Source organism: Schistocerca piceifrons, chromosome 5 (genome assembly GCF_021461385.2).
Source record: "Schistocerca piceifrons isolate TAMUIC-IGC-003096 chromosome 5, iqSchPice1.1, whole genome shotgun sequence".
Lineage (NCBI taxonomy): Eukaryota > Metazoa > Arthropoda > Insecta > Orthoptera > Acrididae > Schistocerca > Schistocerca piceifrons.
Window position 1 is genome coordinate 505,260,439 of NC_060142.1, and position 72,089 is coordinate 505,332,527.

The window sequence follows — 72,089 nt, forward strand, 5'->3', positions numbered from 1 at the left end:
ACTGTTCCCCACCCCAGCTTCATCCTCATCTCATTACCCAGGTTGATATTCCTGTAATCCGCAGTTGCTTACAGTATGGTCTCAGTGGCCAGAGACAGTGGCCTTTTGTGTGTGTGTGTGTGTGTGTGTGTGTGTGTGTGTGTGCCTTAGAAGAAAGCCTTTTGGCTGAAAGCTCACATGTTTACCAGTCTCTCTGTTGTGCCTATCTGACTCCATCATCCCTATAAGGTGGGCAGCAGTTTATCCTTTTCCTAATATTATCACATAATATGATTTAGTGTCATGCCAACATTTTATTAATAAGTATATAATCAATAGAGCTTAAAGTTAAAGACAAAGGGATTACTGAAAAAAGTAAAAATATCACACACATTTATTTCAAGATACAATTCAGACAATAACTGACACACAACTTAATGGTTTTTGCTTTCCTTTGCACTCTGGAGTGCTTGAGTGATATACAATTTTGCAAGAGCCTGTGAGCAAAACTGAGATATGTGTTGACTATAAGTATTTATTTGGCCAGATACTATCATAGGATTGAGACGCTGCGGCACAGGAATTGGCCTGAACAGCTTATTGATGTCTTCTTCAGGAAGAGGTGGCTCATTTTTACCTTGTCTGTTGGCATTTTCTTGTGCCTAAAGAGAAATGAAAGTAATAAACATTACTTCATATTCAGTGAGACCAGTAGACTGTAGTTAAACTTATTAATAAAAATATTCTATAAAACAGATGTAATGATAATAATAATAATAATAATAATAATTCATCCAGTGGAGAATGATATTTTATGATATATAACAAACAAACAAAAATAGGAAACACTTTTCAGCTCCTTCCAATGATAAATCTCAACATATTCAAAAAATTTATACACAGGCCAACAGAACAAAAGGGCATGGATATGTTCCTTTAGAGTGTCCTTAACACGGTTTGTAAGCAAGTCCATGAATTATTAACAGTGGCTGCATGGAACCACAACAAACAGTTACTGACCAACTGTACCCCCTGTAATGTACAATATGTAACACAAGCAAATAAAAGTGAACATTATAGAAGACTCGGTACTCCATTCTTTGGAGATGGCTTGAATATTTTGCTGAATTATGAGGAGTTGTCTGGAGGAGGAACATTACCTCAAGCATTAAAACCTCCCAGGCATAGTAGTTGCCATTCTGGCAAATATTTGTGTACATTCTATAATCTAATTAAGGGGTGCCAAAAAACCGTGATTATTTTTTTAAAATTATGTATTTCCAAATTATTTACAAAACAACTTTATCCCCTTCAAAATACTCTCCATTACAACTAATACATTTGTTCCTCTAGTACTTCCACTGTTCAAAACATTTTTGTAGTCATCTTCAGAAATGGCTGACAGCTCCTTCCTTGTTTTTTCTTGCCTCCTTCAATTTTGTCAATTCAGTGTCCTTTCATGCCCCTTTTCATATGTGCAGATAAGAAAAAGTCACACGGAGCCAGGTCAGATTAGTAAGGTGTGTGTGGGGCAGAAGAATCATGCCACTTTTAGACAAAATTGTGTAACAGTGATGGCTGTGTGTGGGCAGGTGTGGTGTCGTGGTGAAAGAACCAGTCTCCTGCCTGCCAGAAATCAAGCTCCAAGATAACCCACTAATCTCTGACAGTTGATCAACTGCGTGTCAACAGTCTGTGAGCACAACCTCTCAATTTTTTTCAATATTTTCATTGATTTGGGCAGTTGATGGATGTCCAGAACAAGGTTCGTCACCAATCGAAATGTCGCTGTTTTTAAATCGAGCAAATTACTCATACACTTGAGTTTTTGCCATAGTGTCATCTTGGTAAGCTGTTTTTAACAATAAAACAGTTTCAGCAGCATTTTTACTGAGTAGAAAACACAATTTTGAGGCTACACATTGTTCACTTAAGCTTGCCATCATAAAAACTGAAACAAGAACGACACAACACTAGCAAAAACAATCACTGCAGATGAACAGAACAAGCCATGTTGACAACATTGGTGAACTGGCTATGAGTTGCACTACACACGCCTAGCAGCAGAAATGCCTACTACATAAGCTCCACCCACGGTAATGTTATTCCAGTTTTTTTTGGGTACCCCCTTGTAAAATGACTGCCTCCACTCATCCTCAAATCAGGTGGGTCCCTCTCATCCTGGGGTCATTCTCTTTAATGTTCCACAATCTATCCTTACCTCCTCCCCATGAAGAGAACTATTAATACTGAAGGCTAGGATAATGTCATGTATCAGCAATACTAACATTGTGTTTCCTGAATCAAGCACAGATGTCTTTTACGTCAGCATACTTCATACGAATAATGTGTAAACTTTACTTACCCTCTTTTGTAGATATCTGTTTTTATCCTGAATCTGCCTATTAACCTGTTGTTGGTAGCGATTGAACTTAATGGCCTCTTGATTCAATTCATCAACTCTGTCCATGAGGCAACGCAACTGGTTTTCCAAAACAGACCTAAATGAACACAAAACCACACTTTCAGCAAACAATTACTATGTAATTTATATGACATAATATCAAATGGCACAGTATTGTTCTGGTGCAGTAGCAGAGTTTTATTGAGCTTAACATATCATACATTAGTCTTTAGTTTTGCACTGAATCTAAAGGAAACACATGTGTCACTGAAATGATGCAGTTTAAGCTCTGCACAGCAGTTTGGTTAGTGGATGTGGAGCAGATCAGTCAATCATCCATCTTCTCCTTGTCCATCCAACATATTGGGCATCAAATGGAAACAACAACTTAGCAGAACACCCACAAGAACACCATTAATCAATCATGCCAAGATAACCAGAAAGATCAGATCTTTTACCACTTACAGTCTTTTCAAGGAATTTCTTGGCTATTGTGATTTCTTCCATCTGTTTCAGATCTAACCCTGCGGAGATTTTCCAGTACAATTTGTTCCTTTCATTCCTTATCTTATCCTTTATTGTTCATGTCTCAGCACAGATTTTGATTATTCTCTCTGTAAGAGCACAAATCTTAAAATGGGAATAGAGTAGGCCCTGGAAATAGTCTTACCTTACGTAGTATTTAGTTATCCTAAAGGAGGCATCTTAATTGTAAAACTGGACACCTTTGTGTGTATGGCTTGTAACGTCACCGATTTAAGTTTTTACAAACTATCACACTGTCCAGATATGGGAAATGTTGCACTTCTCCTAGGGTCTTCCATTCGGCTGTAACTCAAGGCTGTCCTCCTCTGCCTACCTTCGTAGCTACAGTCTTTGGTTCACTGATAGACCAAACTACTCAAAAGTGAATGTACCGTATACTCAGTTTTCTTGGACTTCATTTGTCTCTCTCCAGATAACACCACCATCAGCAAAAACCATTGCTTTCAATTCAGTTCCATACTATTTCTTTATCCATTTCATGATGTTACTCATCACAATGATGAAGAGCTGTGGAGACAAGGCAGTATCCTGTTGGACTCCACATTTGGTCTCAAATCACTCCTTCACTATTTCCTACTCTAACACTGTTGATCCATCTTTTGTAGTGCATCTTCAGTTTCTTGGTCTATTTCTGTTATCTAGGAATATCCAGATCTTGGTACACCATCACAGGCTTTTCCATGTTTAGGATAACTAGTGTGATGCTTTTATTATTTTCCAGATTTTTTAAAAGTGTTCTAGTTGCATCAATCTGATCAACTGTACCCCCATTTTTCCTAAACCTATGTACTGTTTGTTCTTCGAGGAAACATTCAATTACACTTGGATGTCTGTTTTCTATGATGATCTCCAAAATATTTAAACCATATGAAAGCAACGCTATCTCTGTAATTTTGAAGTAGTTTACTATTACCTTTCTTGAATGATTGTATAATTACACCTCTGCTCCAATAGTCAGTGATCTTGTTTTCCCTCCAAATTGCATTCAACAACCTGTACAGCCAATGGATACCATATGTTCCTGCCACCTTGATCAGGTACACACGTAATTCATCAGCTTCGCTAAATTTTCCTTTGCTCATTTTTCTCAGAGCTTCCTCTAGTTCCAAACGTACTTGGTGGTTTTCTCCACCCCTTCTGTTCTCTTAATACCCAACCTGAATTTCAATATCATTCAGGATGTTGTCCACGCCTCCATTCGAGAGTTGGTTGAAGTAATCCCCCATTACTGCTGAATATGTCATGTTTCTGACTACACTCCCATCTCTATCTTCAATTACTTTCATGATGTCCTTGTCTCACCACCCATAATTCTTTATTACTTTGTAGAGAAATTTCTTATTACCACTGCAGTCTTCTGTGAGTTACTGGTAAATCCCTCCTATCAATTGTTTTTCTTATCAGCTAAAACTCAAACAGTTTTCATTACATGCATTCTTGGGTTACTATTTTGATAAGTTCTTGATTCTTAAGAGTATCCTCTACCCAATGGTTTCTCTAGTCTACTTCTTGCTCCACCATGGGGTTTCTTGCTCTCTCACTTCTGTGTAGCCTTCCCACATATCTCTGTTGTTTCTCTAACTTTTTCTATTCTTCTTCACTACTTCTTGTTGCAGAAGTAGGTAATTAATCTCTAATCAGTTGTGCAGTTACATTTGCAGATGATATGTTTAGTTTGCAGATAATTGAAAATGCAAATAATTGGGAAATCAAGAGAATTTTTAGAAGGGGTTGCTTGTAAATTTTCATGGACATTAACAAACAGTTTATAGCAAAGTCATGGCCATTCAATTTAAAAAGCACATTGTAAGTGTGTTAACCTGTAAGAAAACGGCTACAACTCTAGAAGAGATGACAGTGTTAAATTCCTGGGATTACAACTTTATCAGAAGTTCAGTTGTGAGGTACACACAACAGGACTGCTGAAGGATCTATACAGGTTATTTGCAATACTTAAATTATAAGATGAAGGTTATATTAAAATAAAAGAGCTGCATTGCTCGGGAACCTCTTCAAGAAAGGTAGAAGTATTCATGGTTACAAAAGAATGCAACACACATTATTCAAGGTGTTAATCCAATAAGAGACTCTTCTGTAGCTAATTGGTTAGTGTTGCTGTCTTCAGTGCAGAACACCCCAGATTTTATTCCCAGTACCTCCTCAGATTTTTTTCTGAGGTAGGGAGGTCTGAAACGAGATCCTCTTAGGCTTTTAAGGCTAAATGAGGAGCTGCTGGAATAAAGAAGAAGAAGAAGAAGAAGAAGCACCACCACCACCATTCATTTACTGACAAAGGCTGAAGTGACTGCCAACATGCTAATTAGATGTACCACAATCATAGAGTGCTCCCTTACTGCCTCAGAGACAACATTCAGCCAGTTAGAACAGGCTTAAGGCCTAAAATTTGAGTAGTGTTTGTGTTTAATTTAAGAATGTCTGCAGAAATCAGATCAAAGAGCTGAGTGTACCATTTCTAAATGTGTTTATTCCTTACAGAAATTTACACTACTGGACAGTAGGCCTTCTCACACACGCACGCACGCGCGCGCACACACACACACACACACACACACACACACACACACACACAGATACGAGTTATGTTTGCGTGTGTGTGTGTGTGTGTGTGTGTGTGTGTGTGTGTGTGTGTGTGTTGTTTTTGTGACAGTTTTTTTTTTTTATGTCTGCGACTCAACATCTTCACTATATGGTGAATAGCAATTTAGCCTATTCATAATATTGTCATTATTCCATCCTGGACTTTCATTTCTTTGATTTTACACAAATTTACTGTATGTAATGTACCCAATCACCCTGCCAATGAAATCAGTACTAAGAACACGAATGCTATACGAGAATGTGTCTGGGTAGCTTTGCCAGTAAGAGTTGTTGTTGTTGTTGTTGTTGTGGTCTTCAGTCCTGAGACTGGTTTGATGCCGCTCTCCATGCTACCCTATCCTGTGCAAGCTTCTTCATCTCCCACTACTTAATGCAACCTACATCCTTCTGAATCTGCTTAGTGTATTCATCTCTTGTCTCCCTCTAGGATTTTTACCCGCCACGCAGCCCTTCAATGCTAAATTTGTGATCCCTTGGTGCCTCAGAACATGTCCTACTAACCGGTCCCTTCTTTTTGTCAAGTTGTGCCACAAACTCCTCTTTTCCCCAATTCTATTCAATACTTCATCATTAGTTATGTGATCTAACCATCTAATCTTCAGCATTCTTCTGTAGCACCACATTTCGAAAGCTTCTATTCTCTTCTTACTCTGCCAGTAAGAGTAGCATCCTGCAAAAGGCAAGGTTCGAGGTGGAGGTCCTGGACCAGTACACAGATTTAATCTACAAGGTAGTTTCAAGAATGATATACATAAATATACAAGGTAACTTCATTCCAAAAAGATGTGTTTTAAGAAGAAAAAAAACATTTTGGTAACTTTCCAGTGACAAAATGCAAAACTGGAAAGCCATAAGGATTTATTTTTGGGTAGCTACTTCTTTTGTATATTTCACTCCAGCTCACAAAGGTGGTATCATTACCAGTTTTGATTCAAGTCAACTTATTACCAGTACTTGTTAACAATTCAAAACTGGTTATGACACCATTTGTGTTGCCCGAGACTGAAATAAGTACATTGAAAATAAAAAGTCTTGGCATTCTATTTATGAATTTCTAGCTGGACACTTTACACAGGACAGTGGTCAGCAATATGTTAAACTGCCAAAATATGTAAAATGGTGGACCCACTGGCAGAACTGCGTCTGATACATGTCACTAAGACAGTCAAATAACATAAAATATGAACAAAAGCAGTACTGAAATTGCAGACATTTGTAACATAAAATAGCTCCCAACAAAAAATAATGTTGGACATACTACAGAATGGGCATGGCAGGTCTAACTACACACGTGCAGTGTGTGCAGGCCGTTGGTGGGCCAAGGCTCAGTGTGTCTCTGCTTTGCATGGTCCTTCTTGCAATTAGCAGAACAGCACAACGTTTCATTTATTACTGCCTCGTGGCCTTTTTTGGTTAGAACAACTCTCTTCAGTTCAGCAGACTTGTCACGTCAGTGTTGTTTACTGTTCACTATCTGATCGTGGTATGGAGGACACTCACAGATTCAGCGGTTGTTTGATGAATAAGAAGAAGAAGAAGAAGAAGAAGAAGAAGAAGAAGAAGAAAAAAGGGGGGGGGGGCATTCTAGCCATCTATCATCACAGGTCCTTAAGAATTAATGAGGATGACAGAAGAGGGGGATAATTCTAAATATACAGTACATCGTAGGATAAGCAATGGGTACTGCCAATTTGCTATGAAACGACATTACAATACCACACAGAAAAAAATAGTTGGCAATGTAAACGCCAGAAGTTACAACATTCAGCAGATGGGATTCATCGTTATCTACATCAATTAGCACTCTGCGCTAAATTTGCAGGTCTGGAGCACGTGAAGAAACTGGTGGTACGAATAGTACAATTTCTGATTTCAGTGGAAATGAATGAAGAGTAGGGAGACTCCATACATTACTGAAAAATACACTGGTTAAGTCAAGAGACAGGCCTGGAATGATTTTTCAATTTCAAACTCGCTATCGTTGAATTTATGGAGGAAAAAGGACGAATGAAAATTAGATCATCCGGAATGGATTGCAGACCTCACATTTTAAGGGGATTTGTCTGCACATTGCCCACACTACAACACTGCAAGGAGAGAAACAACTTACTTCTGATTTTTTGGGGTGCATTTACAGAGAAAATTGCGTTGAAGGGACACATTCCGACAAACACAATACAGTTTCCTAAGCCCATTGGCATTAAAGAAAACAAGAGGTCTGAAGAATTCATTGTGGTCTTTAAAGAATTACAATGACAGTTTCCTACACGTTTTGAGGACACTGGCAATCTTACAGCTGTTTTTGAGATCGTTTGCCATTTCAGTTAAAAGCGCTCCTGTGCATGTGCAGCTGTAATTGACTGATCTGCAGGATAATTCCTGTTTTATAGACATTAACATTAACACTGTCCAGGACATCTATATTGCTCTCCTCATGTAGAGTTTCTACACTCCACAATGAGGTTGCAAAAATGTTATGATATTTCTATCAACATACATGTGTGAAAGATGTTTTCTCAACTATCAAACTAAGTCATGATTATGTGGCAACCAGAATGTGAAAGTCTGTAGAATGGTCTGCCTCTGTCTATACGCCGACTGTGCCAGACAAAAATTATACAACTTCAGTGCATCAAAAATGAATAAATAATACTGAAGAAGTTTTATTTTGATCTATATTGTTGAGAAATGTGAAATATAAAACCAAGTCTTATGCAGTGCTTCTGCATTAATATTTAAATGTGGCATGTTTGCAGACCCCCCCCCCCCCCCCCCCCAATGCTCAGACAGTGTGGCATAGTGGTGGGGGAAACATGCCAGCAAGGCTAAGCTCTACAGCAATCATGCCAGGGTTCGGCCCACTGGCTTAATTCATTCTTACCCAACCCTGATACAGAACCAAAGGTACAATGCAAAGTAATGTGCACTGCACAAGAATTCTTACCACTCACAAAATATATCCAATGTTTAGTTGTCAGGCAAACTTTTCATTAGATCATATTTGTTGACTTTGCTTGTTCACATTCAAATCACTACCTTCACCTTCTAGCCTCATCAAAAACTGTGGCTACACACAAATGACTGACATCAGAACCTTTGTACCAAAGTAGTTAAACACCATCTATGATAGAGCCCCTCTCTCTCTCTCTCTCTCTCTCTCTCTCTCTCTCTCTCCATATTTAAACATTTGTTGGTGGCACAAATGCATATTGCAAATAAACAATGTGTGCTAGTTGTTGGAGATACTACCACTGCCTCTAGACCAGGGTTTCCCAAACTGAGTTATACTGAACACTGCTGTTCCACGAAAGTGAATAAATACTCTGCAAAAAATTATTAATAACTTGACGTTTTGACAACATTATTGTTTTAACCTTTTATGATTTCTGTGTTGTTAGTTATGATTTAAAACTGAAGAAATCACTAATTAAACATTATTTTATCACTTTTTAAAGAACTTTCAAGAATTCTCAAAGTGCTCTGTGACAAGAATGGTTTGTGAACACTTGCTCTAGACCAATGGTTTAAAACCTTTATACAATCATGAGTAAAATCAGACAAAACACACACACACACACACACACACACACACACACACACACACACACACACCTGTGGCCATATCAAGACTAATTATTGATTATCAATTATTGAAAGCAGTTGCCTGGTTGAAGTGGATAGATAGATGGAGAGAGAGAGAGAGAGAGAGAGAGAGAGAGAGAGAGAGAGTAGAAAAGGACACAAAGAGGGAACAGTAGGAAAGAGACAGGTCTTTCGAAATTTTGATAACACCTGCTTTCCACTGTAGATGTGGGGTCCACGGGCAGCACCGCTGTACGGAAGAGACTTTTTGACATGGAATGGATGACAGCTGTCAAAGTGCAGGTATAATTGGTGTTTGGTGCACTCCATATGAACAGACCTATTTCTGGAGCCATCTAGGAAGTGAAGTAAGATATCTAAGAACGTGGCTCAACGAGCTGAGAATGACCAGGTGAAGTCGACTCTGGAGTAGGTGTTGGGGTTGTGGAGGAAAGAGCAAAGGTTGTCCTTGTTCTGAGCCCAGATCTTGAAAATGTTGTGAATGATCTGAACCAGATATTGAGTTTTGTGTGTTGACTGGATAGGAAATATTTCTCCAGATGGTCCATAAATAAGTTGGCATAGATGGTGCCATGCAAATACCCAAGGCAGTACCATGGATTTGTATATAAATTGGATCTTTGAAAGGGAAATAACTGTGGGTTAGGATTTGGTTGGCTAGGAGGATTAGGAAGGAGGTAGTGGGTTACCATCAGGAGCACATTTGGAAAGGTAGTGAGTGTTCTATGGGTGCAAGGTAAGGGGCATATGGAGGATGATGTTGCACAATGATGCCGAATCCAGAGTGACCAACAAGGAGTCTGTGGTAACATGACAGGAACTGTGGAGAGGCACTGAATGACATGAGCAGTGTCAAATGTAGGATGGAAAGTTATGGACAATAGTTTGGATGTGTCACTCAACAAAGGCTGATGTTTGTTCCGTGGGAGCCTTGTGCCCAGCAAAAATGAGACAATGAGTAGGGAGTTTAGGGAGTAGATGAAAGTTAGGTGTGTGGGGAGTTGCTGGGGTGAGTGGAGAGATCGATTCAGGTGTCATTATTTTGGGATGGACGTAGGTCCTTGAGGAGCTGCTTGATGTCAAGTTCATAAGGTTTGCTTGTGGAGGTCTCAGAAAGTTGGTGGAGACCCACAGCCACATAGTCACTATGATTCATTACCACTGCAATGGAGGATTGCCTGTGGGACGGACAGTAAGGTCTTCATCGGTTTTCAGGTAAAAGATTGATCGTATCATCCTTCCCACAGACAAAGGTTTCACCACAGTGTACAAGAATCTTAGTGGCTTTATGGCTGAGGGTCTCTGCCAACTTGCCAACACCTCTGCATACAAACCCTACAACCATGATCCCATCCCAGAAGTCCAATAGGACCTCCAGCAGCTGCTCAACACCTTAGATCCATCCCAACACCTGAATCCATGTCCCTCCTCACAACATGCAACTCTGTACACTCCTAATTTTCAGCTACTCCCCAAACTCTAGAAACTCAAAACCCCAAATCTCCCTACTGGTCATCCCTGTGTTGCTGGGTACAACGCTCTCACAGAACGATCATCTGCCTTTGTCGATCGACACCTATAAACTGTTGTCCACAATCTCCCATCCTTCATTCAAGACACTGTTCAGTTCCTACACAGCTTCTTCACAGATCCTATCCCGTTACTACCAGACTCCTTGTCGATCACTGTGGATGCGGCATTATTTTAAAACTACATTCTCCATGCCCATTGCTAGACCTATGTGAAATTAGCATATTAATTTTGAAAAATTCAGTATTTTGAAATTTGAATATAGCATTTATTTAGTTTTCAAACAATGGAAAATCCAGTTTTACAATTTATTTAGAATTTATATTTTTTGGTGGGTGTGTGAATTTAAATGACCCTAAACAATATATACATGCAAAATTCTTATCTTAAAGTTCGATTTTTTTTCCTTTTCCCTATTCAGTTTTACACTACTGGTCATTTAAATTGCTACACCACGAAGATGATGTGCTACAGAAGCAAAATTTAACCTACAGGAAGAAGATTCTGTGAGATGCAAATGATTAGCTTTTCAGAGCATTCACACAAGATTGGTGCTGGTGGCGACACTTACAACGTGCTGACATGAGGAAAGTTTCCAACCGATTTCTTATACACAAACAGCAGTTGAGCAGCGTTGCCTGGTGAAACATTGTTGTGATGCCTCATGTAAGGAGGAGAAATGCATACCATCATGTTTCCGACTTTGATAAATGTCAGATTGTAGCCTATCGCGATTGCAGTTTATCGTATCGCAACATTGCTGCTCGCGTTGGTCGAGATCCAATGACTGTTAGCAGAATATGGAATTGGCGGATTCAGGAGGGTAATACGGAACGCCGTGCTGGATCCCAATGGCCTCATAGCACTACAGTCGAGATGACGGACACCTTATCCGCATGGCTGTAACGGATCATGCACCCACGTCTCGATCCCTGAGACAACAGATGGGTATGTTTGCAAGACAATAACCATCTGCACGAACAGTTCGACGACGTTTGGAGCAGCATGCATTATCAGCTCGGAGACCATGGCTGCGGTTACCCTTGACGCTGCATCACAGACAGGAGCGTCTGCGATGGTGTACTCAATGACGAACCTGGGTGCACAAATGGCAAAACGTCATTTTTTCGGATGAATCCAGGATCCGTTTACAGCATCATGATGGTCGCATCCACGTTTGGCGACATCACGGTGAACGCACATTGGAAGCATGTATTCGTCATCGCCATACTGGTGTATCACCTGGCGTGATGGTATGGGGTGCCATTGGTTACAAGCCTCGGTCACCTCTTGTTCTCATTGACGGCACTTTGAACAGTGGACTCTACATTTCAGATGTGTTACGACCCGTGGCTCTACCCTTCATTCGATCCCTGCGAAACCCTACATTTCAGCAGGATAATGCATGACCGCATGTTGCAGGTCCTGTACGGGCCTTTCTGGATACAGAAAATGTTCGACTGCTGCCCTGGCCAGAACATTCTCCAGATCTCTCACCAACTGAAAACGTCTCATCAATGGTGGCCGAGCAACTGGCTTGTGACAATATGCCAGTCACTACTCTTGATGAACTGTGATATCGTGTTGAAGCTGCATGGGCAGCTGTACCTGTACACGCCATCCAAGCTCTGACTCAATGCCCAGGTGTATCAAGGCCGTTATTACGGTCAGAGTGGTTGTTCTAGGTACTGATTTCTCAGGATCTGTGCACCCAAATTGCGTGAAACTGTAATCACATGTCAGTTCTAGTATAATATATTTGTCCAATGAATACCTGTGTATCATCTGCATTTCTTCTTGGTGTAGCAATTTTAATGGCCAGTAGTGTATTTTTTTAAACAATAACACAGGAAATTGATTACTTCTGAGAGACCACCATTGTTTTAGTTCTCATTCAAATTTACACGCATTATAGGCACATATACAAATGTTTATCTACTAAATACAATCACTGAAGTTGTTTCAATAGTGTCTGGCTTCACTGACCTCCTCCTGCCACAACTAAATTGTACACTGAGAAGTATCTCTCCATATCCATGCTGTTCACAGGTGCCTACATTGCAGATAAAGCAGCTCTTCCCAATTCATTGTTTTTAAGGTTTCCACAGAGTAGAAGTTGCACTATATCAGGTTTCTCATCACATCTCAAACAGTTAAATATGTGTCAATGGAATGACTAATAAGCTTAAAAAACTGTCAAATGGAATGTTTTCAAAATGTGGAACCTTTTTTGTTATATTAAAAGCAGATTCATTCAAATATAGCTTTGCACCACAAACTGCAGCACTAAGAGCTCGCCAATGTTTTTGTAAAAGTATAGTTCGATCTGAAAGCAACTTCTCATAGCAGCAGATGCTTTCTGTGCCTCATGGTAAAGTGTGTGAAAACAACAGTGCCTGTTGAAATGCAACCTTCACAATTTCCTTTCAATAATTTTTTTGCTCTCAAGTTCCTCGCACAACAAATATGCAAGAGGGCAAGTTGTGTCTTCCAGTGTTGTCACTAAACTGACAACACTAGCACATGTATCACTCACAAATTTGCAGTGCAAGATAACAATCTGATGCAGCTTAATTTTTCGAATGACCAAGAATGAGCTCAACGGCAGCATTTCTGTCTACTAAAGATCTGAAAAATTTGATAATTGCTGGTAAGTATGTCCAAGTACTGCACTGCACGGAGCCAAGAATTCAATCTCATGGGAAAAAGTTTTTTTCGTAAATTAAGAAATTTCTCTTGAAGGAACTGAAGGTGCGCACTTTGTTTTTGCAGGAGTGCAGAAATGGCATTTTTACCTTACTGAAAATGAAAATTAGCTCCTTTAGTTCTTTCATCAAGCTGTCAACAACAAAGTTAATTTTGTGTATCCAGCATTTGAAATTTATTACATGGTCTCTGATCAATGTTTCGAGTGCTTCAAAACAAGATCCCATGTATGCAGCAGAGTCTGATACTAAACCAACAGCATTTTCCAATTCAATGCTGTAGTCTTTTAGGGCATCCACTTTGGCCTGACCACGAGTACCTCTGTTGCAACATTTAAAAAGTTGCAGGAAGTCAGATACAGTTTCTGTTCTGATGTTGCAGTCATTGTCCAATATAAAACTGCAGATACACACCTTCCATTTTTGTCACAAGTTTCATCGACAATAATCGCACCAGGAACATCCTTCTAAGCATCTTTGATTTCTTCTTTTATTTCATTATTGCATTGTCTGACATTCTGGACGAAGTCCACTGGATATACAACCAACACCGAGTACATATCTATTTAAAAATGACCTAACTTCACAAATATCTAGTTTAGTAAATAGGATGTTTGCCATTAAACATATTTTAACTATATCGTGGTGCATGGATTCAGTATCAGTTTTCATTTTTTTGGCATTTTCAAACATCTCGCCAAATAGCAGCCTGCCATTTAGATGAAATTCCACTGCAGCCTCTTTTGTCAGGTGACTGGCACTTTTAATGTGTTTTCTAAATTGTTCTCCTCCCAGTCCAGTTTCACATTACAAAAGCAACAAACAAAATTTTTTGTTGTGAACATAAAAGCCTTTTTGTTTCGGACAGGCAGCGCATTTCTGCTGCAAACTGAATTGATGCCTACCCATTTCTAGCACTACAATCACTTCACAACATTCGTGATTAACAAAGCACTACACCATAAAGGTTAATTAAGATTATGCAATTCCAGTGATACCATACCTAAACTTGAGTATAAAGTCAAGATTGTAATTTCCATTGTTGTTAATGAAAAGATAGATACATAATATTTATTTAATCAATGGAAAATCCATTAAAATCTAGGAACATCTTCATGAACAATATGGATACAGAACCTTCTGAACAGTAGCTGAAACCAGAAATAGAGCCAACAGGTACCCAACTGGAGGGGAAACTTGGAGGAACCTCAACAGATTACAAACACATGTTGCACCAATGAAAATAAAGCTTTCAGGTGGTAGTTAAAAGATGATGGTGACATTTTCTGTAACTGTGTAGAGGTGCAGGATATCACATACACATTAGATTGTCCCATCAGTACTTAGAAGTACATCATCCAAGATCTGTGGCTGGGAAACAATGTAGCTATTGACGTTTCCCAATACTGGGCCTAAAACTTTAGAAGATACAAAAAGGATCAGAGACCACGGCAAAATATTTGCTCTGACATGAAAACTTGAAGTAAAGAAATGTTCCATTAAGATATTTGTCTGTAGCGTAGAGGCTGGCCACAAATAGCTCCTTCATGTTACTCTTCAACTACACTTCATTATACAAGATTTGTAAGTAGGTCATCTGCAACTGAGAGGCACGATAATTAAGAGAAGTCCACTTCAGCTGTGCTAATATTCAAACCACAACTGATTTCGAGATTTTAAAATCTCATCTTCAGGTGTATCAAATTATAGTATTTGGTAACTCCGAACATCCAGTCAGGCCAGTCAGTGCAAGAGTTTCACACACACACACACACACACACACACACACACACACACACACACACGGACATTACGTTTTTAGGCCAGTTTCATCTTTGGGGGTCATTTATCTTTTTTTCTAGTACTGTTAATATGCAATGATTAGCACTCTTGCACTGACCAGCCTGATCACATGTTAGGTATTACCAAATACTATAATTTGACACATCTGAAGACGGGATTTTAAAATCTCAGAACTGGTCGTGATTTCAATAAATATTAGTAGAACTGAAGCAGATTTCTAAATTAATTATTGTGCTTCATTAGTAGCTAAATGCTTTACACTTATGGGCAAAGTATAAAAATACATATCCTTGAATAATGGTAGTTCCTACACCAGAAACGATTTTCTAAATTGGAAAGTTGTTTGAAAGAAGTGACAGATCAAAATGGCTCTTTGTAAAACATTTATAAAGGCAATGTAATGCTCTGTGGAAAGAGCACGAGTTGTAAAACATATACTCTATATTATGTTGTTTTGTATTTTTTCACAACCACAAGGGGCTCCTCACATTAGATCTACAAAATAAATACTGCATATAATTTGAAGTCTGAGGTGTAAGAAAAGGCAAGTAAAAGAAAAAACATTCAGAGATTTAGGTTTCCAGAACACTACCAACACATTTACCATTTACTAATAAAATGAAGTACAGTTAGTTACCTTAATCTCCAGCCTATTTTTGGTTTCTATTTTCTATTTATTTCTGGTTTCTTCTCCACATATAAGAGACAATAAAAACATTACAAAGGTTTGTAAACAGACCTTTTGTTTTCATGTTTGTATGAATGGAACTGGAAGAAGCTCTAACAGTCGTTACAACAGGAGGTACCCTCGGCCAGGTGTTTCACAGTGGTTTGCAGAGTATAGATGTACTGCATTTTGACAATACACAAAAAGATGATGTACTATGACCAAAAACTGGTGATTTATTAAAATGCGTCCACTCCCTATCAAGACCTTCATTTTATAAATGCATCACTATTTTCTTAATCACTATATCAGGAGTTACGGGGACCCACACACAGAATTTTATTTGTACTGTGACAAAATTTTCAAGCACACTGCTGTCTTTGTTGATTGAATGATGTAAGGATATCTATTTCTTTTAAAATCACTTATGACTTTGTATACATTATGATTTTAGCAAATACTTGCAAAGTGTGTGTTTTTTATGTTTCAGGTTATGACTGAATGAGTTGGTGCGTTGGTTAGCACACTGGACTTGTATTCAGGAGAACAATGGTTCAAATCCATGTCCAGCATGGTCCCTTTGACAGTCCATGGCTGATTTCCTTCGCCATCCTTCCCTAACATGAGATTGTGTTGCACCCCTAATGACCTCGTTGTTGATAGGATGTTAAACACTAAGTTCCTCGTCGTCCTCAGGCTGCAAGTGGGGACCGTAATACAGCCAGTATACCTCACTATAAACAAACAACTGCTGTACCAGTTGGAGCAACAACGTTAGTTGATGGCCAGAGACCAGTAGACAATACTGCTGTTTTGTTTGGAGTCCTGCATCAATTATTATTTTTTTAACTGTGCAAAGAAACGAAATGAAAACCTTTTGAAATGTTCAGTTTTCATGTTGTACCTATTAGAGAAAATTCCCTGTTTGGGAAGATGGTATAACTGTGATTAAGACCAACTCTTAAATGCAATCTTTAATTATTGTGATGACTGGAAAAAGTGGAAATGAATATTTTGTTGGCATAGTGGTACAATTAAACTACACTGTCTGACAAGTTTATTTGATAAACAATTACCATATCTCAAAGAAGCTTTAAGGAATATTTAATGAAAAATATTTCATATAATTATGGAAAGTGAAACAGCTATATTATCTAGATAAAACTGAGGATAAAATACCAGTACATTCACAATTAAAAAGGGGACAGATGACTGCTTGACATGAAATAATGGGTGATCAAGCCACTTCGTGACACATTAAAATCTCACTACCAATATTTTGGGAAGAATTCTAGATGTCACACACGATCTTAAAACATGAACCACACTTGCCTCATCATCCCATAGGAGACCCATATCAGCTCTCCGGTGATCATATAAAACACAATTAATTAAAATGTCATCAACAGCTGTGTCCCACATCTGTACACACCAGTGGCTCCTCACAATGTAAAAGAAAGTGATATGTCAATGGGTAATGTCCAGCCTAAGTCTTGTAAGGGCTACTTCTACAGCTCAACATGGTGGGAAGGAGGTAAGCCACTGTCACACTGAAGGTTTTACAGAACACAGCTTATTATTCCTCACTTTGAGCCACTGAGCTTCCCATCAATACACAGTCTTCTTGGTCACAAATGAGGTAAGATCCTGCAGGTGACTAAACAGCACGCAGGAGGTGGGAGGGAGCAAGCTTCCTCAGCAGCCCTATCAGACTATCAGAGAGTTTGTTTCCCCAAAATCCCTATGTGCCCTGGAACCCAGCAAAAATTATTTCCTTGTCCTACCTATGCAAGAGAAGGGGAGTTTCCTGCACTCGTTGCACCATCCGATATGCTGGGTACATCTGACAAATAGCGAGAAGGGCACTGTGGGAATATGAGCACATATGGAATTTTTTGTCATGACATTGTCTCATCTGTTCTAGGGCCCTAACAAGAGCAAACAATTCCCTAAGTTATAAACAGTTGGTACATTATGCTATGGCAAATTGTGCGACTTCAAATGACGATTTAACAGGAACATCAGCACCAATTACATATGAAACAAATTTACTTCTCAATCAAAAAAACAGCCAAAATTCTAACCACCCTTGTCGTGGAATAAAAGAATTGAAATTTACATACTACTGTTACAGGCAGCATTCGCAATCTACTAAACTATTCCAGAATGAGATTTTCACTCTGCAGCGGAGTGTGCGCTGATATGAAACTTCCTGGGAGATTAAAACTGTGTGCCCGACCGAGACTTGAACTCAGGACCTTTGCCTTTCGCGGGCAAGTGCTCTACCATCTGAGCTACCGAAGCACGACTCACGCCCGGTACTCACAGCTTTACTTCTGCCAGTATCTCGTCTCCTACCTTCCAAACTTTACAGAAGCTCTCCAGCGAACCTTGCAGAAGTAGCACTCCTGAAAGAAAGGATATAGCGGAGACATGGCTTAGCCAACAGCCTGGGGGATGTTTCCAGAATGAGATTTTCACTCTGCAGGAGAGCTTCTGTAAAGTTTGGAAGGTAAGAGACGAGATACTGGGAGAAGTAAAGCTGTGAGTACCGAGCGTGAGTCGTGCTTCGGTAGCTCAGATGGTAGAGCACTTGCCCGCGAAAGGCAAAGGTCCCGAGTTCGAGTCTCGGTCGGGCACACAGTTTTAATCTGCCAGGAAGTTACTAAACTATTGTTTAAAACCAATATAGTGTTACTTACGCTGTTCCCAAATCAAGAAATTTGGTTCCTTCTTCCTCCGGTACCATTTCTGCCAACTCTGACAACATAATATTTGTCAAGTGAGAGTTTTTAATTACAATTCGTACTTCTGTAAATAAACTTTCATAACCTATTTTCAGGTTCCGTAAAACTTCTGGGGTGAATTCATTTTCTTTATACATTTGAATAGCTTGAGGAGTTAATCTATATGCTTTCAGAGCTAAGAATCCACGTGCTGTTTTCTGGGTATCTATAGAGACAAAAACAAAACAAAAAATAAAATTTGTACAAAATGAAAACATTAATATAACAGTAAAAGAATCATGGAAGTAGCCACACTAGCACAACTAAATAATGCATAACACACAGAAATACTGAACAGCAGAGGTGTGGTTGGTTACTTTGTGTGGTTGTTTTGGGGTTTATGTTCTTCAATTAGGAAAGATGTGGTAACTTGAAAACTAGTGAAGTCTCTGCACTGTTATGTACTTCTAAGCACCATGTACTATACAATAAGGGAGCCCCTTTCCTTTTTTTGTACATTGTTTCCGCCTATGAATATACATCACAGAATCACAATTTAGGTAACATTAAGTGAACATTTCTTTTACTATAATGACATCAAAATCATGGACTTTTTCATACCACAGTATGGCTGCATCTCTTGCTAATAAATTAACATTTCTCTCCTTAGTTACATATTCACTTGTGCAGTATGGGTTGCTTACCAGATAGGATTGACAGATGACAAAGAAACCACAGAAGGGCATCTTATTTTGTAAAATCATAAATAGGGGAGTATGTCATCAAAATGAGCCACGTGTTAGGGTGGCAATCCTTAAAGGCGTTTTTCAACGCAGAGAGACCGCTTCAGGAAATTTAAATCACAAACTTTCTCATCTGAGTGTGAAAGTATTTATTGCAGCCAACCAACATAGGGTAAAATGATCATTGTAATAAAATAAGATAAATCAGAGCTTCTACAAAAAGATTTAAGTGTTAATATTTCCCGCCCGCTATTTGCGAATGGAACAGTAGAGAAATAGCCTGAAAGTGGTTTGATGAACTCTCTGCCAAGCACTTTAGTGTGAATTGCAGAGTAGTCATGTAGCTGTAGATATTCTTAACGCCCCTCTTCTTGCTCATATGCTTGGGACATATTTAGTTTCCGTAACATCGAGAATACCTCCATGTAAAAGGAAATCCAGGTTTAAAACCATTAGCAGCCCAAATTAACACACTAGATCTCATTTAGTAAAATGTACCCTGTCCCTCACCAAATTTCTTCACTCCTGATCCAGCAGTTTTATTACCTGTATGACCCATATAAAATTCTTTAAACTGACTAGTTATAAATATCCCTCCCCCCTTTCCCTTCTTTCTTGCTATAACAACTTACATGTGAAAACAACACACCTCTGGATTATATAAAAGCTTACTTATTGATCATCATAGTGACAATGAGAAAAATAATAATAGCCAATTACTTGATCGTATCACTCCTGATTGGTGAAAATTTACGTACTTTTAAACCTAAGCTCCTGCTGCTGCAAAGAGAGGAGAGAATAATAATAATAATAATAATAATAATAATAATAATAACAACAACAACACTGACCATAAATGACAACAACTGACTCTTCAATAGATGTCTGGTAGTGGTACTGGGATTCCAGAAGGGGAAGACTTAAAAAGTTCCCCACATCAGCACTCTGGTACCAACCAACATGGAAATGATCAACATTTACTCTCCGCAGTTGACGCATCATGGCCAGCTGGTATTCCTCTGTAAAATAAAAGGTTACAAAACTGAAATGCATTGGTCAATGCTACTTGTGCTGAGAGACAGTATTCTGGCCACTACGAAGTACTTAACATCCGATTTTATGAAAATTATTTGGTGAAAAAATTTGACTTTTGCACATCTTACAGTCTGATATGTTTGCTTGATAAAGGACTGAATTTCTTTGTTATTCATCTTAGTAACTGTGCTGCATCAAATTAAGTAAAACATTGCACAAAATTTTAAACACTTTGCAGAGGTAAAAGCGCACTGAATAAACTTTGTGAATGGTTGACTTTGCTCACACACTGCTATGTATGAATGAAATGTCCATTCGATATCAACATTTTATTCAAAACTGAGAGCAGGACAACCTCTCATTTCATTGGTTTTTATATCTGGCAGAGGGTCACTTCGGCACACCCCTTTCCATCCCTAGGCATCAGGAATCGTGTGGTAATAACAAACATCATTTTTCATAAATGGTTTAACTTTTTTTTTTTTTTTTTTTTTTTTTTTGCAAATGGCAGTGCCCAAAGAGGGAAGTATGCGGTATAATAAACACTTAAAACTCTTATCTGTAGAGATATGGAAGAAACTCATCCACAGCTGTGAGAGGGTCAGCAGAACAGGATGCATAAACACATCAACAGTGCTTATGGAAAACCCAGAGCCCACATTTAAACACATCCTCAGCACCAGGAGGGATGCAGTGGACCATGACGAATTAACTCATCCACAGCAGTCAAAGGGTTAACATTAGCATGCCACTGTGTGCGAAACTCCATTCTGTACGTCAGCAAAAATACTACTTAATTATTATCATCTCACTGACATGCAAACTCTCTTGTATGCCCATATGCTATTCATAAACAAACTCACCAGATCTGATTATTATCCAATATGTAAATAATTCAGGAGCAAAGGACACCACTCACCAAATAGTAGAAGCACCAAGTTGTCTACTTTAGTTCCAAATTATTTACGTTCTACCAAGCCTTTCCTTGCCATATTATCCAGTATTGCTCAATGTTCCACGTGGGTACTAACATTTCCAGTCATAATCACCGGCATGCACAAAGTTCGATAGTAAGGAAACCACCCGATTATTACCAAGATAACAGTAGACATCTCTGTCAGTGACTGCAAGGAGGTGACAGCAGCCAAGCGCCAGTGCAGCACTACTGCACTACTGCACAGGCACATTCAGCACCTGGCTCTGCATGAACTCACTTTGTCACTGAACTGTGCTATCTGTGCTATGGCTTTCTTGCCGCATGGCACCCAGAACATTGTACTTGCATTATTTTCTCTTGTACCTGTAATTCAAAAATATTTGTCCTAGCAGTGACTGTGCATTTTATGTTGAGAGTTGCAACATAATTAATGATGGTCATGGGCATTATTTGGTGTTTGTTTCACAACCATGGACCTTGTTACACCGTACTACCTCACCACGTGTGTCGATGAAAGTTGCACTCTGGCAGTTTCTCCAACACCACTTATAGGGACAGAAACATCACGAGACCTGTTGTCTGCACTACTTTCCTACCCATCAACTACAAATCTCCAGCCATTTCCACCATACGAGTTGACAGAGGAGTGGAGGACTTATGAGAAATGGCACCAACAGCTTTCCACCACTTTCCAAGTAACAGATCAAGGCATAATCAAAGCCCTTTTCCGTCATGGATCTCACCAAGTACATACCAGCTTTAATGCAAACTGGCGCTGCTCAATGTGTTTTGCTCTGTACCTACTTTCACAGTCAGTCACTGCCATGTCATTGCATCTCATGGAGTTTTATCAGCATCATAAACAGCCAAATCCATCCTATCATAGGTGGGTAGGTGAACCACAGGGACTCAGTAGAAAATGCCATTGTTACTTCTGTACATAAGGAATCTTATGCCTAAGTGATTATTTGGGACACCATTATTTGGGAGGGGGGACACTCCGATAAGGAAGCGCAGCACGAAGCTTTACAGTCTGCTGCGCCTTTCCAAAACAGCTCAACCCTTTGAAGTCTTCCGGACTGCAGTACAGTGATTAGAGATTGGAGGTGAGGGAGTAGCTATCATTTAAGACCCAGAAAATAAATCGAACCAAGCCGAAGTAGCAAATGTGGAATCACAGAGAGCAAACACCACCACCTTTTGATCTGGTCTTGGAAACAAGGAAAGCAATCTTGCCCCCCCCCCCCCCCCCAAACAGGCGCATGTTTCCTGCCATGTCTGGAATGTTTTTGAACATGCAAGAGACAACTGCCCCGATATGCCAGGCATGGCATAAGGAAGGGCATTTGTCAAGCTCAGGATAAATGACACCATGGCAGGACTGGCTGGACAATTAATGTGATTTCTTTGAAATCCTCCAACCTGGGAGTGCCCCCTTACAAACTGTTCTAAAGTTCAGCAACAGGTTTAACTTCAAACATACTTCTGTTTCAAGAATTGGATGAGCTCAGAAGGAAATTTTCTCTGGAGGGCTTGGCAAAATGAGGGATTTTGTGGCTCACATCACTTTAAAGGTTCAGCACACCTACTCGTCTTCTGTGTGTGGCCTGTACCCGTTGCATCGCAGGATGCCATCAAAAACGAACTAGACAGGTTAATGACCATGAACATCATTGAGCCCATGTCTGTGAGTGGGTGGGTGACACTGTTAGTTATTGTAAAAAAACTGATCAGGAAAACTGCACTTGAGTAGAGATATTAACGCTAGCATTAATTTTCTGTCAGATTGACATATATGCCATACCAAAACCTAATGTACTTTTATCGGCACTTGTTGGTAGAGCGCATTTTTCAAAAACCGATCTCGTCAAAGCTTATTTGCAGCTGCCTTTGGACGAAGAATCACGAAGTACTTGCAGTCAACACGGCGCATGGGTTCTATAGGTCCAAACTTTTAGTTTTCTAGATGACCAGTGTCCCAGCCATTCTTCAAAGATTCCATGAACAACTGCTGCAGGGTGTCCGTAGATGCATTAAATTACCTCAATAACACCATGATAAAAGTGTCCTTAAAGGTGGAACACTCAGGACAGCTGCAGCAGTTGTTAAACACCCCCCAGTCTTCAGGCTTCAAAGTCAACTCAGAGATGTCAGTTTGCTTTCAACCGTCTGAGGAATACCTATAGAATATCTCCTGTGACAGTATTCTACCCACACAGAAGCTGGTTGAAGCTGTTCTCAAGCTTCCTTGCCCTGGAAATACAAACAAGCTCCAGTCTTTCTTGGAGAACATCACTTATTATGAGAAATTCGTACTTGGTTTGGTGCCAATTGGGCACCTACTAAATGATTATGGAAAAAGGGCATCCCTTTTGTCTGGTCAGAAGTGTGTCAGCAGGCTTTCTGGACTCTGAAGAAGCCCTAGTATCCACCCTGACTTTCTACATTTAAACCAGTAAAAAAAAGTTGGCGGTGGAGAGACTGCCTCTGAATGGGGCCTGGTGACTGTTCTGGTTCAGAGACGCAGATGGATGGCAACATCCAATCACTTTTGCATCAAAGATGCCAAATGTCACACAAAAGAGATTTTCATAAACTTTCGATTATGTTTGTGCTGAAAGGAGTTTTTGAATTTCCTCTACAGATCATAAGCCATTACTCTCCCTCTTCAGTCCATCAGCAAAGCTCGTTGAGAGGTCTGCCTATTGCCTTCAGTGCTGGGCACTTTTTCTCAGCAGGTATTATTACGAAATTCACTTCCACAATACCACAGAACACACCAACACAAATGCCCTTTCATGCCTCCCAATGGGATCTGACCAGGAGTTTGACCAAGACGAAATTTTGTGCCTCCACTAGGACAATGAGGCTCAGCAGGCAGGATATGCGTTTCCTATCATGGCAACCTGTGAGACAGCAGTTATGGCTAAAGACAACACTTTACAACAAGTGTGGTGGTACATCCAACAGTGCTGGTCGTCCATATTTTTGGTAGGGATTCCCACCTGTTGTGCCACCATTTTTACTTTTGCCACTGACCATCCTGGTGGACAGAATTATCCTCCTCACTAATGACCAGTAGTCTCTCCGGGTGATCACACCAGAACTTGTGCCTAACAATCCCACAGCTTCTACACGAGGAACATTGGGGCGACTCATACCAAACTGCTTGCCCAGTGCCATGTTTACTGGCCAATCTTGTTCGCAGTAGTTTTCAGTGTGAGCAACAGCAGGCAGCACCTGGACAGATGTTCTCTGTCTGGCTGACGCCCTCCTGCCCATGGGAGCAGGTACATGCAGATTTTGCAAGGCCCTTCTCAGATACAACCTGACAGACTGTAATTGATGTGTACTCCAACCTTCCCTTCTCCACCCTGTGTACCACCCGCAATCCCACTCTCATCTTCCTCTGTTTGTAGGCCTGAGATGGACTGGATGTTTGCAGACAATCTGGCTGCCTCTGCCTCTACTGTTCCTTCTGTGCCAAGAACTGTCATGGACATGATGTAGCCTCCACTTCTTACAGTTTGAGCACAGTGACACTGACCATGCTGTGGGGTGGGAACGTTCCAGCCAGACATTTCTATCTGGCATGATTGTGAGCTGGTCAAGCTGGAGAGGCCATCTAATGTCCTCAATGACATCAGCCTGGTTCAGGAGACTGGTGGGATGAGCAGCCAAGCACAAGTCACTGCACTGAGATGCAAACTGTCACTCCCAGATGGTAAAAGGAAGTGGTAACCACCAGATCACCTAGGCTTCGGACGCCAGCTTATGTATCCATCATCAGTCACTAGGAAGTGACAGGATGGCCGAGTGACAGCACACACCCACGGCACAGGTGCTTTCAGCAGCACCTGCCTCGCATACCTATGTAGGTGAACATAAATCAGGGCGTGCTATAATTCAGCTCTAGCTCCAAGTGCAAGTCACTTTGTCTCTGAACTGTTATGGTTTTCTTGCCACATCACATCTTGAAGATTGTACTCTATTCTCTCTTGTACTTGTGATCCAAAAATATATTTGTCACAGCACCGATCGTGTGTTTTTATCTTGTGAGTTACAACATATAGCGAGTAGTAGTTCAGTGCTCACACAAGGTGAATATTTCAAGTTCATGCATCCTTCCATAATATTTCATTTTGATACCTCACTAGGTTTGAATCATATTAATTACATTTAAGGGCGTGCATATTTTGTGCCATAAGGAATTATTTGCCATATAGTTACATTATTTTTAATTCAACTGGATACTGTGTCACTGATACATGGTACAGGACACATCACACCACTGACAGAAATGGTTCCAACAGAATAAAATGTGGTAAAATACTGCACCTGTTGATACCACCCATTTGCTGTGGCCATGGTATAATAATGGACACAAAACATTCACAAAAATCCAGCATGCATAAAATACATACAACCAAATGAATCAGTTTGTCACCAGATATTGTGTACACTGGCTTCACCAACTCACAACAAGACTTACCTTACTACTAAACCTAGGCACCAGGTAACACTACAACTAGGTATTTCATCACAACTAATACTTTGTATTTATATTTGTTGGCTTGACCAACCCACAACCAAACTGTCACCTTTGAACATAGATATCATGCTATACCACAGGTAAGTCAGCTAATTTTAGTTTATTTAGCTATATTATAGTCTACACAGTCAAAAGCTACTGTCTCATCACAGATAAGAGAGAATATATGTTTTAAACAATCAGTTCCATGACCATGTTCTCACAATTGACAATTTTGACAGACAAAATGTGATCCAAGGATTCTGCTTATAAGAACTGGCATCTTAATCATTAGGCTACCTGAACATCCCACCAGGTGTTTGACACTTTTGCCACTTATGATTTAATGCACATGTAGTGCATTAATTTCACCCTCATCAATCCATTCATTAACTCCCATTTCAAATAAGTTCTTTTCTTCTGCAAGTTACAAGATGCCTCCATTAAATCAGCTGGCATACAAAATAAAAAATGAATTTAAAATATTCAACCAATGTTCCTTTTCTTCAGGTGTTCTTATACAGGGCGTATACACGGACAAGGAAAAAAAATTCCCAGATTTTCTAGTTAAAAATACAAGTTTTCCACATTAAGACAGCATACTTTCCCTCAGAACTGTGAAACTTGTCAATCCTTCGAATGATGAAGGTTTTATACATCAGCTTAGAACTTGCCAGCACTTGAAAAAAAGTGTTTTGGAAAGATCTCTGATGTGTAGCAAGATGCACACTGCATATTTTCGTATTTAGAATGTATAAATTCAAATCTGAATTTCACTGTTCCACCAAATACAGCTTGTTAGTATCCGAAGTATTTAAATCGAGATTTCAGTGCACTTTTGAAAGCCCATCGTAGCTCATATCACTTGATCTCAACAACCGACGACAGCAGATATCCAGAGCATAGGGCACATGATGCAATCAGCCAGTAATACCATCACTGTTACATAGTGCGAACACACAAATAGGAAATGTTAATGGTTTAAATTAATATACATTCTGAAGCTACAAGAAGAGCTAAGCTCTCACATATGATATTAAGTCTTTTTTGCATGTGCTACACTTTAAGATACATCACACAAACGTACCAGTAAAATTTCAAATAATAACACAACTGTCTAATTTTCTGGGCTCAAAATTCTTCTAATTGGCTGATCCTCAAAGTGTTAAGTTTTAAATGAGCATCAAACACACTGTGATTTAAGGAATTAATTGCACATTCTCACACGTTACTTAATTCATCTTGCATAAAAGGAAATTTACTTTGAAAGTAATGCCTTTCAAACCACCATTCGCGATATTTTCCCGCAGCTGTTGCAAATAGGTTCACTTCAGCAGCTGCCCGAGAGCTCCAGGAAACACACAGTATTGTGCGTGCACAGCTACAATGACATAGGAAGCCAGTATGCTGGTATGTGTACATAGCATTAAGATATCTTCCATTAAGTCGTAAAAGAAACAGGACATCAGAGGATACTACAAGAGCATCAAAATTTCATAGCCCATACTAAAATGCATAATTTGGCTTAAAAGTGCATATTCATAAGTCCAGATTCACACTGAAGCTGGCCTCAATCTGATATTAAGCTTTTCACTGTGGTTTTCAGGATGCAAATTTTCTTGGAGTACCAGGACTGTACTATTTCATGTTGGTTCTTTATTACAGCATAACACCATACGTGCCAGAAGATGAAAACATGCACTTGAAATTCAGTGAACAGCTGAAAATAGCTGATAATGTGGAATGAAACACTTCATTTCAAATAAATTGACTGCCTCTGCAGAAAAGATTAATAAAAGCCAAATTTATTTAGCAAATCAATAAGAATAACTTCATTGTTCTGGAAGGCAATCAATGCTCAACTGCCAAAAATCATAGGAATAAAATATAGTTAAAAAAAACTGAAACTAACATCATATTTTAATCTTCCTTAACTATGTGAATGTATTTTAATTAACTCGACAGCTCCTGACCACAGAAATCCATTTTGTTTTCTTTTGATGTGAGTTCTGTAAATGAAGAGGAAATAATAAAATCATTAAAAGTAAGCAAGGGTCACATGACATGACAACACCCCCCCCCCCCTCCCCCAACAACAATTCAGACTGCTCTGCACTCGTGCACATCTGGCAGCTTGGGCATGCCAGAAAAAAGTTTGCCAGGTAGGATCTGGTTGCTTGTTGCTACTGCCCATACAGCTACAATTCAAGCGACCAGAAGTGGGAGAAGGTACCCTCATACGCGACTTGACTGCACATGTGCATGAGCCTGCTACAACTGCTCAAACAAACCTAATGTAAACAGTTGAGACGTCACATTCATCAGAGGCAGTTTATTGTCATGAAGTATTGCATAGTCTTAGTCCTAAAGCCTTTGACACATTTTGCTGTTGGCAGATGCTTGTGTGTGCACTGTGGTTTGTTGTAAATGCTGCATTTCCTTTGCAACTAAAGTTTTATTTTGATGTTTTTCACTCTTTATTTTTACTGCCGCAATATTATTTTGCTGTAGCAGGATACAGTAGAATTCTTTGTTAGGGAATCAGTTCTTATCAATCAAAATTAAAAAAATTTAACTGGAAACTAAAACAATGAAAAATTACTGGAATCCTAAAAATGTCCCATGTTTTCCCCAGATTTCAACGTTGTTCTGTTATACTTCACGTGACTATTTCAGTAGTCTAAATAACTTAAGAGCTATAGTAGCTGCATTGAGTCACTGAAAGGCACACAAACATGCCTTAAAATGTTGCTAACTTTCAGATACAACACACCTGGTCAGCTGCATTATGCCAGCTGATTATACGGTGCCAGCACTTCAGCTTGACTGACGTGAGAAGTTGTGTTGTGGAATGAATAAGGGCTTTCTATGAGACAGGGAGCAGGAGGAAGAGTTGGAGAAAGAAGGTTGACGGCCAGGAGAGACATGAAGCATGGGATAAGAATGTGGCACCTTTCTATCAAACCCCATTGACTGTTCAAGGTTCACTAATGATACTTTCATGATCTGGAGCCAGGGCCAGGACACCCTACCCTTGTTTCTCCACATCATCATCATCTCTCTCCCACCCGTTTCACTGGGACTCAGCCTATCAGGCCACCTTCCAAGACACTGACTGGTACACTGAGGGCTTCATCTATATCTCTGTTCACATCAGACCTATTAACCATCAACAATATCTGCTTTACAACAGCTATCATGCCTTCCTTTTAACCAAGCAATGGAAAATCCAAGATGGAATGTAACAATTTTTTATGGGAAGGAAAATTTCTCCTCACCATATAACAGAAATGCTCTCTCTCTCTCTCTCTCTCTCTCTCTCTCTCTCTCTCTCACACACACACACACACACACACACACACACACACACACACACACACACACCAGCCACATGTAGACAGTGCAACTGCAGTGCCAAGATATTCCTCACCTAACGTGCTGAAGGTCTCACTATACTATTACCCCACTACCTATTCCACAGATAGATTTCCTGTAACATATCCTCACAACCCACTAGCCATCCTACTACCTATTAAGTAGCAGCTGCAAAGAACGCAGAAAACATTGCTGAGCACACAACGTGCTCAATTTAAATGGCTACTTTGTAAGCTATGCCTTCTGGGTCCTTCCCAAAACTAGCTTCTCTAAAATATGGAGATAGAAGTTGTCGTCCTAACACATCATTTCATTCTGTAATCCTTCTGTCCTCCATATGCTCACCCGCAGCCATTGCTATCTCTGTCCCATGATCTTAGTTTCACTTATCCTGCACCTAACCACTTCCCCTTCCTTTATGCCCCTCCAAGTTCACTACTGCTTGTCATCCTGCACTAAGTTTGCCAGTGCAGGTAGCTTTGCTGCATTCCTATCATGTGAAACCACTGCCTCTTCTACCTACATTCTTGTCTAACGTACATGCTGCCTCCCTCCACCAGCCCTCAGCTACACTTTCCAAACCCTCCCTCCCACCCCCTGCATTTTAAACTCTTAAGAAAGCTAGGAAAGTTACTGTTTAGGTAGGCTTTGTCAAATCAACAACTAAACTATACTACTTGGTAAGCTGTCATCTATTTATTTATTTACACCTGGACGTTCCATTATCAATTTTAGTCATTTCTATATAAAAGAGATGACCACTGACATCACCAGCTGTCTAGCAACACTAAACAGAAATCATACTCTATCAGTTTTTTATTGTTTCATTACTCAACCTTTCCTTCATAAAACTTTTGTGTAGCCATTTCATTCCTATCTCCACTTACTCTCAAGAAACTTAATTTAAGATTCATCTTGCCAACTCAGCTGTTATTCACAAATAGTTTTAACTGCTCTGCCATCACACTGCCCAAATTAAAAAATAAAGGGAAAAAAGATGTGAGGTGTTTCACATGTTTTTTCATCAACACAATAATTACTCTGGCATGTGAAACTTCCGAAACGCAAATTTCTTACCTTCATCTATGCTTTCATCATTATGTTTTGGAAATGGAAAGCAGTTTGTGATTTCCAAACGATTGTCCACGACAAGACCAAGCAATGCACCCTGCGCCACTTCCAAGTTCCTGGTGGCCTCCTCATGGCTATGTTTAATCATCTTCATAACAGCCTGAAAAATTGTGTGTACAATTAGTGCCCAGATCATAACACACAAAGAAACTCACTGTAAAACAACAATGTATGAAATTTTGATTAAAATAATTGTACATTCAAAACTTTAATCTGCACAACAAAGCCTTAATTTTATATTCTTTTACACAACAAGAATTAGGCAGAACACATTTTTAAGACAAACATGAGACTGGCACCATGAAAACAGTTCTATAAACTTCAAGAAGGGTCCAACATCAGAAAATGCTAAACGGAAAAAGAAAACCCAAACATGAAACTTAAAATTGCCCTTCATATCTGGATGCACATTACAATAGAAAAATAATAAAAATAAATAAAATTCAACTGTCCTGTTACTGTTTCGTACGACAGAAGCGAACTAAGTTGACATCCCATACAAACACGAAACATGGTAAATTAGTTGGCAATTTTTATTTCCAAATTCAACGTAAAAATACCAGTAAACATATTCATTGCATTAACCCCACATGCCACAAACTATAAAATTAGAACTTGTTACAGTTCAAAATATTTCATTTAGCACTTTTGCTCAGTGGAAATTTGGAAGGTCTGCTGACTTACGCAGGACCCGCTGTAAGGGACGAGTCATAGGTCATTAGAATATAGGACACTGTCAAGGTACTGATTGATTCTGAAGATGAATAACGTTCAGTATGATATAAGGTGAGGGATCAGCACAAGGGGTTATCCAACATCACAACAGCCCACATTAATAATCATGAAATTGACAACTGTATCTCTAATCACTCAATGCCCACAGTGCATTATATTTTCAATTAATGACATGTTTTGAAGTACATGGACTGGTACCGTCATATCAGCCATTATTACTGACATGATATTAAGGAGTAATACACCACCAGTTCACTCCAAATTAGAATTTATCAAGAACCAACGTCACCACAAAATCTCATGGAGACTACAGACCAATTTTTCATAATGATGGTTTCAAGGTGGGGCATAAACATAACAATGGGTCAATCGGAATATTCAGCAGGTGTCACCTTTGTCCTGCAACGCTGCTGTGTGGTATAGCTTGATGTGTTGTTAATCTTTGAATATACGTGTGTGTGTGTAGAAGTTTTCAAACGACACCTTTATTCTACTGAAAACCATTTTCTTGTTATTATTATTTTGCTAATGTTTTATATGTCTTTGTTAATTGGAGAAATAAAAACTGTTATAGCACGACATGCTGAAGACCTAACTTTCCTTTCCGATTCCACCCATCGGCTTTGGCCCGTGACGTAAGGCTGTTGTGGTGTGTAACGTCACGACGGCACGGAATTTAGTTTGTGAGAGTGGCGTGTTTGTAGGTGTAGTTTTGATGTGATCGATGGTGCTCTCTGGTGGTGTGTTTATGTGTTGTGTGGTAGGTGATGTTTTTTGTTCAGTTTGAGTGTGTGGCGTGTTTATAGGTGGTGTATTGTTGGGGGGGTTGGGTTGTTTGGGAAAGGAGACCAGACAGCGAGGTCATCGGTCTCATCGGATTAGGGAAGGAAGTCGGCCGTGACCTTTCAAAGGAACCATCCCGGCATTTGCCTGGAGCGATTTAGGGAAATCACGGAAAACCTAAATCAGGATGGCCAGACGCGGGATTGAACCGTCCTCCTCCCAAATGCAAGTCCAATGTCTAACCACTGCGCCACCTCGCTCGGTGGGCGTATTGTTGGGGTCAGTGGTTCTCTCTGGTGGTGTGTTTATGTGTAGCGTGTTATGTGGCGTATGGGGTTCATTTGCATGGTAGCATTGCACGAGTGTGGTGTCGGTAGTGACTGTGCTTTCAGTGGAATCTTTTTCAGCGAGTTAACGATTTTGGTTATGTTATGTCGACGTTGTTGTAGTTTCTTTCTGTTCATTGTGTGTGAATTTTGGTAAACCGCTTTGCTTATGTCTTTGGTAGGTATGGATATGACTGACAACGTCAACAGTTTTTGGTTGTTGGTGATGATGGGGAACAGTGCATTGTCTCTAACAAAATTTCTTCAACTATTTGGATTTTTGGATGAAGTCGTGAAGTGTTCAGTGCTTCGTGAAGAAATGAAGCTTACTAAAGTTACAGTGTCTCAGACCAGGGACGGCTATATGTGGAGATGTCATAAGGATAACAGTTCAAGGGAAGTGTTCGAATCCAATTTTGTTGTGTTTTTTGAGGTAGTAATGACTGTGGACGTGGTTGTAGTTTTGGGTTTTATGATTTGGCATTGGTAGTTTCTGTTGACCTATAGAACTCAAGGGAAGTGTTCGATTCCAGTGGATATTATTTTTAGTAGATTTTGGGAAGATTGTGGTTGTTTTATTTTATCATTTGGTTTAGTGGCATGTGTGTATTTTTAGTTTGTTCCCACCCAAAAACCCTCAATTTCTCCCGCTTGTCCCATTAGTTTCATTATATTTTTGGAGGAATATGTGTGTGATGGTTTTTCGATCTATTTTTCTGTTTGTTGTCATGTTTGCGTAATGACATCATAGCCGCGACATGGGAGTAGTTGTGAACGGTCGTTTCCACCACATTGGTGATGTCTTTGGTCAAAGCAGACAGGTGGAATTGGACGTATCCGATAACCCAAGTATTGTGTACTTATGAACTCTGTTAAATGTCAAAAATGTCTAAGTACAGGTGGAAATGGCTGCTTGCTGCAGCAAGGAGAGATTTGTGTGGCACTACCAATAGAAGAATCTGTGACAACTGATTAAACAGGACATGGGTGTCAATAAGTACTCAATTATGAAACGGTGAGTGAAATTTTGGTGAGTGAGTGGTTACACATGTGTCTGTTTGCAGGAAAATAAATGGGAAAGGTATTTTACTTGGGCATATTGAATTTGTCTTTGATTTATAGATTGAATGGTACAGGTTTTTGTTAGTCTAAGGTTTTTGTATGAATGGTGTTTTTTAATAAGTATGTTCATAAATTTCATTTTAGCTATACAGGTAAATTTAACTTAGCAATACCAGATCATAATACCATATTATTTGATTTCTTTGCACATGTTTCATTCATGGTTGGCAGGTACTGTGAAGTTCATTTTATCTTCATTGGTAAATTGCAAAGAATGATACCAGTTGTAATTCATAAATGGACTTATGTTTCAGATAGCCTATCGTTGTTTCGTGGGTATTGATAAATTCATTTTGGTGACATGGGTTGAGTGCACTTATCAAAATTGGCATTTTTGTGTCACCATGCCACCCCCTGCTCTTTTCTACAGATACTGCTGTTGATTGGTATCATGGAGTGGAGTTAAACAGTGCCTTTAATTAAAGGATTTGTTAGTATGGACTTTATGTGAATGGAGTTTTGTTTAATTTCTGTATTTGTTTCATGTTTGAGGGAAAGGAAAGTGAAGGCAGGAAACATTGTCCAGTTAGTCCCCAACAAATCTCATTTTCCTACTAGTACCTGATAGTTGCATACTGGTTAATGTGAAATAGCCTATATATTTTATGACTAAATTGCTGTGATTATATGTTTATTATGGTTGCATGACTGAAGTAATGCTTGTGATACTCATAGCTGCTCAGGAGTGCAATTTTTATGTCGACACAAGTCAAAGCCACCGCCCAGTATCGAACATTTCTTTATTTCCTTTGAAATGGGTCATACAGCACAATACGTAATTTTGGTTGGTTTGGGGAAGGAGACCAGACAGCGTGGTCATCGGTCTCATCGGATTAGGGAAGGATGGGGAAGGAAGTCGGCCGTGCCCTTTCGGAGGAACCATCCCGGCATTTGCCTGGACTGATTTAGGGAAATCACGCAATACGTAATTTTCGTCCAGACGTAATACAACAGGCTGAAGTAACAACACTTTAACATTAGCATATCCCTAGATTCTTGCCGAATATGCCTACATACAAATCACACACCCAATACTATGTTCGAATAACTAAATATTTACAGAATAACACAACATTTACGTTAAATGACTAATGTCAAAGTTAGAGGGTTAGTTCTCCTTTCGCGGACCAACTTCTTTTAAAAGCCTTAGGTTTCCGTCAGGGCGCTCGGCCTGGTTAACGAATATTCCTACCGACAAAATGATTCGGAGGAAACAATACACATCAGCAGCATGCACCGATAATCACATGGACGACGTTATACAATGTCTTCTTCTGTAAGAGACTTTTATCTAACTCAGGTGTTCTGAATTTACTGTATTTTCCGAGAGGTGCGTAAAATACGGCAAAATGCGTTAAATATGGCGCTAACAAAGGCAGCAAGCTACATCACGGAACAGTATGTGGCTGAAATTTTAACACCGTATCCAAACTCCTTGGCTTCCACCAGAAACTATGCGTCGGGCTTTGCTACAAAATCAGTCTGTCACCACCGCAAGGTTTCTCGGGGAGAGGGGGTCTCCTATCACCCTCTGGCCCCATTACCTGCCCATGGACCTTATAAAATATAAAGACGAAAATTTTCTGTAGTTTTTACATTAACACACCATTCTCAAGTAACAGCTGTACTTCATATTATGTAATTAAATGAAATATTTTTTACCAAGCCATCCATCTGCACGTATGCAATCGTCGCATCTGGTTCCTGTATTCTTCTCGCCATTTTTCCTTAAGCTTAAACCAAATTATTTATACTACACAAACACACACTTGCACATAACCTTATTAAACGACACAAACTAGGCCTTACACCAAACCAAAGAATTCCACTCCTCCAAAGATGTTTTGTAGAAACGTAGAAGCTGTCACACTTTGGCTCTAGCCCTCACATGTGTATCTCTGGAATCTATACTGGGGCTCACTCGTTTCGATGTATTGGTCATCAACTTTGAACGGTGTTGGTGTATGCAAGTTCATAAAGAGAACCGAAATAAAAAGATGTAGAAATGTCGTCACCTTTCGTCAGAACTCTGACCAAGCGACCAACAGAAAATGAGAAGTGGAAGACCAATCGAAGAGCACTGTATTTCACTCTCGGAGAGGATTCTTAACTAAGATATGTTTACATAGACAATATAAATGTCATATTGCCGACAATATATCCCGACAATGTTGCCCAGCAACTCTGTGCCCACAGAAATTAGAGCCAAATGTACGGCATGTGCTGTGTTAAAACGCCTGGGTTACGTTCGCCCTTACTAGTGCTGAGCATCCTATCCGATAACTTAATAATAATACATGGTGGTTACTGTAAATATACGTGTATGATGCATCAAGAAAAAAATATGTTGTATATGATCCAAGAGAGTCGATGAAAAAAAAGGTGGCGAGCGCCCGCGACATCAGCGATGCAACAACTCGCCATCGCTGGGTCCATAGATGCTGCCTGAGCGACGCACAGCAGCCGGCCGCTGTCATAGAGAACCGAGAGCAGCAATGAATAATTAATTAAATCTCAAAAGTTGGCGTGGCGCTGAGTGTTTGTTCCTTTTAAATGGTTCCTGTGGAATGACATAAAGAGTTAGTTAGTTCCTATGTAGCCCTCTCACCGAGTAAGTGGATACATTGGTGTGTGTCTAGGAGTGATAGTAGAGCGACCCACTGCGTTATGTAGTGAGGCACCACAGCTGGTGGATAAGGCTTGGGAGAGGGAAAGGAGTTTTGATAGGTAGTACCAGTATTTTAATTTGGGTACAGTTTGCTGAGGCAGCAGGGCTATTTAGTCTGTTAGGCCTCTGCTCATATATGTAGCTGTGACGGTTGTTTCCTCCCAACGCTGAGTAACGGAATATACAGAGATATTCTGGGATTTTCTGAATAATCACTGGTGATACACTGGTTTTAGCGAATTTTGGTGCACGAGCTATCAATTGATCGCCGTCTTGTGGACGGCTTCTGTCGTAAAGTTTGCTGTGGTAAATCCAGCAAGAGCCTGGCTAGAGAGAGAAGTAGATTGGTAGGTGCTGAGTTTTTGCGTATCGGTGGAACTCATATCCTGTCCATGTTGTACAATAAGTGGTCTCGGCTCGCCCAGAGATAATTGGGTTGTTAGCCGTTTTGTTGAAGTGGTTTGGTAGTGGTTGGTGTGTGCGTTGAAAGCCTCAAACACATGTTCCTGGTTGTTGTTTAAATACCACTATCTTACAGCTGACCGAGAATTGGCTCGAATAAATACGAGCTGTTTCACTATATTGTGATAGAGTGCACCAGTAATTGAGTGGATAAGCGACGAGAAAATAAAGGAACCATTTTTGAAGCAGCACGTAGACAAACAAAAACTTGGTTAGCGAAAGTGATGAGTGGCTGAATTCAAGTAGGGGACTTGGCGAGTCGTGTATTGTCAACCCCTGAAGAGGTTCAGCATTGCTTTAAATTCTCACTTAAGGTGGCGATGGCACTTACGGTTTTTGTTTAATTTTTTTATTACTGAATTTCCGTGTTGTGGGGGTGTAGTATTTGATGGCCCTCGCACACTTACATGAATAAAAGTCTGTTGAAACACCTAGAGACAATAATTCAAGTTTTCTTGGGTTAACAAAAACCTTACGTGTACTCAATTAGTATCTGAAGTGTGCAATACATTTTATGAGAAAAGAATAGTGTGAAATACAGAGATCTTAAAACCACTATGCGTGACAAAAGTATACGCTGGTATTTGTAAGGTTACCTGATCAAAAGTTCATTGATTGAGTGGATCCACACTATTGATGTGTCACAAAATGGATAAACACCAGCTAGTGGAAGTCAGTGCGGCTTATTTTATAATAATAATAATAATACTAATAATAGTAGTTTTATTGTCGTTCAGCTGATTTCAGCATTATTTTCATGTTACAAAAGGAATCAAGATAGGAAGAACATTCGAAATTGGGATTTGTGATTGTGTTGTTCTACAATTAGGTGCAATTACTCACAAAATTTAACTAGTGAACTGATGATGGACAGTTAAATACGTGTTCCATAATTATATGAGACTGTCAGAACACTATTTTGTATCTCTTAAAAGCAGTTTATCTCCGAATAGCTAAACCTGATACAAATGAAAAGAGATCATGGTTTAAATAATGAAAAATTGTACCAGCTACTTATTTTTTCTTGCTAATCACAGTACTTTTCGGGAATTTATTCCCATTTACAAGTGAATTTGTTTACATAAAAATTTTTGTGATGTTTGCGTGTATGATTTTCTGCCTCTCTTGCACTGTGGGTACCTTTTTGAGGTTACAAATTGTAACATCAAATAGACAGCTACAAAACTATAAAAAGGCAGAAAATCATACATACAAACATCACAAACAATATTTATGAAAACAAATGCACTACAAAACGAGAAATTTTCGAAACACATCATACTAGGCATGAAAAAAATAAGTAAATGTTGCAGCTGTGAATTATGTAAGTCATGAATGACACAGTTGCAAGCTTTCCAAAAACATTGATTACGATTAACGAAATTATTAGAGTGTGTACCAGTTACAACCAGAACGATGATAACCCTTTGGAGTTTACCTACTGGTGATTTGCACAGAAGATTAATTTAACTCTTTAAAGCTCACCATTCATCAATAACCTCAAGGTACCAGAAAAATGCAGTGCTTTGGTAGAAGGACCGCAATATTTCATTAAGAGAGATTTGAAATAGGAGTATAATTTTTATTTTTATTCGTCAGCACACACCGCTCTGCACACTACCAATTCCTACTTCAGACATGTCTCGAGATCGTATGAAACTGCTGGTTCAAAATGCAAACCAAGTGTATGAGCCACCTGCGACTCAAACCTTCCTACCCAACCTTCTCGCCTCACATGTAGCATATATTCTAAGATTCGGAATTTTGTTATATGTTTAATCAAGTGTGATTTCCAGCTCATTGCCAACAGCTCGCTGAATGATTTTACAGATTGGCATCTTTTTATACACTGATTTTGATGTCCAGTAGCTCTGGTCATGGAGGAGTTGCACTTGTAAAATTTATAATTCTCTCTTTTGTCAAGTTCTGCATTGCTGTACACAACAAACAACTTCAAAACATGTGGTTACTTACGTTAAAATCTATTATCCAATATGTAAAAACGTATACTGTTTTCTCTCAAATGTTTGATTGTAGTTTTGTCAGTGAGAGAAGTAAGATGACAGTGAGGGGGAACCTTTTACAGCAAGAACAGATTCCTGCAATACGAAATATTCTCTGCCCTTTGTGGATAACACTGGCGAACCCTCGGCAATACGTTGGGAACTATCTGCAAAATTAGCAATATTGTCAAGCCATACAATAAAATTGCCATCTATGCAGCCACATTGCAATAGTGTTGACCACAATGCTATTGTGGCCATGTAATGTCATATAATATAGTTCACCTAAGGTAAAGTACAGTTAAAATTTCTGTATCTTAAACTAGCAGCAATTACGTTTTTATTCCCCACTTGTCACAAATACTAACTGTTTAATCAGAATATGTCGCGATCTCAGAAAGTGTGGCCTACACTCGCACCAACCAAGAAATGAGATATGTGTAGGCATTTTGATCTATCTACAGACAAACTTTTCCTGTCGGGATGTCGGGTTGCTAGATCCACCTGAAAGCTGAGCATGGGATTTAATGCTATTCTAATATATATGACGGGGCACTAGGTGGAAGAAATTTTAAGGTCTGAGTTTTTGCAGAATTTAAATATTGCGAATGTTTTTGGGACACATCGTGCGAGGAGCATAGCCACAGTAAAGATGCATGAAGTGAAGAACTTTCTTCATTTTTTCTAATGAATCAATAGTGGTTTCATGTGGAACATAGAATAAAAGTTTGTCGATCTTCTGTAATTCTGTTTTTAGGTTTCGTTTCCGATACTTACCGAAAATGAAATCTAAAGGTCGAATTACTGACATTCAATGGTCATAAACACTTAAAATATATTTCCTTCATTGTTTTCAGTTTTAAGAAATCCAGTATATATCCAAAACCTCTCCCATGAGGGAAGTGTGGGATATTTTACAATTTTAACAGTAGCTAAAAGCATCATTTCTTATGTGTCTGTTGTATTAGGTGATTTGCACGATCACTGTGTGCAATCTTTCTTCTTCATATTTGAAATGAGTTTCTTAAACTTATAGGACATCTTTTATGTTTCTTACACATAAATAGATTAATAACGTTTACATGAACATCTTTTCTTTTATTTATTTTACTTTACCATGATGTACTTCCTCAGCCAACTATAAATCACGTTACAGGTTTCAGGAATCGTTTCAGTTAATAATTGTGGGATACAAGAGCTCTGAATCTGAGATCTTCTTAACTTCTGCCACTGGATAGAAATCCACCCTCCCCTTGCAGGTTACAGCCTATCTCTTGATTGTGTTCCTTGTCTTTAAGAATGGCTTGATGATGTTCAGCAGCTCTGAAATGCACAATTCATTCATTCTCAGATAGTTACGAAAATCATTGGCTCCCAAATGCTTAAGTAACGGAACTTATATTAGCCAATTCTTTCTCCAAGCTTTCTCCTGGCTTATTTACGTTGTTACCTCCAAAACAGCCAAGGCAACAGACCCATTTTTATTTTGGTGTAAAGCCAAATGTGATCTCATGGAACGCAGACTCAATGAACTTCAGATAAACAAATTACAACAACAGAACAGCCGTGTAATTATTGAGTACAATTGGTCCAGATGTGTGTAGGCTGCCACGAAATTAGTCGGTCGGCCGATATATTGGTGCATGTGTAGCAGTCTTAGGAGCACAGCTTAAAAAATGAATTTGGTGTGAACTTCAAGCAGGCAAAACAAAGCGAGAATTCACCTCCCAGTACTGATTTTTCATTGGTCAGTTGGTTAGAGATCAGACGCACAGAGCACCAAAACATCAGGAGCATTTATCACTAAAGCCCTTTCAAGGCAATGGTGCATTGAAAATTTATCACAAACGTCATTCTTTGTAGATTCGTTACATATAAATGTGAGGTAACGACACGTCAACAGTAAAGAGCATTCAGCAGATTCTAAGATAAACAATTCTAAGGCCACCATTTGCATGTGAACGCTGTGGTCTCGTGGTCAGACATAAGTGTTATGGTGTCAGAGAAAGTGCCATTTTTGTGAGGCCCAGTCTAGCAGTACTACCAATTTCTCTAACAGAGGAGAACGATATTGAAATCTTAACAATAGAGCTAAGCGGTTGTAGAGTAACAACTGTCCACAAGCCTCCTTATGAAACGTTTAACCTCAGTCCCCCAGTGAATTTTTTAAATCACCGCACTCGCATCGTTGTGGGCGACTTTAACAGCCACATTAGCCTTTGGGGACACAAGGATGGTGATGTAAATGAAGAGGTGGTACTGGACTGGGCTGATTCCAGAAGATTAACTCTGTTACATGACTGCAAGTTACCAACTTCATTTAACACTGACCGCTGGAAAAGGGGATATAAAACTGACCTGCTTTTGGCCAGGACACAGTGTCTCATCAGTGTGTGAAGACTGTATCATCACCTGCGCTTGGCAGCCAACATAGGCTTATCTAGTTTCAAGTATTTGCAGCCATCAAACCACAGGTGATCACATTCCATAGGCGGTTTAGCTTGAAGAAGGCCAACTGGAGGGACTTTGTGGGAACTCTGAATGAGGCAATACTAAGCATCAAACTCATACAAGACCTCATAATGGTTTTGTAGACACTGTGAAGAGGTCCTCTCGCGCTTTGAGCCCCAGAAGCTGCTGTAAGATGTCCACTCCGATTATGAACAAAGAATTGACGTCAAAACTACTAGAATACCTTAGACTATTTGATGACGTTCGATAAAATATGGATACAGCAAAATCAGGGCAGACACTACCCCAGGAATTTTTGAAAGCCAAACAAAATTGATGGATTGAAATAAAAGAGATTACCAACATGCCTAGGAGTAGGAGAGAAGTTTATCAACTGCTCAAACAGCTCAGTAAATACCCTGTTGTACCAAAAGTAAGATCAAACATTGCCCCAAATGAAGTCGCCCACCAGGTGCTGCTGAATGGCAAAACTGAAGGAAGAAAGGAAAAAATAGGGTTGACCGCGCAACATCCAGGAAGAAATGTGCTGTCCACTAAATTTGCTTTGGAATACATGAAAGCTGGTGTTAAAAAGTGTAAATTTGGCAAGGCGCCAGGATTTTATGATTTATTCATAGAGCATTAAAGCATTTTGGGCCTGTGACTATGGGTTGACTACTGCAATTCTAGAATGACTAACACAGTAGCATATTCCCATTATCTGGAAAAGGACAAGGAACATCGCCATACTTAAATCCAACAAACCAGCTTTGGATGCGAGAACTTTCGCCTTATATTTACTTTGTGTCATCTTTATAGAACCCCGGAAATAATGTTGCTTAATTGTCTGAGCGCTGTTACTAAGCCACTGATCCCGCAACAAGCTGGATATAGAGCAAATAAAAGTTGAACAGCAAAAATCCTCAATCTGGCACAGAATAACGAGGATGGATTTGAGAGGGGCTTGATTATGTGAGCAGTATTCATGGGTCTCTCTGCATCTTATGATACTGAGCAGCATAATATCATGTTTCACAAACTATATCAATTAATGAGAGAGAGGTTATGATTTTACCAGCTTCATGGGAACTCTCCTTCAGCATTGTAGATTCTATGTCAACTGGACAGCAAGAAAAGCAGATGGAGAATGCAAGAAAGCTGTCTGCCCCAAGGTAATGTCTTAACACCAACCTTGTTTAACATCTGTCATAATGATTTGTGACAACCTCTTAACACAAAAGCTTCATCTATGCTAACCATCAGGTCTTAATATCTCAAGTCAAATATTTTGGAACAGCTGAGTGGCATCTAAAAATGTTTTTCCACTCTTGCTGCATACTACAAAATAATTAACTGAAACTGAATCTGTCTAAATGTCAAATATGCACTTTTCATCTATGAAACAAAGATGCTAACAGCAAATTGAAAGTCATATGGGGTGGCATGAAGATGGATCTCTGACATTTAGGAAGCACTGTCTAAAAAAAACAAAAATTATCTGTCTGCAATAACTTCATCAGAAAGTTCACAAGTACGAGATGGGGTGCTCAAGTGACAGTATCCAGAAAAAGGACAGTTGCGTTATGTTATTCTACCGCTGATTATGCCTGCCCTGTCTGCTACAGTTCTGTTCATGCCAGGCATGTGGATGTTGCCCTCAACGAGACTTGTAGAATAAAATCGGGGTCCTTGACAACACCACCTACCTACAAACTATGGTGGAGAAAGCTCCAACAGATATAAGACAGTAACTTGCTGCGAACACAGAGAGATGTAAAGTGGGATTAAACGCTGCTCACCCATTGCATGGACATCAACGTTCCCTAACTAGGCCGAAATCTAGGAAGAGCTTTCTAAAAACTTTTGTCAATGATAGTGCATCACCATCAATGGCATGACAAAATCTGCGGACAACCAGAAATGCAGATATCGCATTATTGCCACCACCTAAGGAGTCGGGTGTGTAGAACAAATGATAACATGGCAAAATTGAACCATCTAGGTGATTCATCAACTTTTTTGGAAATGTGGAAGCAGGAAACCACCAAGCACCTGTGCCATTGTCGTCAGTGTCCAGCTTCCTGTATGTTGGAGGATCTATTGCAGGCCAGGGAGAATGTCATCAAGATTCTTAATTTTGAATCTGACTATATTTAGTGTTTTTAATATGTTTATATATATATTATATATATAATATATATATTATAAACCGGAACAGAAGAGAATCGAAGCATTTGAGATGTGGTGCTATAGACGAATGTTGAAAATTAGGTGGACTGATAAGGTAAGGAATGAGGAGGTTCTACGCAGAATCGGAGAGGAAAGGAATATGTGGAAAACACTGATAAGGAGAAGGGACAGGATGATAGGACATATGCTAAGACATGAGGGAATGACTTCCATGGTACTAGAGGGGAGCTGTAGAGGGCAAAAACTATAGAGGAAGACAGAGATTGGAATACGTCAATCAAATAATTGAGGACTAGGTTGCAAGTGCTACTCTGAGATGAAGAGGTTAGCACAGGAAAGGAATTCGTGGCGGGCCGCATCAAACCAGTCAGCAGACTGATGATCAAAAAAAAAATATATATATATATATATGTCTCTATCTCACATTTGTAGCATTAATGTTGTGTAGTTGGTCTGTTTCTCTTTTCTTGTCTATTATGTACGCAATGCTTTTAACACAAATAAAAAAAAAGGTGTCGAAGAAAATGAGTTCATTTCCTGCTACATGCAAGTATCTCCTTCCCACTTTCGCTTTTGTAATAGATTCTGGTTCTTTCTTATTCATGTAACTGTAGTATGCTCTGCACTATTCAATTTTATTTATGTGCAGGATGTTCATTTAAACTGCAGTCTTTGAAACATTTCGATAACTGCACATTGAGTCAAAAAAGCTATGATTCCAATTTGTTTGATGTGAAGTGGGACGTTCAGTGATGCCACACTCGACCTCCCTTCCCACCCGGTGTGTGGGTGGTGGAGGGGCAACTTTGAAATCTTCAATGGGAATCCACCATTTTTTATTGCAGATTACGATTCTATGGCAAAATCAACATACGTTTTGTCTGAAGCGTTTTCTCCGCTTTGTCACAGGAGTGTAACGCTACCGCCCTTCTTGGACGTACGTTAGCTCTATAAAGCCTGTACTGTAATAAGTTCACGGGCTTCACCTTATAAACAAGGATTTTAGTACAAAAGTTGACCGCACGTACCTAATAGAAGCAAGATCGGACTTATTCTCAGTCAATAACTACAGCGATGCATCAAACAAATGTAAAGTATAATTATTCTTTCGCATGGACAAGAAGTACACACAGTAGATGTCACCTATAATTAACAATTCGGTCGCCAGCCTACTTAGGCAATGAGTGAGTTTTTCCTTGTACAAGTGGGTGCATGTACAAGCATAGTAACACGTAGTAATGATGCGTTATATGGCAAAGTTTGGAACCGTAAAAATCCACTGAACTAAAGTTTTCTCCCTTTTTGTACTACTTTGGACGAGCTAAATTTACACAACACCACACAGTAATGATTACTACGAACTGCATTTTGTATGTTGAGCAGACTGAAATCGGGCACAATCTTGAAAGTACACACACAATATCACTATTAATGATGGAAAAACACTAATACACTTAGGATTAATATAGAATTTAGCTTTACTGGTCAAATCTGATCAGTACACTTCAAGGTTTGAAAGAATGGACAAGAGAAAGGGGGGGGGGTCCTGAAACTGTGATGGTCGTTATACTGAAACTATTAAGTACTGAAGGCAAATTAACACTCAAAATTATCAATCTATGGATAACTACTCTTTTTTCTTACTTCTGAATAATTTAACTGTCATTATTTCTATCTCAAATTAATTAAATAACATCGCTAACTCAATTCAAAAAACTCTCTTCCAATTTAGTCATACTTTTGTTCTTTCTCAACATTTGCAATAACACATAGGATTTTAGACTTCTTTATAGCATAGATTAATCTGCTGATAATTTTCGTTGACACTAACATTAAACTTTCAGTTCAGGATACTCGGGTTGCACAATACGAGGTAAGGATCCTGTCTAGGTCAGTGATCAGGATAAGTCACGGCTAAGGCAATTCTGGTAAAAGTCACGTTATTATTGAACAGTCAGAAACATTTTCGACACTGGTCCACACAGATACACTTCTAAAGATGAAATAAATGTTTGACCTGTGCAAGTCGGTGCGGCGGATGGCAGGCAGCGAGATAGCGGGCAGCACGGCACACATACAAGCACGGCCAAGGCTCACACTACGTCGGCACTTTCCATCTCCTTAGCGTCGTAATCTTTCCAATTTTGTGCCTCAGAATATAGCCATGCCAAGTAGTCGTCGGAATCGGTTCATCCGAGGCTCAATGGAATCCACTTTTCCTGGGTAGCCTCCTCGGTACAGTACGTGTACTTCCGGCTGTTGCTCGCCTCCCACTGTTATACTGTGCCCGTTGTGCCAAACCGCGCCAGTGTGCGTTTTCCCGCCTCGCCTGCCTCCACCTTTTCCCGCTCCCCTACAGGTAGGGTATTCACCACAGGTTTTCTACTACACATATCCTAATGCATTACCTACGTATGGACCAAGTGTATAAATTACAATTTTCACATCTTACAATAGTTTTAACATTAAATACACTTTCCTTTGATTACCACATTATTTGAAATCTAACATAAATAATAATATTAATTTCAAAAGTTGCTCACAGTCTCTTTAACCTAACAATACGAACCAAAAAAAAGTCAAAACATTGTTTACATTAATTTATCTAAATTCATAAAGAAAAAATTATTATATGTACAATTGTCGTTACACATGCCCCTGTTTCCAGAAAATTTTCTTAAGTCCAAATTTTATGGGAGCACTAAATCTTACAATTATACAGTGGTTCTGAATCTGTACTTAAATGTCCAAAAAGATTTACACTACATATTTCCTTTTACTCACTGTATATAGGTTTACACTTTTTTAATGCATCAAGAATAATTACTTGTCATTTACTCAAGTGCCTTGTGCACAGTCCAACTTCCCATCATAACATTACTAAAATAGCAATTTAATCATTTTTTCTAAATTTCTCAAAGAAATAATTTAAAATTCTGGAATACAAACATATAACTACAAAAACCATTGCATATTTTGTATACGCTATAAGATAATTTGTCGCTGCTTGCTTTGAATAGCAGTCCATTTCCTTACTTACTAAACAAAACACACACACATATTTTCTGAAAATTAACTACACATATTTGCTGCCTATTATGCGGATTTGGGCAGTCCTTTTTACTTCATATTGTCACATCTCCTGGATCACATTTACAATTTTCCATCGACTATTTATCTGCCCTCATTGGTATTTGGCAGTCCTTCGTATTATGGTTCATACACTGCCCATTTTCATTTTTGACAGTCCCATCTTTTATCTGGCTGATAGCATTTATCCTCTCTTTTCAGTCCTTTTCTCCATACATTTTTACAGTTACAGTACAATTGGTAATCTGAAACTCACATAACTACATTAGCACACTTTCACGGGCATACAGACATTTACAAAGATTAGTTGCATTTAGAATAACTTGGGTTCAGCATAAGATACAGCACATTTACTCGTTCCTAGGAACATACAGTTTCAGGTCCACAATATTTCTTACACCTAAAGGTCTTTTGGATTTTGGGTAGACCAGGTAGTAAGCATTGTCATGTGGAATATTCTGTATTATATATGGTCCATTATAAATATATTTAAATTTTGAAATTTCATGCTTTAGTTCACTAGACTTTTCGTGGGTTTTTAAAAGAACATAATCTCCAATTTTAAATTTTGAAACTTTTAAATTTTTATTGTGTCTTTTAAATCTACACTCCTGGAAATGGAAAAAAGAACACATTGACACCGGTGTGTCAGACCCACCATACTTGCTCCGGACACTGCGAGAGGGCTGTAAAAGCAATGATCACACGCACGGCACAGTGGACACACCAGGAACCGCGGTGTTGGCCGTCGAATGGCGCTAGCTGCGCAGCATTTGTGCACCGCCGCCGTCAGTGTCAGCCAGTTTGCCGTGGCATACGGAGCTCCATCGCAGTCTTTAACACCGGTAGCATGCCGCGACAGCGTGGACGTGAACCGTATGTGCAGTTGACGGACTTTGAGCGAGGGCGTATAGTGGGCATGCGGGAGGCCGGGTGGACGTACCGCCGTATTGCTCAACACGTGGGGCGTGAGGTCTCCACAGTACATCGATGTTGTCGCCAGTGGTCGGCGGAAGGTGCACGTGCCCGTCGACCTGGGACCGGACCGCAGCGACGCACGGATGCACGCCAAGACCGTAGGATCCTACGCAGTGCCGTACGGGACCGCACCACCACTTCCCAGCAAATTAGGGACACTGTTGCTCCTGGGGTATCGGCGAGGACTATTCGCAACCGTCTCCATGAAGCTGGGCTACGGTCCCGCACACCGTTAGGCCGTCTTCCGCTCACGCCCCAACATCGTGCAGCCCGCCTCCAGTGGTGTCGCGACAGGCGTGAATGGAGGGACGAATGGAGACGTGTCGTCTTCAGCGATGAGAGTCGGTTCTGCCTTGGTGCCAATGATGGTCGTATGCGTGTTTGGCGCCGTGCAGGTGAGCGCCACAATCAGGACTGCATACGACCGAGGCACACAGGGCCAACACCCAGCATCATGGTGTGGGGAGCGATCTCCTACACTGGCCGTACACCACTGGTGATCGTCGAGGGGACACTGAATAGTGCACGGTACATCTTAACCGTCATCGAACCCATCGTTCTACCATTCCTAGACCGGCAAGGGAACTTGCTGTTCCAACAGGACAATGCACGTCCGCATGTATCCCGTGCCACCCAACGTGCTCTAGAAGGTGTAAGTCAACTACCCTGGCCAGCAAGATCTCCGGATCTGTCCCCCATTGAGCATGTTTGGGACTGGATGAAGCGTCGTCTCACGCGGTCTGCATGTCCAGCACGAACGCTGGTCCAACTGAGGCGCCAGGTGGAAATGGGATGGCAAGCCGTTCCACAGGACTACATCCAGCATCTCTACGATCGTCTCCATGGGAGAATAGCAGCCTGCATTGCTGCGAAAGGTAGATATACACTGTACTAGTGCCGACATTGTGCATGCTCTGTTGCCTGTGTCTATGTGCCTGTGGTTCTGTCAGTGTGATCATGTGATGTATCTGACCCCAGAAATGTGTCAATAAAGTTTCCCCTTCCTGGGACAATGAATTCACGGTGTTCTTATTTCAATTTCCAGGAGTGTAGATTCAGCTTTTTGCTTTGCCCTTTTTATCACCAATTCTTTCTTTTGATCCAATCCCAAACTTGTACAAGGTGGAAACTTTAGTTTTTCTTCAATTAAACTTTTACTACTTCTGCCTAACAAAATTTCTTCCGGTGGAAATCCAGTAGTTTCATGATGTAATGTGTTCATGACATTCTCAAAATCCGATATAAATCTGCCCCAGACTCTAAACCATGCCCCTTCCTGTCTTTTTCTGCAACGCACCTTGGTCGACTGTGACATCGCCCCAAGATACGTTCCTGACCTGTGAACCATTTATATCTGGCGGCTTTTTCAGTTTCTGGAGTCCAAAGTCTTTGCTTACTTGAACTCTTTGCAAAATAAACACTGAGTCGTCCGGTGGCTCTTTCTTCCTTTGTTCAGTCTCAACATCTGGATTTTGTTGTGATACGTCGTCATCGTTAGGTACAATATCGCAATTAACTGCATCCCCTTTATTTTCACTGATTTTCTCATACCCTCTTTCAGTAAAAGTATATTCATTTTCCTTTACACCTGAAAATTCATCTTCATTAGAATCACCACTACTCTCTTCCTCAACATCAGATTCACTTAAGCACGCTACTTTTGCACAATTGGGGGCGTTAGTACATTCATTTTCGTCTGCATTTGCGTATCTTTCATCATCTGAACTATCGTCGGAATCCGACCATTCCGGATCGCTTTCAGGTTCTAACATAAAAGGTTTTCTGAGACAGGCACTAAGTTCTTCCTCTGTATTGTCGTCAGGCTTGGATTTCAATTCAATCTCCCCTTTTGGCAAAACGGCCTCATCATCAGCTTTATTTACATCTACTGTGACTTCATATTTAGTGTAATCCTCGTGGACTTTAATTACTTTCATGTAATCATCTACCTCTTCTCCACGGTGCCTCTCGGTAGCAGCTTGTACTATTGGCGGACTGTTAGCAGAAGTTATTTCTTCTTCAATGCTGAGGATTTCATCCTCCAAATCCTTCCTATCATTAACCTTCCTCCTATCGGCAGCACGCGTACTTTGCGCGGCGCTATTTATTCTCCCCTCTTCAAATTTGGGCCACGTCACTTTATGGAGGTCCCTACTATCTCTCTTTCCACCAACTAATCTATTCGCCTCATACTCCCTTTTAAAATCCTCCCACTCACATTGCTCTAGGCCCTTGTACAGATCGTCGATCTGCACACGCCAATCAGTTACTTCTGCTAATTCATCCTCGCCTTTCATCTCATTGCAAACACTGCTAACCGCACCTCTCTGTGTATGCACAGTTTCATTTGTTGTTTCCTTTGCCACGGAATTATCACTCGTAAAATTTTCCTCAGCTCTTACAGCTACGTTCGTACCTACTGCTGCCGTATTGCTAGCGGCTTCTTTCCGAACAGATGTTCTGCTAGGCTGGGCCGTTGCCCTCTGATGCTCCACTCGCCTGTTAACATGTAGCGCTCTGTGCGGCAGAGATGACTCATTCTGGCTCGCACCTGACGCTTGTTTCGCCACAACACTTTGCGGCGTTCCATGTCCGTCCCTAGCCTGTCTCATTACATTACGGTCGGTCCGATATCTTTTCTTAAATCGGGGCCGGTATATGTTGTCCGCTTCCGTTTGGCCCGCAACGTTCGCGGAAATTAGTTTCCCGCATCGTTATTATTTTGCGCGGTATACCCTCTACCGCGACCTGGATTATTTCCTCTGCCTCTTCCTCTGCCTCTTCCTCTCTGTATTATATTGACGCGAAATCCATCGCCGTCATTTCTTTCGTCATTGTTTCGGTTATTACGGTTACCAAAATTTTGATAATTGTCACGACTTTCGCGCCAATGATCCTCGTCTTCGACTCTTTCAAGAAATGCTTGGAAGCTGCGATGATTGCTTCCTACATACCTCTTTGAATCCTCCGGAAGCTTTTTATATAGCTCCCAGATAATTTCTGAATCTGATCTTCGACCTCTTAAATGCGTCAATTTCCGGTACCAATGCTCGCAGAAATCTTTCAAAGAATTCCTGCCCCTGTTATCATGCTGTTTGGCCATGATGAACTCCCGCCATAAATGGTCCTGCTTTTGTTCAGACCAATATTCTTCCGTAAATCTTTGCCTAAATTCTTCGAACGTCATTCGTTCGGTATTTAAATTTATTCCCCAGCGCTTAGCATCACCTGCTAAGGCGCTAATTACAACGTTTATCTTTTCATGATCAGACAAGTGCTCAGGAAATACTCTCTCGCAATTTTTAATAAAATCTAACGGATGCCACCCGTTATGTTTCTTGGCTGGATCAAAGCGTTCCTCGCCTTCTAACAGCTTCGTAATTGGTGTGCCATTACAGACAACACCAGGCCTATCTTTAATTTTGCTCTCCAGATCGAAAATTCTGCCTTGAATTTTCGTAGTATTTTGTTCACAATTTTGAACACATCCGGATACTTTTTTACTTAAATCCCTTTCAGTGTCTAAAACTACCTTTTTCAATTGTGATATCCTGTGTTGACATTCGTTTACGATCTCAGTTTTGAGACCGAAAACGTTTTCGTCTACCTTAGTTTCAACCAGAGGTTCTACTTTCTCTTGGATGTTGAGAATTTCAACATCGAACCTACTATTAATGTTTCCAATTTCCTCCTGCATAGCATCCATATTTTTGTTAATGGTAACAATTTCAAGTTTCAGTGTATTTACCACAGAACTTAAATTACCCACTTTTTGTTCTACCTGTTCTATTTGTTTACTAATTTTAATTCCCTGTCCTTCAACCTGTGCTTTAATTTGATCCATCTGTGTTTTGAGTTGCTCGTCAACGTGTGTTTTAAGCTGTTCATTCTGTGTTTTGAGCTGACTTCCCTGTATTTTGAGTTGCTCGTCAACGTGCGTTTTAAGCTGCTCATTCTGTGTTTTGATTTGTTTGGTTAATTGTTCAAATAAATCGTTTATGCTTAAAATTTTCACACTGTTTTGTTCTACGGAATCGGTGTGTTCCGATCCTATTTCAAAAGTTTCTTTCGGTTCTTTCTTTATCTGTGGAGAATCAAACATGTCAGTGGATTCATTCACATACCCACTACCATCTACAAAGTCGCCCTCTGCTTCCTGTTTTGTCCCTTGCTGTGTTCGAGGCGATCTCAACCTTTCAATCTGTTCATTGACGTGTTCGTGGTATTGTAAGTACGCCAATTGTCTTCCGCTAACGACATCTGTTATTTGGCCGCGTAAACTCCGGCTATTGCCAGCCGCATTCTCCATTTCACTTGGCGCATCTACCCTGCCTACGTTCCTGTCGATATTGAATGCCAACTATACCACACTATTATACTTGACTCACACTGCAGTTTATTTTACTGACTTCTATTGCAATTCGTGCCACTGAACATCCACTGTTCGGTATTTACATTAATTTGTAACTGACAACAGCTGGATGTCCTGTCACCGGGAAGCCACTTGTAACGCTACCGCCCTTCTCGGACGTACGTACTGTACGTACTGTAATAAGTTCACGGGCTTCACCTTATAAACAAGGATTTTTGTACAAAAGTTGACCGCGCGTACCTAATAGAACCAAGATCGGACTTATTCTCAGTCAATAACTACAGTGATGCATCAAACAAATGTAAAGTATAATTATTCTTTCGCATGGACAAGAAGTACACACAGTAGATGTCACCTATAATTAACAATTCGGTCGCCAGCCTAATTAGGCAATGAGTGAGTTTTTCCTTGTACAAGTGGGTGCATGTACAAGCATAGTAACACATAGTAATGATGCGTTATATGGCAAAGTTTGGAACCGTAAAAATCCACTGAACTAAAGTTTTCTCCCTTTTTGTACTACTTTGGACGAGCTAAATTTACACAACACCACACAGTAATGATTACTACGAACTGCATTTTGTATGTTGAGCAGACTGAAATCGGGCACAATCTTGAAAGTACACACACAATATCACTATTAATGATGGAAAAACACTAATACACTTAGGATTAATATAGAATTTAGCTTTACTGGTCAAATCTGATCAGTACACTTCAAGGTTTGAAAGAATGGACAAGAGAAAGGGGGGGGGTCCTGAAACTGTGATGGTCGTTATACTGAAACTATTAAGTACTGAAGGCAAATTAACACTCAAAATTATCAATCTATGGATAACTACTCTTTTATCTTACTTCTGAAAAATTTAACTGTCATTATTTCTATCTCAAATTAATTAAATAACATCGCTAACTCAATTCAAAAAACTCTCTTCCAATTTAGTCATACTTTTGTTCTTTCTCAACATTTGCAATAACACATAGGATTTTAGACTTCTTTATAGCATAGATTAATCTGCTGATAATTTTCGTTGACACTAACATTAAACTTTCAGTTCAGGATACTCGGGTTGCACAATACGAGGTAAGGATCCTGTCTAGGTCAGTGATCAGGATAAGTCACGGCTAAGGCAATTCTGGTAAAAGTCACGTTATTATTGAACAGTCAGAAACATTTTCGACACTGGTCCACACAGATACACTTCTAAAGATGAAATAAATGTTTGACCTGTGCAAGTCGGTGCGGCGGATGGCAGGCAGCGAGATAGCGGGCAGCACGGCACACATACAAGCACGGCCAAGGCTCACACTACGTCGGCACTTTCCATCTTCTTAGCGTCGTAATCTTTCCAATTTTGTGCCTCAGAATATAGCCATGCCAAGTAGTCGTCGGAATCGGTTCATCCGAGGCTCAATGGAATTCACTTTTCCTGGGTAGCCTCCTCGGTACAGTACGTGTACTTCCGGCTGTTGCTCGCCTCCCACTGTTATACTGTGCCCGTTGTGCCGAACCGCGCCAGTGTGTGTTTTCCCGCCTCGCCTGCCTCCACCTTTTCCCGCTCCCCTACAGGTAGGGTATTCACCACAGGTTTTCTACTACACATATCCTAATGCATTACCTACGTATGGACCAAGTGTATAAATTACAATTTTCACATCTTACAATAGTTTTAACATTAAATACACTTTCCTTTGATTACCACATTATTTGAAATCTAACATAAATAATAATATTAATTTCAAAAGTTGCTCACAGTCTCTTTAACCTAACAATACGAACCAAAAAAAAAAGTTCAAAACATTGTTTACATTAATTTATCTAAATTCATAAAGAAAAAAATTATTATATGTACAATTGTCGTTACAGGAGGTGCTGTAATTGGAGAAATAGAAATGGGTACACAATTGTAATTTACGACTTGCCACTCAACGGCCCTTGAATATCCAATGCCACATGGAAGCCCACCTCCATGCTGTGAGGGTTGGACAGGCCAGTATTCCATAACTTCTAATTGGAAACCCCATTCACAATATTGAAACCCTCCCATAAATCGAACAGGGGAGTATTTGGCTCACCACTGTGCCTGTGGCCTGAGGCAAGTGCTACTCTACTTTTCCAATTAGAATGTGTTCAAACTTAGTACTGCCAACTTTAATTTACTTAATGATCTACTTTTCAAATAACCATAGACAGGACATACTTGTGGGAATGTGAGCACAGGTATTTCTCTTGTGGTTGACCATGGCTTTATAGCCTGTTGGCACTAGCTGGAACACCTTATCATTTAAATATCCCCAAAGAAAGAACTCCAGTGATATCAAATCAGGTGACCTAGTTGGCCAGTTAATAGGACGACCTCTACCATTCCAAAGTCTTCAAGGGTCTCATACCTGCTGTGCTTCAGCTGCATAATGTACTAGGCAAATGTTATGTTGAAACCACATACGTTGTTAAACGTCCAGAACAACATTCTGCAGTAGTACCAGTAGTTCTTGTTCAAAAAACGTTCGATATTTTCAACCATTCAACGAACTGTCGATTAAATATGGACCACTGAGTTTGTTCCCCATGATGCCACACCATCCATTATCTGACCAAGGATGTTGATGGTCAGCTTTCCACAATCAGTTGTAATTGTCTACCCTCTAGTAATGCATGCTATGCCAGTTAACGCTACTATGGTTTGTGAATGTAGACTCATCAGAAAATAGTATCTTTCCACATGTGGGTTGTTTGCATTTGTTGATGTCTCCATTTGCAAAACGCTGTCTAGTTATAGAAATGACGTTCTTGATGCAGTGCCATATGGTATGGATGATACTTACTACGATGCAGTATTTTGACAATACTACCTATGGACACGTCAGAATCATGGTGTAATTTCCGGGTACTTATCTGTGGGTTTTGGTGCACTGCTTCTAGTACGACTATTTCACAAGCTTCACCTGTGACACGTTGGTTACATTTCCTTTTGCCAGTCTGTATTCTGCCGTCAGACCTAGTAAAAGAACGAACGAGAGCGAGCTTTCTCCGGAAAACATTCGGTGTACAAGTCAACAGCAGCATCAACATTTCTCCTACATTGTTCATAAATGGGATCCATTTCAAATGATTCTTCTGTGGTTGCAATATTCATCATTCACTTGCACGTCTGCTCTCCAAATGATAGCTGGGCGTCCAGACAATAAACATTGCGCAAGTATTGCTATCTTTGGAGCCTCTGTCTCTTCTATGCCTGCATGATATGTGAGCTCCAGTTGCAGTGTACTGGTTGTTATGATACGTTTTAGGTCCCTACACCACATGGTGGTGCATCGAGTAGCATCTGTTCGATATATAAGAGGAATTCAGCGTTGTGTATGGGGTTTCCAATTAGAAATTGTGTAATACTGACCTGTCCTACTATCAGAGAATGGAGGTGGAGTCCAACATGTCATTGGATATTGAAGGGCAATTGAATTGCGTTTCGTAAATTACGATTGTTTAACCGTTTCTATTTCTCCGATTACAGCACCATCTGTGACGAAAGGAAGAAAATGCTTCAGACAAAATGAATGTAGATTTTGCCATAGAATCGTAATCTACAATAAAAAATGGAGGGTTCCGATTGAAAATATCAAAGTAACCCCCCGGCGCCGATGCACAGGGTGGGGTGGCACGTCTAGTGTGGTACCATTGGATGCCCGTCCAAGACGAACAAATTGGAATTATAACTTTTTTTGATCCAATGTGTAGTTTTCGAGATATTTCAATATCATCAGCTAAACTGAACACACTGGGTAAGAGCATGCTCTTTAAGCAAAGTATTTCTTCGATTTTATGATTTCTGTCTGATTAAAAAACGAAATATGAATCTCCTGCAAGTGAAACGACAAGCAATGATATTTGTATTCTAGCTTGTTATGAATACCTTGATGTATATTCCTAATATGTCGCAATTTCCAAGAGCGCGAACAGGCAGGAATCTAAAAGGACTTCTTAACCTGCTGTGAGTGAAACAATCAGCAATGACATTTACACTATGTGATCAATAGTATTCGAACACCTGGCTGAAAATGACTTACAAGCTTGTGGCGCACTCCATCGGTAATGCTGGAATTCAATATGGTGTTGGCTCACCCATAGCCTTGATGACAGCTTCCACGCTCGCAGGCATATTTTCAATCAGGTGCTGGAAGGTTTCTTGGGGAATGGCAGCTAATTCTTCATGGAGTGCTGCACTGAGGAGAGGTATTGAGGTTGTTCGGTGAGACCTGGCATGAAGTCGACGATCCAAAACATCTCAAAGGTGTTCTGTGGGATTCAGGTCAGGACTCTGTGCAGGCTCGTCCATTACAGGGATGTTATTGTCGTGTAATCAATCCACCACCGGCAGTGAATTATGAACAGATGCTCGATCGTGTTGAAAGATGCAATCGCCATCCCTGAACTGCTCTTCAACAGTGCGAAGCAAGAAGGTGCTTAAAACACCAATGAAGGCCTGAACTGTGATAGTGCCATGCAAAATAACAAGAGATGCAAGCCCCTCCTTGGGAAACACGACCACACAGTAACAACATCGCCTTCGAATTTTACTGTTGGCACTACACACGCTGGCAGATGACGTTCACCGGGCATTCGCCATACCCACACCCTGCCATCTGATCGTGACATTGTGTAGCGTCATTCGACACTCCACACAACGTTTTTCTACTGTTCAATCGTCCAGTGTTTACGCTCCTTACACCAAGCAAGGCGTCGTTTGGCATTTACCGGCGTGATGTGTGGCTTATGAGCAGCCGCTTGACCATGAAATCCAAGTTTTTTCACCTCCTGACTAACTGTCATAGTACTTGTAGTGGATCCTGATGGAATTCCTCTGTGATGGTCTGGATAGATGTCTGCCTATTACACATTACGACCCTCTTCAACTGTCAGCGGTCTCTGTCAGTTAACACACAAGGTCGACCTGTACACTTTTGTGCTGTGCGTGTCCCTTCACGTTTCCACTTCACTGTCACATCGGGAACAGTGGACCTGGGGATGCTTAGGAGTGTGGAAATCTCGCATACAGACGTGTGACACATGTTACACTCAATCACCTGACCACGTTCGAAGTGCGTGAGTTCTGCAGAGTGCCCCATTCTGCTCTCTCACGATGTCTAATGACTACTGAGGTCGCTGATATGGAGTACCTGGCAGTAGGTAGCAACACAATGCACCTAATATGAGAAACGTATACGTGTCACAAATATTTAGTTATGATTGAATCGTTGACAGCACTTCTGAAAATTCAGTGCTCAAGACACACATTGCACCACACAGTGAGAGATAATGAACTTTGTGCAAAATATAGAATGGACACTGATGTTATGATGTCTGACTGAATTTTACCATGCTTTCCATAGTTGATGTTTTGTGTCTCACTAAATGATATTCGAAGACGAAATATACACTTAATTGTATCAAACAACACTGTTCGCGAATTCAATTATTCAATACAAATTACAGATGAGTTTTGATTGGTTGGTTGATTTTGGGGGAGGGAACCGAACAGCGACGTTATCAGTCCCGTTGGATTAGGGAAGGATGGGAAGGGAAGTCGGCTATGCCCTTTCGTAAAAACCATCCTGGCACTTGCCTGGAGCGATTTAGGGAAATCACAGAAAACCTAAATCAGGATGCGGGTGCGTATTTGAACTGTTGTCCTCCCGAAAGCAAGTTCAGGAAAGTTTCCAATGAATCTTTATAATACATTAGTGTTTCAGAACCAGAAGCTGGCATCACGAGCACTCACATATTGAAAACATGGATCAAGTTTTATTTTCCTCCCATATCCCACAACTGCTGTGACAAAATACACTATTGACAAATTATTCCCGCAATGTTTCACATGTAAACATTCAGATTTCGTTATGTCTGCCATGGTGCTCACAGAACCAATTATTCTGGACTAAGATACAGCGGTCTTTAGTTGTGGTATTGTATTTGGAACTGGCAAATGGGTTTTTTGTACTTTTTGTTCTGTAAAACTGTCCTTTAATATAATAAATCACATTTTATTGTTTGTCAGTACCAAGTATGGCAACAAATAGAATTATTTAGAATACACATTATTACGAAATTACAACTTTTTGGTATTTCTTGTGAACAGTTGCACTGGACACTAATTGTTGGTTATACAACAGTGATGTTTTCTATGGGGGTTACATTTTGTTATTAGAAAAATTGTGCATTAATAATTATCAATTATTACATTGTTACAGTTGAGTTGCAGTTAGGAATGTAAACACATAAGGGATATTACATTATACTGGGGTGTGAATTGGTTTACTATTGGGCCACTTTGTGGTTAGTAGAAGGTTTACTGTATTATGTAATGTTTAAGAGTGGTTATGTGCTCAGTTGCAATTGGTCATTTAGAACCAGTTGGGGATTTAGGGCTAAGTCTTTGTTAATTTCAAGTGCTTCTAGTAGCCTGTTTTTTCTGCCTTTATTGGCTTCCATGTTTCTTTTTGTTTCGTAATTAACAGAAGTTGGTTTCAGTATATTGTGCTTCTAAATACAACTTCCTATGTGTAAATATGTTGTTCATATTCTGACGGAGTTATGGTGACATGCATAATATAGGATGGAGTAAATTAGTTCATTTTTGGTTTTGTGTCATATAGAACAGAAGCTGGTTTCGCTACATAGTGTTGTGTCGACTTTTGTGTATTTCTTACTGCTTACAAGTCTGTGTGTCAACAGCATAATATTAAACATATTGGTTTTATTCTAATTTAGTTTTGTTTGCATCCTCGTTCCATACTTTCTCGCATTTAATGGAGAACTCCATGTTAGCAGGTTTTAATAATACCAGTCTTTAGCTTTGCTACATCTTGTCATGGGATGAGCATGTAGAATGGTGTTGCTTCTTGCCACTGAGTGCCATGATTTTACAAAGGCTTACGGAGTGTGGGTTCAGATGTAGATGAGTATGGTTTGTAGTCTTGGTGACTGGAAATTCTTCCTTGGAAATGCTAAGAATGCGAGAGCAGTTATGCAAATGTTTTCACGTGCTACTAACAGGTGCTGAAAACATTATACACTCCTGGAAATTGAAATAAGAACACCGTGAATTCATTGTCCCAGGAAGGGGAAACTTTATTGACACATTCCTGGGGTCAGATACATCACATGATCACACTGACAGAACCACAGGCACATAGACACAGGCAACAGAGCATGCACAATGTCGGCACTAGTACAGTGTATATCCACCTTTCGCAGCAATGCAGGCTGCTATTCTCCCATGGAGACGATCGTAGAGATGCTGGATGTAGTCCTGTGGAACGGCTTGCCATGCCATTTCCACCTGGCGCCTCAGTTGGACCAGCGTTCGTGCTGGACGTGCAGACCGCGTGAGACGACGCTTCATCCAGTCCCAAACATGCTCAATGGGGGACAGATCCGGAGATCTTGCTGGCCAGGGTAGTTGACTTACACCTTCTACAGCACGTTGGGTGGCACGGGATACATGCGGACGTGCATTGTCCTGCTGGAACAGCAAGTTCCCTTGCCGGTCTAGGAATGGTAGAACGATGGGTTTGATGACGGTTTGGATGTACCGTGCACTATTCAGTGTCCCCTCGACGATCACCAGTGGTGTACGGCCAGTGTAGGAGATCGCTCCCCACACCATGATGCTGGGTGTTGGCCCTGTGTGTCTCGGTCGTATGCAGTCCTGATTGTGGCGCTCACCTGCACGGCGCCAAACACGCATACGACCATCATTGGCACCAAGGCAGAAGCGACTCTCATCGCTGAAGACGACACGTCTCCATTCGTCCCTCCATTCACGCCTGTCGCGACACCACTGGAGGCGGGCTGCACGATGTTGGGGCGTGAGCGGAAGACGGCCTAACGGTGTGCGGGACCGTACCCCAGCTTCATGGAGACGGTTGCGAATGGTCCTCGCCGATACCCCAGGAGCAACAGTGTCCCTAATGTGCTGGGAAGTGGCGGTGCGGTCCTCTACGGCACTGCGTAGGATCCTACGGTCTTGGCGTGCATCCGTGCGTCGCTGCAGTCCGGTCCCAGGTCGACGGGCACGTGCACCTTCCGCCGACCACTGGCGACAACATCGATGTACTGTGGAGACCTCACGCCCCACGTGTTGAGCAATTCGGCGGTACGTCCACCCGGCCCCCCGCATGCCCACTATACGCCCTCACTCAAAGTCCGTCAACTGCACATACGGTTCACGTCCACGCTGTCGCGGCATGCTACCGGTGTTAAAGACTGCGATGGAGCTCCATATGCCATGGCAAACTGGCTGACACTGACGGCGGCGGTGCACAAATGCTGCGTAGCTAGCGCCATTCGACGGCCAACACCGCGGTTCCTGGTGTGTCCGCTGTGCCGTGGTGTGATCATTGCTTGTACAGCCCTCTCGCAGTGTTCGGAGCAAGTATGATGGGTCTGACACACCGGTGTCAATGTGTTCTTTTTTCCATTTCCAGGAGTTATTATACCTGAAGTCAATTCAAATGTCTGTGACCGCCATTAGATGTGAGAGTGCGAAAAACAGATGGGTACAAAAATAACATTGAATATCGGCAATACACTTACAATGTATTTAAACTGTGCAGTTCAAACATGGATTCATAAGCAGTAACAATCACACGTGAGTCTGCAGAATACCAAGTGACAAAAACAGCTTTGAATCATTTTCCCCACCCAATATTATGGATGAGATAAAAAATTAAGCAGAATACAAGCAACATGTTTACAGTGGTATAAGAAGAGTGCAATAAGCACAAGAAGTTGTGGTCAGGAACATAATTTACATTTGTTCCACATGTTCGAAAATGCAGTATTGTGTTTTGTAAATAAATTCATTTACCACTAGACTTCCATACCCACCCATAAAGTATAAATGAACAAATTTATCATATAGTGTTCATATTTCACAAACAAGTATACAGGTTATTGTGGCATATTTTCCCGAATTGGAAGGCCACTATGTTGGAATTGTGTGAATAATATATTTCGTGTGAAACAGCTGCAAAGTGCATCACGTTGAATATAATAGACCTCTCTGGTGCTATTGTACATTCCGAGTTTTTGCACATATAATGAATGTTCCTTGGTTGTTGTTTCAATGTATTTTAGCTGGAAGTGCAAATATAATTACTGGCACTAAGTGTGTTTTACTCACCATTACATATTCACCTGTGTCGACTACAGTAGGTTATGGGCCCAGTGATGCATTTGGAATAAGTATATACATAATATAATAGTGAGAAAGTGTTGGAAAAGTTCCAAGTAGTGCACTTGTGTGATGTACGAGTTATCCTTACAAGACGAACCCAACTCTTTTGTATTATTCTTAGGTATTATTCTTTTCATCAAGAAAGATCAAAGTTACCATTAAAATGAGCGCGGCACAAATTCTGTGGATTGAAAGACTTATGGGTCGCGAAAATTATGCAATGTTGAAATTTGCAGTAGAAGCATATTTACGTTTAGATGACCTATGGGATATGGTGGGTGGGACAGATCATAATTATTCAAGTAAGCATAGGAAAGCAAAGTCAAAGTTGATATTCCTAGTTGATCCAGTGAATTAAGTTCACGTTGAAAAGCTGCAAAGGCGAAAGTAGTCTGGGACAAATTACGAAGTGCATTTGAGAATGGAGGTCTTACAAGGAAAGTATGATTATTACATGAGTTATTACCACTCAGCTGAACAAATGCAAAAGTGTAGATGAATACTTCAGCAAAATAATAGCCACGTGGACCCAACTGAGAAACATTGGGTCTCAGATCGCTGATGAATGGATACGGACACTGCTGTTGGCAGGACTGTCTGAAAGGTATGCACCTATGATTATGGGGCTGGAAAGCTCAAGTGTGCTGATCATGGGTGACAGTGTTAAAGTGAAAATCCTACAGGATGTAAAGAGTATTTTAAGCTGTCATGTATTGAAGAAAGAAACTGCATCTGCTCTTCATTAAAAAAAAAAAGAAGAAGAAGAAATCAGTGAGGTGCTATAGATGTCAGAAGAAGTTGCATATTGCATCTCAGTGCAGAGAAAAAGTAAACCCAAGGTCAGACACAGAAAAAGAGGTACATTGCCGATAGCCCAGAGAGGGAGATCAATAATAAAGTTAATGCACTCTCATGTTTTTATTCTTTTGGAAATGTGGGTAATCGTCAACTGGAGTGGATTTTAGACTCAGGTGCATCAGTGCATATTGTTAAAGACAAATCTCTTCTTTGTGATGTTAAAGATCAAACTCATATGCGAATATCTACTGCTGATGGCAGCAAGCTTCAGTGTCATTTGGCTGGGAAACTAGACATACAAGTAAGTGTAAATAGTGAACCCAATATGGTTACAGCACATGATGTTCATTAAGTAACAAAATATTGCGACTAACCTACTGTCTGTAGGGGAAATTGTCAGGAACGGAAATACAGTCTTTTTTGTCTTACACAGAGCAAGAGTAATCAACGAAAATGGTGAAGTTATAACTATAGCAAGTAACAAAAGGAGTATTTTTAAATTGGATACGATTGACAGTAAAAATAGAAATGTCATTCAGAATACTCAGCGGAAGGTTTTTTATTGCACCACAGAATAATAGTGTAACCAAGGACCCTTGTGAGATAAACATAAAAGGAAAACAAGCGAGGCTACCTTTTAAGACTAGTAAAAGTAAATCTACACATATGTATTTGGCCAGATTGAGTGCGAATCTTTAGGTGGGAGCCATTATTTTCATACGTTTATTGATAATTATTCATGATATACAAATGTTTATTTTCTTGGTTCCTAAGACCAAGTGAAGAACATTTGTGAGGAATTTTGTAATAAGGTCGAAAGGTGGACATGAAAGAAAATTAAGATCATTAGGTCTGATAATGGGAGAGAATATATTAACCAGAAGTTGAAGACACTTCTGGCAAAAATGGGAATCAGCCATCAAACTACCATAAGGTACAACCCATCTAAAATGGGTTGCTGAGAGGGTTAGAAGCATGCTAACTGATCCTGGATTAACAAAAGATTTTTGGACAGAGGCGGTATCAACAGATTTTTGGGCAGAGGCGGTATCAAGAGCTGTATATTTGAACAACAGATCACCTACAAAAGCATTAAGGAATAAAATAGCCTACGAGATATGGGTAGAAAGGAAACCTGACCTAAGCAACATGAGGGTTTTGGGTGTGATGCAATGGCGCACGTTTCAAAACAACTAAGAGGAAAATGGGATCCTAAAGCTAAACAGTATATTTTTGTATGACATTGTGAGAATTCAGAGGGCTACCGATTAATGGAGCCATTGAATAAAAGGGTAGTTACAAGCACATATGTAATATTCTTTGAAAATAGAAAGGAGTCTGAAGAGGGTAAGACTACTAAGTTAACTGCACCTAGTTCCGAGAGTGAAACCTTATGTGACGAAAGAGAAAGTCGAGAATAGGAAGAGGACAGTCGTAGACAAATGTAGACTATTTATGATGACAATGAGTTTGAGGACGATCAAAAAGAAGAGAATAATGTAAGGCGTTCTTCTCGCCTACGAAAACCAAAAGAATATCTGGATTTTGATATGTATGCAGTCCACTCTTTTAATGGTGAGCCAGCAACACCAGAAGAAGCAATGAGCAGCACGAACATTCAAGAATGAAAAGAAGCGATGGAGAGAGAATTGGATTCTTTATCTCAGAACAAAACCTATGAATGGGTAAATATTGTAATGTCTCTTGCAGCGGTCTCTCCGCGATATTTTCAGAAATTTTATAAATTATATAACTCAGTACATATCTCGAAATATCTCTTCTTATCTTACCGATTCCTAAACTTTAATATACGATGATTGTCAATGCAAAGTTCTTTCAAACCCTATTATTCCTTGGAGTGTCCATTTACTCCATGGAATAGCTTCTCTGCTATCTGTTTTCTCTTATGAAAAGAATGAGGAATGCTTGCCAATTAGCTGTGAAAGAAGGAGGATGTATTGTTGAGCTAATCGCCATCTTGATGAGATTCTGTATGAGAAGGAATTTAATACATGAACTAAACTAAAGTAAGTGTCTTCGCATATTATTTAAATGATTATTATTGACAGTGTCTGCTTGCTACGCTGTGTTGCATGGGATCAGTGGGGAACGTCTGATTTACACTGTGTGTTCGCGTATTATTTAACCGATTATTGTTGACAGTGTCTGCTTACTACGCTGTGTTGCACGGGATCAGTGGGGAATGTCTGATTTACACTGGACGAACCTGCCGTTTTGTATGCTCAAGATATCCAGTTACTTCAAATAAATACGCTAACACGGTCTTACCAGCAGATCTCCGGCCTTTCCCAAGTGATCACCGAAAGTTAATAATTATTACAAATGTTTTCAGGAGATCGACTGACAATTTTCGTCGCACCGAGACTTCGAAATTGCTTCACTGCCTTATGGAACTTAAGTTAAGCTCAATTTAATCAGGATAGAACAGTATTGAACTGTGTAGATGTGATAAGCCTGCTTTGTGAATGAAAATTCTCCTAACATACGCATGTTTTTACTATCCTGATCAGTGAAGCTAAATCAGGCCAGTGTGAGAGAGGTTTTTAAATTTTTTGAATACCACAAAAAATATTAAATTTGGCTTCACTGTGACAGGACAACATTTTTGAGCATTACTTAAACATTGTGTGAATTGTATGTTGCACGTGCACGAAAGAAAAGAAGACGAGGCCTGTTCCAGAAGTCACAATTCGCCACAACCTACTAGAACGTCGTTCAGGCCAGACAATATACAATTAATTTTTTGTAGACAGAATTTAGAATAACTATTTAAATGTCTATCGGTTTGAATCAGACTGATTGAGTTACTGTTGGGTTGAACTTTAGATGGGAAGTGTTTATTATAAGTGAGTATTATGCAAAGTTTAGGTCAGTGACATTATTAACTCAGATGTGAGTGACTTGATATATTTGTTGTTCTGTGTATTAATGGGTCTTACTAGGGCGGCTTATAAAATGGCAATGCAACAGCAGAGCTGTTTCTGAGGTTAGTGAAACATTAGACGCTAGCTTAACTGAAGTAGTGCCTAGCGGCAGCATTAATCACCCCCCACAACAAAGCTTAAGTGTTTTGATGTCATCTGAGCAGGACGAAATAAACCCATTGACTGTAATCATGCAACAGTTAACACTGTTAGCCAAAAATGTAACAGACTTAACTAAAGCGGAAATAGAGACTAAAAGGGAAATGAATGAACAATTAGAAGCCAATCAAGTGAAAGTAGAACAATTAGCAGCCAATCAAGTGAAAGTCCAGGAGCAATTACTAGCTAATCAAACAAAGTTGAATGAGCAATTAGAAGCTAATCAAGCAGAATTAAATAATAAATTAGTAGACAGTTTTCAGAAACTTGATGATAAATTAAATAAAACTGCAGAAGAATTGAAAATTCAGAATGAAAAGACAGACTTAAAATTAGCTGCTCAAATTGAGCAAGTCACTCAGCAGTGTAACGAAATTGCAAGGAAGTTACGCCTAGAGCTAACCGAGTATGTTGCTACTAAGCTTGATACTATTAAAGAGCAGGTCGAGTCAATCCCACAAATAGTTCAATCACAACAACAGATGCAATGTTCTATGGTGGTAACTCCGGTATTAGTTGAAGTTCAAGATGAATTAAAGCAACAAGTAAATGAAATGTCAGCAGATAAGCAGGATTTGAGACAATCACAAGACAAGATTCCGAAGGACATCCAAAATTTGGATAAATCCATAAATAACATAAAGGAGAGACAAGACGAGGTTGATCATAAGGTAAACATTCTCGCAGGAAAATTCTCAGAGTTAAGTTTGGAAAGGCAAAGCATTTCTTCAGACAGTATTGAACATATGGTTGGAGCAGCTATACAATCTATGACTGAGAGTTCTGAAGAAAATTTAGTTAATAAAGGTTTGCGAGAAGCCAGAGAACAACTAGGCAATGAACTTAAACAATGGAAAGAAAACATTGAGAGATCTTTAAAGCTATCTCGAGAAGACTTGCGTTCCACGCAAGGAAATGAACCCATAACAAGATCTATCAATGAAGCTACATTATTTAACCGATCAAGTACAGAAAGGGACATTAATGCACACGTTCGTTTTTGCAATCAACATCAATCAAAATACTATGAGGGTACATCTACATCTACATCTACATCTACATTGATACTCCGCAAGCCACCCAACGGTGTGTGGCGGAGGGCAGTCATAATGACTGTAATTGTAAAAGCAATAGTGAGGAGAAAATGCTGAAACAATGTCAATTCCAGATCTACAACCCAGACAAGAAAAATGTTCATCCCGTAGTGTTTATAAGAAGTTTTAGGGGAGAATTGCCAAAAAATTGGAGTGAGTGGCAAAAGGTTAGTTTCGTGACCGGTTTATTCAGGGGTCAGGAGTTATATGGGCATCTGATATGATATCAACTTGGGACACATATGAAGATTTTGAATGAGCATTTTTATTCAAATACTGGTCCGTAGGAGTACAAGAACGTTTAAGGCAGGAGGTATTGTACCCGGAACCTTTTTCCTTTTCACGTGGGTCTTTAAAGAAATACTTTGAGAAATATATAAACAAACCGTGGTATTGGGATAAGCCTATGCCTCTACAAGACGTGATTGGCATATTAAAATCTCGACTTCCGGCCAGCAACAGAAACAGAGTGCTGTATATTAATGAACATGACCTTGACTCTTTCATGACTACGCTTGACACTATAGATATGACCAGGAAGATGAACATCGGTCAAGACAACCGGTTATGCAGAGGAGAGCGATTGAGGCGTCAAACGCAAACCGGAACAGAAACGGATTTAATAATTATTATACTAGGAATAGTCGGAGATTCAATGGAAACAATTGCAATGGAAATGGAAATTTTAATAACAGTGCTGCGAGGGGCAGATTCAGAGACAATCTAACAGGTTGCAGATACAACCCAATGTTTGGAAATTCAAGAGATTATCAGAACCAGCAGTTTCCAAACAATAATAATGCGTACAGAAATTCTGACCCTCTATTTGAAGCAAATAACACAACCAGTCATCAACAACAACCAATCATAACAGAAGTATTAGATGATTCAAGACGAAATAATAATCGACATTTAAACTGAAGAGGGTCGCTTTATGCTCCGTAAAGTCGGCCGGGGAATACAAAAGGGGCAAACCTGTTTTAAATGAAATTAATTCTGTGGCAATGTTGAGATATAATGAGGGCGAATTAATGACAGATGAATTGACGAGACACTTAGAGGCCTGTGTAGTCGAAGATAAAAGGGTTCCTGTGTCTGAGATCATCACAGAAGTGGGAGGAATTTTAACCAATGTTGTATTGGACACAGCTTCATCTACAGACGTAGTATCCAGAACTTTGTTTCGCAGAATTAGTAAAATTAAGAAAATCCCTATTCTACCAGTACAAAGTTGCTGAGTTGCAGGTGCAGTGGGAGGAAAATCCCGGAACGTAAAGATACAAACGCTTATAGAGATAAAATTGGGAAATGTAGCTAAACAATGCACATTCCTTGTAGTGGAAAAGTTGTTAGTAGATTGTATTCTTGGCATTGGAACTTTGCAAGCCTGCAATTGCAAATTGGACTTGGTAGAAGGAAAGGTGCATTTTAAAATCGAAGATCAATTTGTTACACTGATCTTACTGAGAAAGGAGCCAGTGTATGAACGATATTTCCGTGGTGTTGCTATGCAGTTGATTTGTGCTGAAAATAATAATATGTACCGACTACCGATCAAGTCAGTTCAAGTCAGATTGCCTAACTGATAGTCAGAGGGAACAATTATTCAATATATTAACAGAATATGAGTCAGTTTTCGATGAAAAGCCCGGAATTATTAGAGGATATGTTTGTACATTACAGATTAAGCCCCATAAGACATTTTGCCGCACACACTATCCCATTCCCTGGCGATTAAAACAACCAGTTCAGGAAGATATACAAAAAACTGGAATCTTATTCAACTGTCGAACAGCCCATATTGTTCTCCGTTGCTTGTTGTACCAAAGCCAGGAGGAAAAGTTCGATTTGTATTAGATGCAAGGGAAATTAACAAAATTATAGTACCTGTGCACACACACCTGGAGAACATCTATGAGGTCATACAGAAATTTCAAGATGTATCCTATTTAACCAGTATTGATTTGAGAAGTTCGTTCTGGCAAGTCCAGTTAGACAAGGACTCAAGAAAATATACAGCTTTTATATATGGAGGGAGAAGCTATCAGTTCAAGGTCGTTCCATTTGGTCTCAATATCAGCTCTGGAGTTTTTATTTCTGTGTTGGACTATGCCCCTGGACCAGAACTACGTAGTCGAATAACAATTTTTGTAGACTATCTACACTCCTGGAAATGGAAAAAAGAACACATTGACACCGGTGTGTCAGACCCACTATACTTGCTCCGGACACTGCGAGAGGGCTGTACAAGCAATGATCACACGCACGGCACAGCGGACACACCAGGAACCGCGGTGTTGGCCGTCGAATGGCGCTAGCTGCGCAGCATTTGTGCTCCGCCGCCGTCAGTGTCAGCTAGTTTGCCGTGGCATACGGAGCTCCATCGCAGTCTTTAACACTGGTAGCATGCCGCGACAGCGTGGACGTGAACCGTATGTGCAGCTGACGGACTTTGAGCGAGGGCGTATAGCCGAATTGCTCAACACGTGGGGCGTGAGGTCTCCACAGTACATCGATGTTGTCGCCAGTGGTCGGCGGAAGGTGCACGTGCCCGTCGACCTGGGACCGGACCGCAGCGACGCACGGATGCACGCCAAGACCGTAGGATCCTATGCAGTGCCGTAGGGGACCGCACCGCCACTTCCCAGCAAATAAGGGACACTGTTGCTCCTGGGGTATCGGCGAGGACCATTCGCAACCGTCTCCATGAAGCTGGGCTACGGTCCCGCACACCGTTAGGCCGTCTTCCGCTCACGCCCCAACATCGTGCAGCCCGCCTCCAGTGGTGTCGCGACAGGCGTGAATGGAGGGACGAATGGAGACGTGTCGTCTTCAGCGATGAGAGTCGCTTCTGCCTTGGTGCCAATGATGGTCGTATGCGTGTTTGGCGCCGTGCAGGTGAGCGCCACAATCAGGACTGCATACGACCGAGGCACACAGGGCCAACACCCAGCATCATGGTGTGGGGAGCGATCTCCTACACTGGCCGTACACCACTGGTGATCGTCGAGGGGACACTGAATAGTGCACGGTACATCCAAACCGTCATCGAACCCATCGTTCTACCATTCCTAGACCGGCAAGGGAACTTGGTGTTCCAACAGGACAATGCACGTCCACATGTATCCCGTGCCACCCAACGTGCTGTAGAAGGTGTAAGTCAACTACCCTGGCCAGCAAGATCTCCGGATCTGTCCCCCATTGAGCATGTTTGGGACTGGATGAAGCGTCGTCTCACGCAGTCTGCACGTCCAGCACGAACGCTGGTCCAACTGAGGCGCCAGGTGGAAATGGCATGGCAAGCCGTTCCACAGGACTACATCCAGCATCTCTACGATCGTCTCCATGGGAAAATAGCAGCCTGCATTGCTGCGAAAGGTGGATATACACTGTACTAGTGCCGACATTGTGCATGCTCTGTTGCCTGTGTCTATGTGCCTGTGGTTCTGTCAGTGTGATCATGTGATGTATCTGACCCCAGGAATGTGTCAATAAAGTTTCCCCTTCCTAGGACAATGAATTCATGGTGTTCTTATTTCAATTTCCAGGAGTGTATTAATTGCCTCTAAAACTTGGGAGGAACATGTACAACTTATTACGAGGATTTTTGCTGTGTGCAAACAAAATGGTATAACTGCAAATCTAAAAAAATCCCAATTTTCTCTACAGAGAATTAAATTCTTAGGACATACGATTAATGCAAAAGGCATTCTTCCAACATAAGCGAAGATTTGTGCGATAAAAAATTTTCCAACTCCAAGAAACAGAAGACAACTGAAAGGCTTTATAGACTTGGCTTCATTTTTTCGTCGATTTATTAAAACTCAAGCAATGAACTCTGAAGCACTAAACCGGCTCCTGTTGAAAGATGTACCATGGCAATGGTCTAATAATTGTGAAAAGGCTTTTTGTGAAATTAAGGATCAACTGATAAATGCTCCATTATCATACCACCCTGATATGAATGTCAGATTCTGTTTAGCCACTGATTCATCAGATGTGGGATTAGGATCTTGTTTATTTCAAATTAGGTACATCGATGGTGTAAAAACCTTTTGTCCAATTGCATTTGCTAGCAGAATTTTACCCACCTTGAAAGAGCATATACCACTACGGAATTGGAAGCTTTAGCAGTTATTTGGTCTTTGAAAAGGTTTAATTATTATGTATATGGCTCAAGGATAACCGTTTATTGTGACCACCGATCACTAGCCTTTTTACAAACTTGTAAGTTGCTGCGTCCTCGCTTGTCAAGGTGGACGCTGGCGCTGCAAGAATATAGTTTCAAATTATTCATGTAGCCGGAAAAGGAAATATTATAGCTGATGCGTTGTCAAGATCGCCAGAAGGAATAACACCTGAAATGGATGTAAATAATAAGGCAGAATTTCCAGTGCTTCTTCTTCAAGAAAATAATTACTAGTTATATTATATTCATTTATGTAAGAAAATGGCTCAGCTTCAAAAGAAGGATCGGCGATGGAATGCTATAATACGAAAATTCAATCAACAAAATCCGACGGTCAATTTGGAATACTACTGGCTTGTGAATAATATTTTATTTTTTAAATCTGGGAAGACTGAGAATCCAAAGTGGTGTGTCTGCATACCTGAAGAACATGAAGAACGATTAATTTGGTTTACACATTTGACCTGGGGTCATGTTGGTGTTGTAAAGTGTGCTAATAAGATTAGATATTATTGTTACTTCCCAAATATAAGGCAAAAGGTTCACAAAGTCATACAGAAATGTGTTCTCTGTCAGAAGGCTAAACCGGACAACATGGGAAATAAAATTGCGCTTCACTCAATAATACCTGAAGCACCAAGATCACTTATATCATGTGATATTTGTGGACCACTTCCTAGAGCCAGAGGTGGTGTTAAGTACATTATTGGATTCTGTGATGTGTTTACAAAATATGTTAAACTATATCCTATAAAATCAACAACTGCAAGAGCTGCCGCAGTAAAGTTTGTAAATGACTACATTCCTCATGCGGGGATTCCAAAATCTATAATCTCTGACAATGCGAAGATATTTACTGGATATTTATGGAGAAAATTAATATCACAACTAGGAATAAAACAGATATTCAAATCTTGCTACCATCCACAAGGGAATTTAATTGAACGGGTTTTCTGAGAACTAAACAGATTCATGAAAACGTACTGTCATGATAAACAAACTACCTGGATAAACTATTTGACCGAGTTTGAGCAGATTTATAATAATTTACCACATAGTTCTACAAACTTCACCCCGAATGAACTGATGTTCAGAGATAACGAAAGAAACTTTTGGGTAGATAACTTGCCTAAACTCGAGGACACCAAAATGTCATGGGAAGAAAAAATTCGCAATGGTCTCATTGATATTATGGAGAAAGCAAGACAGCAAAAGGAAATCCATGATAGAAACATCAAACGGATTCAGACTTTCAATATCAGACAGAAAATTCTTTTAAGAAGACACATCAATTCATCAAGGTTGAAGAAGACCATCAGAAAATGGAATCTAATTTATACAGGTCCATATATAATAGTTGATATACTGAATCGTGGTGCGTATTTATTAGCATATCCGGATTCTGGAAGAATAAAAGGATTATTTCCTCATGCAGACCTAAAGAGGTACTTTAAAGGCAAGTGTGTCAAATTAAATGAAAAGTCTGTATGAAATATTTGGGTGTTGAAAAAAAAATTGAAGTGTGACGGACAGTATGCCTTAGCTACTGTGATAGGTTAAATGGCAGCATGCAAGCATCTGTGATAGCTTAATGAACAGTAAGCGATTGGTTCTGTGGTAGTATAGGAATATTTAGAAAAGTAAGTGGAACTGTAGCTATCGCTCCTGTGAAGACTTACGGATTATCTGTCTACACGATGATCACCAAAGAAGCTTGTGCATGTGAAATAATATACATTCAGGGAGTGTTAATCTCCAGTGATAAGAAGTTTACTGAAACTATATGTTCGAATACAGCGCTTGTGTGTGAAGTTAGTGTTTGTAAACTTACAGTTCATAGGAGAACAAATGAACCGAATTAGGAAATTAGAATCGATTGCAACTGTCCACAGACATATAGACTCGCTGGTTTTTTTTGGTGCAAGCTAAATTCTGTTTAAGAGAATTTAATTAACTAGCTTAGTGTGTGTTTATAAAATTAGAGTTAATAAGAATGTTCTTCATTGAATTTATAATAATGTGTAATTTTCCAGTTGGATTTGTTTATTGTTATATTGCATTCATATACGTTCATGAGAAAATGCAGCAATCGGAGTGTAAAAGAGAAAAATTTGATCGTCAATCACTACTAACAACGTTTAATTTCAGCTGGAG

General features: G+C 40.1%; 1 protein-coding gene across 1 annotated transcript; it reads right to left on the reverse strand.

Annotated features, from left to right (window-relative positions):
* Positions 1-359: 359 nt before the first annotated feature.
* Positions 360-35,130, reverse strand: LOC124798367 (eukaryotic translation initiation factor 3 subunit H). The gene is made up of 6 exons (XM_047261736.1): positions 34,963-35,130; positions 30,281-30,434; positions 20,177-20,344; positions 18,559-18,808; positions 2,345-2,480; positions 360-641 (listed from the first exon to the last, which is right to left on the reverse strand). Exons 1-6 carry the CDS (start codon positions 35,020-35,022, stop codon positions 414-416), a joined length of 996 nt encoding a protein of 331 aa, XP_047117692.1. The 5' UTR covers positions 35,023-35,130; the 3' UTR covers positions 360-413.
* Positions 35,131-72,089: the final 36,959 nt, after the last annotated feature.

Bases quoted from the DNA above. Each gene is read 5' to 3' on its own strand.
- LOC124798367 (XM_047261736.1), bottom strand. From the start codon at position 35,022: ATGGCGAGAAGAATACAGGAACCAGATGCGACGATTGCATACGTGCAG. The intron at 30,435-34,962 runs GTAAAAAATATT...ACAATTTTTCAG, and splicing joins ACGTGCAGATGGATGGCTTG to GCTGTTATGAAGATGATTAA. The intron at 20,345-30,280 runs GTAAGAAATTTG...TTTATTTTACAG, and splicing joins TGATGAAAGCATAGATGAAG to AGGAATACCAGCTGGCCATG.